At 39.6% G+C, this 72,089-nt stretch overlaps 4 protein-coding genes across 7 annotated transcripts; 2 read left to right on the top strand and 2 right to left on the bottom strand.

Moving 5' to 3' along the window:
* Positions 1-2,905: 2,905 nt before the first annotated feature.
* On the bottom strand, positions 2,906-6,151 carry LOC113345051 (protein SAWADEE HOMEODOMAIN HOMOLOG 2-like). Its single transcript, XM_026588914.1, has 9 exons — positions 5,974-6,151; positions 4,894-4,979; positions 4,742-4,787; positions 4,550-4,667; positions 4,172-4,238; positions 3,993-4,044; positions 3,698-3,841; positions 3,497-3,616; positions 2,906-3,276 (listed from the first exon to the last, which is right to left on the bottom strand). Exons 1-9 carry the CDS (start codon positions 6,028-6,030, stop codon positions 3,157-3,159), a joined length of 810 nt encoding a protein of 269 aa, XP_026444699.1. The 5' UTR covers positions 6,031-6,151; the 3' UTR covers positions 2,906-3,156.
* Positions 6,152-47,605: 41,454 nt separating this feature from the next.
* Positions 47,606-60,777, top strand: LOC113345041 (transcription termination factor MTERF8, chloroplastic-like). 4 transcript variants are annotated; one of them, XR_003357979.1, is made up of 9 exons: positions 47,606-48,761; positions 49,843-51,249; positions 51,350-51,675; positions 52,134-52,743; positions 54,297-55,009; positions 56,269-56,558; positions 57,481-58,198; positions 58,803-59,458; positions 60,194-60,777. XR_003357979.1 is itself a non-coding variant. In XM_026588906.1 (2 exons), exons 1-2 carry the CDS (start codon positions 47,667-47,669, stop codon positions 49,615-49,617), a joined length of 1,143 nt encoding a protein of 380 aa, XP_026444691.1. In that variant the 5' UTR covers positions 47,606-47,666; the 3' UTR covers positions 49,618-49,629. The 4 variants fall into 4 exon arrangements, 1 of the variants encoding a protein (XP_026444691.1); XR_003357980.1 differs by lacking the exon at positions 60,194-60,777 and having other exon boundaries at positions 49,843-50,928; positions 51,083-51,249; positions 58,803-58,976; XR_003357981.1 differs by lacking the exon at positions 60,194-60,777 and having other exon boundaries at positions 54,345-55,009; positions 58,803-58,976.
* Positions 50,949-51,530, top strand: LOC113345009. Its single transcript, XM_026588867.1, has one exon. The coding sequence runs from the start codon at positions 50,949-50,951 to the stop codon at positions 51,528-51,530; it is 582 nt and encodes a 193-aa protein (XP_026444652.1).
* Positions 60,778-61,449: 672 nt separating the features above from the next.
* LOC113345042 (protein HAIKU1-like) lies at positions 61,450-63,172 on the bottom strand. Its single transcript, XM_026588907.1, has one exon. The coding sequence runs from the start codon at positions 62,858-62,860 to the stop codon at positions 61,832-61,834; it is 1,029 nt and encodes a 342-aa protein (XP_026444692.1). The 5' UTR covers positions 62,861-63,172; the 3' UTR covers positions 61,450-61,831.
* Positions 63,173-72,089: the final 8,917 nt, after the last annotated feature.

Genomic DNA, 72,089 nt, shown 5'->3' with positions numbered 1-72,089 from the left:
GGCTCTGTGTCATTAAGTTCGGCTCAAAACTAATATGCATCTTAAACCGAGTAGTTCATATGCACTTTCAGGGTTCAGTTTTAAGAACATCTCGGCGCACATCTCAAATTAGTTTTACGCCGAACCAAACCCTATAACCGCCGCACAAACAGTTTTTTGACGATTTAAACCTATTAAAGCAATCAAAAACATCAAATACGAGATGGGTTTGTAGAACTAACCTTCCTATTCTCATTTCAGGAGTTGGTTCTTCTTCAATCTCTTCTTCGGGTTGATTTGTGGTTGATTTTCAGTTTCTTCTTCACTCTCTAAATCTTCTTGTTCTTCAATAGGTTGTTCAATTGATCGATTAGAACGAGTTACGTTCTTACGAAGACCCATTATATAGATGAGTTTAATCGTCGATTAACTTTTCACGAATCGACGATCAAATTTCGTCGATGAATCGTTAAAAAAAATGATGGAGAAGAAGTTTTTGTGATTATTGATTTTAGGTTTTTGTATTAGGGTTAGGGATAGATTAGTAATTTAAAAGATTTAAGGGTATATAAGTAATTGAACTACTACAGCGTACCCCTTATAAGGTCACCCAAGTTAGAACTATTGCTTTGTATGCCTAGAAAGATTTAGGTATGCCCAAAATCAGGGTTCCTGTATAAACTTGGAAGTTGGAAATATCCCACTTTCATTCCCATCGTCAAACAAAGCCTTGAGGGCTAGACCCCTGTCTCTCTTGTCTGTGGATCTACTCTGTAGTTGAAATTTTCGTTAGCATTCGTTTTTGAGGCAGTCTGGCTCAAAAAAGCCCTCCTCAAAAAATCCCAAAGCAAAACTGGTAACCGGGCAGGATGGGTAAGTCATTGTCGACCAAATATAAGCACCGTTTTTCTTTAAGAGCCACAACAAGAGTATGATGTTTTGGGTACTCACGGGTACTTCAAATTTAGTTAATGATGCTTGAATTGGCCAAAACATTTCTAAAAATGAAAAATTTACAAATTGATTTCAGTTTGGTTAAAAAAGTTCGGCTACGAAATCTGAAGAACAGGTAGCCGAACTCATCTGCAAGTGTAGTTCGGCTAATATTTCTGAAAACACAGGTAGCCGAATTCAGCTTTAATGGAGTTTTTTCTTTCAGAGAAAAGTTCGGTTAGGAGAAGAAAATTGTGACGTAACCGAACTAGGAGTTCTTCTAGGAAAAAAAATTGCGACGTAAGCGAACTCAATCCGCAGGTTTTTCAGAGAAAATTTCGGTTAGGAGAGAAAAATTGCAATGTAACCGAACTTATGGCGTAACCGAACTTTTTCGATGTAACCGAACTTTTTGCGACGTGACCGAACTATAAGTTCGGCTTGGACATTTTCTATTCTATGTAACCTAATTTTTCTCTGAAAACAAAAACCTCCATTAAAGTTGAGTTCGGCTAGTTCGACAAATTTTTCCACATAATTCCTAGCCTAACTTTTCTTTGTAACTTTTATTCTCATTTTCATGATTACTTCTCATTTTTTCAACGGAAAACGAATGAAAAGTAATGGGTTTGTTATAATTTTGATTTTGATTTTGTTTTGTTAATGATTTGAATTAAGCTATATATAGAGGTGGCGGTGGTGGTGATTTGAGGTGGTCGGTGGTGGTGGTGGTCGGTGGTGAGCGGCGGTGGTGATGGGAGGAGGTGGTTATATATATATATATATATAGGTGGTGGTGATGTGAGGAGGTGATTATATATATAGGTGAATGATAGGTTAGTCAATTCTAGGCCTATCAATGGATATCCGTTATCCATTAGACGAATCCGATTACCTGGCTTCCGTTAGGTTTAATTCCGTTAGCCGTTAGCCCAACCAATAATGTAGCGGTTAATTTTATCCTACCGTAACGGTAGTGGTTGGGCTATTTCCGTTAGCCTTATTTCCGTTATCCGCTAACGGGTGACTAGCACGTGTAAATTCCTATACCCCGAGAGAAAACTTACCTATCCACTCTCTTCCTCGTTCATATCTTTACTCCCGAGAGAAAACTTATCTATCCCAGTACCACCATCATCTCCTAATATATCCTGTCTAGTTATTTTTCTTTCTGAAATTCAATTTTGTATTAATTAAGATTTTGAAGCTTAATTTAGGGTTTTGGAATTGATTTGTGAAACTAGGATTTGGTGGAGAGTTTGTCTGATTTATTGGAGAGTTGGGTTTGATTGTGAATTCGAGAACACATATTTTGAATTGATGATGTTGATTTCGAGTTAGGGAGGAAGAAGAAGAAGAAGTTGATGCTGTAGATGTTCATATGGGTTACAAAAATTGATGAATATATGAGGTTTCAGAAGAAATCAGAGATGAGTTTGTTTCCAATTCGATTTTACAACAAGAAATTGAGAAAACAAGAAAGAAATTGATTGTATCGGAATCAAATCTAGATCCATTTATATGGAAGACGGTTTTGTTGTTATGCTTGATTAATGGCAAAGATGATTCAAATGGGTCTGTTGTGGTCTAACGATGTTAGCTGAATGGTTACAGGGATATGGGGGTGCTAATTGCAGCTGCAGTTCCATGAAATTGTGGTGTTGATGAACTGAAATGGTTGTGAAGAATATTCACTGAAGATGGTGGTGCGGCTGTAGAGTTTGATAACGGAAATTATCGGAAAAATATTCATTATCCGTTAAGTCCAACGTAGCTGTAATGGAATTGAATTTCAGATTTCCGTCGGAACTTAACGGATATCGGTTAACCGATTATTTTAATGGCAACAGCAGCGGCAGAACCAATATCCGTTACGTTTAGTGCCTTTGACAGCCCTAGTCAATTCCATACTTTAGAACACCCCTAATAAGTATATAGGGTAGACATTCCTATCACAAAGTAGTCCCCCACCACTTTTGAATAGTCCCTAAAATACGGTTCAAAAATAAAGGGTCCAGTGAACTCTAAATGCTGACCTAGACCAGCATAGCCAGTTTGGCTACATGTCAGACCATCAAATATACAACCATTTTGGTCAATAACACCATTTCAATGCAGTATAACTTGTCCTGAAAAGATTATTCTACCTAACAATAATTTAACCAGATAATCACATCTTTATACATTTTTCTACCCCCATTTTACAATTCTCACCATAACCATGTTACACTAGCGGTGGCCAATTCAGTTTGTCTCCCCAACTTCCCTCTTTGGGTTCACTCCCACATCCCTTGAGCTACGGAGTAATCTCAATCTGTAATTAGTTTCTGGTCGGCGGCACACCTTCCTCAATGGAACAATCTCCTAAGATACAAAAAAACAACGTGGTGAGCTGGAGTACACAAAGTACTTGATATACTCTAAAATAAGAAACATCACTTCTCTGAAAATATCATATCTTCTGAAAGAGTTTTAGTACTTCTGATGACCATAACTTGCAAGGATATGTATTCAAGGATAACAGGAAATATTTATTGAAAAAATAAAAAGAAGAAGAAGAAGTCGTTGGAAGATGGGTTTTAACCTCAGCCTGATCATGATCATAACGCACAAGAAACCTACATCGACATCCTCGTGCATCATGTCTACGTCTTTGCGCATCAAGAACATGTGCATCATAGTAGAGAGCCTGATCTTTACCTTCCTGAAAAGCTTCCAGAGTGAGGATTACCTAACTAGATTATTTATTACCACATTACAGAATTTCTTAGATATGAGATACCACCTGAAAGCAAAGTATCAGATCTCCAGCAAGCACTGCAACACATTCCGATGCATCACATGGGAGAGATCGCTGTCTCACATGCTTGAGTACATTAATCCACTCATCATCTTCTCCCCCAAATCCTGCAAATCGTACTCGAACTTCCTGAAAAAAATTAAAAAATAGAGAGATGAAAGTTCAGACATTCTCTATATATATTGTCAACACCAACTAAATATTAAACAACATAGAAGGTACTTGTTGAGTGTTATTAATTTCTATTTAGAAATTGCATCAAGTGTTTTGGGAGGATTACCGGATCACCTGTTTCAAACATCCTATGAGAGATAAACGCTGCCACATCATACCTAAGAATTAGAGAGAATAAAGTTACACAAACAAGAAAAGTACAGGCCGGACACCAATATCAGGCTTTACTTTATGAAGCGATTTGATTTCACAAATGTAATAGCTTAATGGCCTAAAAGCACTAACCATGCACCATCCCTAGATGATCTGCCTTCAAACTCCATTAAAACATTACTATCTGAAGCACTTCTTCCTGCATTTTGTGGAGCCATTATGAGTAGACTGCAGATATGCAAAAATATAGGTGCATACAAAAATTACTTCTGCGATACTTATTAAACCAATAAAGAGGCATTCGCGGTCATCATCAGAACCAACAGAGAAACAAACGACTTTATTATGCATAACAAACATATGATAGAATGTCGAGACAGTTAACTGCCATATATATATCAAGAATGCATCTTTGCTTGCCCCCAAAAAGTATATTAATAAAGAATGGTTCTCCTTGAAAGACAGAAGCGTGACGAAATAAAACTAACACCGCATATTTATCAGAACAACCTGAAGGAACAGGCATCATATGAGGCACCTGGGACTTGGGGTTCACGCTCAAGTTTTCAGGAGGCTTCATTGTTTTTGTTTTTTGTGCATGTCTCCTATTTTGGAACCAATTCAGCACCTGCAACCGAACTTAAGATTATAAGAGACTTCAAAAATTTAATGCATGAGTATGACAAGCGTAATGTTGGCAACCTGCTTCTCCTGCACAATCATCTTTCCTGATCGCTCTGCTGATGCACTACAAACCAAACACAGCATGTTAAATATCCTTTGTAGATTTTTATCGCTGAAGCAAAACTAGATAATCTGATAATTTAATAGATGGCCCCCCTCTAGATACAAACCAAAACTTCTCGGCAATAGAGCAAATAACTTCCATGCTTGGTACTACAAAATTAGCTTTTTGTAAACAAGCCTCCATCTCCGCTACCTTAAAAAATTAGACAACATCGAACACTATGATTAAGACTAGAGTAAAGACTAATAAGTATGAGCAACACATTAGCTGTCTGAGACTTAATAATCGACTAAATGATAACATTGTAATGACCTTGACATTTGACCATGGTTCCAATATGGAATAAATTGGCCAAAATAAGGAACAGATTTTGAGTTAGAGCTTGTCAAATCAAACTGTATGTGCATTACTAATTTTTCCAATTGTTAAGCTAGAGTCGTCAATTGATGAAAATCACAGTACAGATAGTGGAATGAAGTAGAGAAAAGTTTAGCCGGGAGTACCTAAATGGTAAATCATGTTAACAAGGAGAGAAACTACAGAAAGTCGGTCGAACTACATTAAGACTAGTATCCTCTAAGTTTACACACAAGCAAACAAAGACTGTAACATGAAATGCTTGAAGAGATAAAGCACACATTAAAATAACAGAACTGAACAATCCAGAACTTGGCAAACGTGAGTAGTATAATTGATTGCACCTGTCGATAATGCCCAAAAAAAAAACCAAGGAAATCTTTCCCCATCAAGTAAGTTAGTTCTAAGAACACACTTCCCAATTATTGCACCAAGATTGTGGCAAGTTGAGTCTAGTTAGATCCAATTGAAGGCTGAGAACAATTTTGAACCCTCGGAACAAGGGTTAAAGTGGGTTTGCAATTCATAACTGGAAATCCAAAAACCTAAATGCAGTTATGAGTCTTATGACGTTAGATGATCAAAGACAACATACAAAAGTAAATTGAACCCTAAGGCCTCATCTTAATAAACTTGATTCTCGTCGCCGTCGTTGAGTGATCGGATACTGATAAGCATAAATTAAATCTTGACCTAATCCACCTCGGTTTCATACATTATAAAACAGGCCAACACTAAATCAATCTAATATCTAAAAAAAACCTAAAATTAACTCCCGTGATTTGGAACAATTTGATTCGGAAATCCAAATTAGAAATCAAGTGTATACCTCATTGGCTGTAAATCGGAAGGACGGGCCAGGTCCGACGTTTGGAGGTCTTCCCATTGATTTTGGTTTCCGCTTTGTCGAGATTTCCCTCTTGAAATTATTTGATTTGATTTGATTTGATTTGATTCAAACAGAGATCGCAGTTGTCGCCCCCAGAAGAGTAAAAGACCCTTTTTACTCGCAGGGGTGCTAGGGTTTTCGGGTTATTGTCTGTCGTTGGGCCGGGTATTTATCTCCCTGGGCTTGGGCATTAATTTTCACATTGACCACAGGTTGCATGGACCGGTTTCCACTTCATCCGCATCCAATCCAATGCACTACGGATTTTAAGTTTGGCATCCGCATCCAATCCATATCCAACAGATTTGCATCCAATGGATGGACGGATTGGATGCGGATAATCCAATGGATTTGTTTTAGTTAAAATTTATAGTAAAGAAAATAAAGCCAACTGTTTGAGGGTGAAAACAGTTTCTGCTGATTTTGGTAATTTCGAGTGTGTGGGTGAGAAACGAGTCTAAACCCTAAACAATGTACTGTAAGGGAGTACTTTGATTCGAGAGATCAATCTGTACAAATCCGGCCTAAACCAAGAAATGGTCGTTCTAGACTTGCTTCGGTCACAAAGTGAAGGAGAAGCGTTGGTCTTAGGGAGGGAAGCGAAGAGAGTGTTGAGACCAGAATAGTTGATTCTGGAAGAGTATTTGTTTGACAATTTGTATCAGAAAGAGGAAAGCTAACAAGTGATTTCTGAGTGTTGTATTCTCCCTGACCAAAAACTTGTCTTTTGGTGGAAATAGGTGAGACATATTTATACAAGTCGCAACGAAACGTACCCTGGTCTCGTAAGAAGTGGAAACAGTTGAGTAAATGGAACAAAGCAGTAACGGGTAACGCCTGGAATTTATGTTTCCATAATGAAGGAAACGTTTCACCATTACTTCTTGTATTTACTAACCGCCTCACTCTTATGACACTTTCTTGTCACGGGCGTAGTGTACACCGCACGCTGTAAACCTCCAAACCAATAACCTGATGAGCATCCCCCAGTTTGTGACATGTTTTGATGTCTCGAGTGTTTTGTGTAGCATGTTGCTATTGTTTGGCAAGTTGAGCTTGGGAGGCTTGCCCACTCGGTGGTGACCTTCAACGGTCAAGATTTTGCATCTTGAGAGGAAGGTTAGCCGTTGATTGTGGTTACCTTCAGTTGGTATCCAGTGGCGTGGCCACGGTGCTGGTATGGCTTGCACATGCTCTTGGCGTGGCTTATTAGGGTTTGGTACTGTGACCATAGAATTGGCATGGCTAAGTGTGCGTCGTGGCCAAAGAGTTGGCAGCGTAGCCAAAGGTTTCCACAAGTCGTTTGGTTTAGTGGCGAGCTTGTACGACTGAGATTTGCATCTCAGAAGGAAGGATAGTCGTTGATTGTTGCAACCTTCCGTTTGGCAGCCAGCGGCATGGAGGCATGGCCGGCATGGCTTTGGCGTGGACAAATTAGGGCTTTGGCACCGTGGCCAAATTATGGTTTTGGCGTCGTGGCCAAGAGTTGGCACCATAGCCAAGAGATTGCCACAAGTCGTTTGGTGGCAAGTTTGTACGGCTGGGATTTGCATCTCAGAGGGAAGGGTAGTCGTTGATTGTTGCAACCCTCTGTTTGGCAGCCAGCGGCATGGAGGCATGGCCTGGCTTTGGCATGGTTTAGGCGCGGCCAAGCTACGATTTTGGAATAGTTTTAGGAGCGGTCAAAATTAGGGTTTTGGCATAGTTTAGGCGCGGCAAAATTTAGCGCTTGACGTTGGGCCAAAAGTTGCCATGCGTTTGGTGGAGAACTTGGACGGGTGAGATTTGCATCTCAGAAAGAAGGGAGGTCGTTGACTAATGCAACCCTTAATTTGGCAGTCAACGGCATGGAGGCATGGCCGGCGTGGCTTTGGCATGGTTTAGGCGTGGCCAAGCTTGGCTTTTGGCATAGTTTTAGGCGCGGCTAAAATTAGGGTTTTGGCATAGTTTAGGCGCGGTCAAAATTAGGGCTTGGAATTTGGCCAAAAGTTGCCACGCGTTTGGTGTCGAACTTGGACGACTGAGATTTGCATCTCAGAAGGAAGGGTGGTCGTTGATTGTTGCAACCTTTCGTTTGGCAGCCAACGGCAAGGAGGCATGGCCGACGTGGCTTTGTCATGGTTTAGGCGCGACCAAGATAGGATTTTGGTATATTTTTAGGCGCGACCAAAATTAAGGTTTTGGCATAGTTTAGGCGCGGCCAAATTTAGGGCTTGACATTGGGCCAAAAGTAGCCATGTGTTTGGTGGCGAACTTGGACGGCTGAGATTTGCATCTCAGAAAGAAGGGAAACCGTTGATTGTTGCAACCCTTCGTTTGGCAGCCAACGGCATGGAGGCATGGCCGGCATGTCTTTGGTGCGGAGGTGTGGATGGCATGGCATGCCATTGGCACTATGGTGCGTCTGTCATGGTTGGTATGCCTTTGGCGCAGAGATGTGGCTGGCATGGCATGCCATTGGCATGGTGGTGCGGCTGGCATGGTTGGCATGCCTTTGGCGCGGAGATGTGGCTGGCATGGCATGCCATTGGCACGGTAGTGCGGTTGGCAAGCCTTTGGCGCAGAGATGTGGCTGGCATGGCATGGCATTGGAACGTTGGTGCGGCTGGCATGGTTGGCATGCCTTTGGCACGGAGATGTGGCTGGCATGCCATGCCATTGGCACGGTGGTGCCGCTGGCATGGTTGGCATGCCTTTGGCGCGGATATGTGGATGGCATGCCATGCCATTGGCACGGTGGTGCGGCTGGCATGGTTGGCATGCCTTTGGCACAGATATGTGGGTGGCATGGGATGCCATTGGCACGGTGGGGCTCAGATAGGAAATCCTTTCCTTATTCATATCCCAAAGTATCACGTCCATATGAAAGGTGTTATCTCTCCTCCCATATTATACTTCCGATTTCGCTTCCAAGTTCCGGGGATGGCAGTAGAGCAGAAGCGATAACGCAGGCCAGCATGTTCCAAACACGTACTTCTACGTTTTTTTTTATCAAACCCTAATTGACTCGCATAGACAAATATCTTTTCCAGGCGGTATCACGCCTTAATTCACGACTAGTAGAAAGTTTTCCTTTTTCGGAGAAGCTGTGGTGGCATATGCTGAGACGGTTGTCGAAGTGAGTGTTAGACAGGAGGCGGAAACTGTTGCTGCTGAGGCGGTTTCCGGGTGGGATGTTGGAGTTGCTGTTGCGGAAGTGGCTTCTGAAAGGAACGTTTGTTGTCCGAAAGATTGTTGGGGAAAGTGCTTGAAAGGGCTCTGACAGAGGCGTCGGCGATTCGGGCGTCTTCTTTCGATGACCAGTTTCCCTTTTTGTCGTTTCTCTTTGGCGTGTAGCCTCTTTGATGTTTCACGGACTCATTTTTATCTTCTTGGTATTCATGGCGAAGTTAGGGTTTCGCCAAATAACATCCTGCTTATTTAGCTTCTTTGAATAAAACCTCTTTTTCGAAAGGATCCAAAACCTTCATCAATATAAGTTGTTTAATACTCCATACCTTTCCTGTCGTCTGATGATTCCTTGTATATTCTTCCCTTCAAAGTTTCGAGTAAAGTATTTTTTGCAAGGTTTCGGCTTTTCTGATCGTGATTTGATGGGTAATGGTTTCACGATGTTTCGGGATTTATTTGGTTTTTGTTTTTTTTGAGATCCAGAAAACTCGTTTGAAAGGAAAAGTATGCTTCAAATAGAAATCGGAAACCTAATTAGGAATGCAAGCGGTGCATTCATCTTGGAGGGAATACAAATATTGAGTGGAAAGGGAAATCGCTGAAGAAAATACTAAAGGAAGAACGCTGGAGGAGGAAGTAGCATCGTGCTTTAGGTATTGAAGGGCTTGAGCCATCACGAGTGAACTGTTATGCCTTCCAACTTGTCAGTATTGATGAGTTTGCAGTAACCGCCCAAAAGAACATCTGCCACCAGATATGGCTCGTCTTCCTTTTCTTCGGGTGAATCAGTCCGAACAGCTATCTTCACCGTTATATTTCCGATTTGTAATGAGGCTGCCTTTACTACCATGTCTCCAATTTGAAACTTTGGGTGTCGTGTAATTGCTTGACTCTTGGTCTCGTCATCTTTTGTTGCAGCTTCCAAATTCTTGGTAAAGCGCTTGAAAAGCCCAGCATCCCACTCACATCTCTTAACAATGTTCGTACTGATAATCGGTCCAAGTCCCCATGATGGTCGAAGAGAAGAAGTGACTGGTTGTAGAGAAGGTTGTTTGACCAGACTTACTTGTGTTTGGAATCTATGAGCGAGCGCCATCGGACTTTCTCCGGGTGATCGAGTTCCATTGGTAAGTTGTTGATACGGCAGCAGGTTGGACGGCTTGTTGGAAACTCTTTAGGGTGTCGACACTGGCAGAGGGGATGCTCCCAATTTTTCTTCGTTGTCAAATACCCACGAGCGCCCCAAGATCATGTCATAACCTATTTCTTTGACAATGTGGAATTTGCTATGCGTTATAACGTCTCCCACCTTGATCTCGAGGTTAATGTATCCATATGTGTTCATTGCTTCTCCTTCCGAATTCTTGACCATGGTTGGGGGGTGGGTAGCCTCTTGCTTTAAAATTCCTGCAGCTCTCAGAGTCTTGATGGTAACGATATTAAAGTCAGAGGCCGTGTCGATCAGTGCGTTGTCGAGCTCAGCGCCTCTTAGATAGGTCGTGATCAGCATTCCCCAGTTGTGTTTTTCGGCATCATTCCCTGAAAGAGCTTGGGCTCCTGGTGTGTCTTCCGTAACAGGAAAAAGTCGTTTGCCCGACACAACATGATTAAGGGCTGTAAAGATATATTGGCGTTGTTCCTTGGAAAGGTAGGGAATTTCGCATACATGTTGCATCATGGATTGTACAGTCTCGTGTACGGAGTCCCCAGAGATCCCGCAATTCCTGACTGGAAGTGGATCTCTATGTACTCCTTCGTTTCCCAGCTGAAGTTCCCCTTCTTCGACTTTCTCCTGAAAGATATGCTTTAGTATGTTGCAGTCACTAGTAGGATAGTGAAAAAACCTTTGGTAGCGACAGTATTTGGGGTTTGCCATCTCGGATTCGGTCGGTGGGCGCCTAGGAGGTGGTAGTCTGATGACGTCATCCTGGATCCATGCCTCTAAGAGTTCAATCACCTCCTCGATCGGGAACAGGAAATACAGGACATCTTCTTCAGCTTCGTGATCACGCATGGGATCTTTGGCGGTGGCCCTCCGTGGCGGATCCGCCCGTCGTGCTGGTGTCGCGCGCTTAGGCTGTTGGTCTGCCGCTGGGGCCTTCCTTTTCCCTGCTTCGTATATTACGCTCATAGAAGAGGGACCGACGTTGTATTGCTTGTTGACGAGACGCTTATTTCCCCGAGTTTCGCATGCATCTTCGCCTCTGGTTGGCCTGGTTCTTTCTAACAATGTTGTGCTGTCGTGGCCGATCGTTTGGATGCCTCATGGAGTTCAGAGAATGTCTGGAACCGATGGTTCTCTAGTAAGGCACGATATATGTGAGCCATACCGTTGATGAAGGAATTCACCAATTGATGTTCGGTCACGTTTGGGTCGTGACAGTCTAGCGCTTGAACCCTGAATCTCTTGACAAAATCATTTGGATGTTCGTTATCTCATTGGAACATCCTTCATAGATCCGAGAAGGAAACTTGCTCAGACACGAAGAAGTACTTCTTGTAGAAAGCCGTAACCATGCCACCCCAGTTGGGGATGATGTTTGTTTTGATGTTGTTGTACCAGGTGAATGCTCTTCCGGTAAGCGACTTCGAAAACTCCCTCAGACGAAGAACGTGATTGTATTCATGTTCGCCTAGGGACTCCAGGAATCGAGAGATATATTCACGTGCATCCCCAATGTCGTCGTATAAAGTGAATTGAGGAGAAGAGTATCCTCTTGGAAGAGTAATTCTTTGTATTTCAGGCAAGTAAGGGGGTTAATGTTGATGCATGTATATATCATCACTTTTGATTCGATTCCGAAGAAGTTGCTCCAAATCTTCTCGCGTGACAAAATTGGACGGTTGATTTCTCTCCAATGGGGTTCTGGCGCGAGTTTTTTCGTCTACAAAGGTGTGCCCTGCTGAGTTTCCGTCTCCAGGGGTATTGAAGGTGTTCCTCATCGACTCTGGATGTCGCGACTCCCGTGGTAGCCGCTCCGTTAGGGTCTTGAGAAAGACAAGTACCTCTTTCTGAGTCGAAACCATGTCCGTCTGGGCTCTAGCAAGAACCTCCTGTATTTCCATCAAATCAGTGATGGTGACATGGGGTCGGATTCCTCTGGCTTCTCCGGTTTCTCGTCCTGATGGTGGAGTAACTAGAGGCGCCATACTCGACGAAACATTAAGGGCGGTAGCAGCATCTCTGGCCTTGGTGACTGGTGGTGTACCACCTGAAGGAGCGCAATCCGTGCTGCTGGGAATAGTAGGTTGCGTAGAAACATTATGGGCCGCCAAAATTAGGGTTTTGGCATAGTTTAGGCGCGTCCAAAATTAGGGCTTGGCATTGGGCCAAAAGTTGCCACGCGTTTGGTGGTGAACTTGGACGGCTGATATTTGCATCTCAGAAGGAAGGGTGGTCGTTGATTGTTGCAACCCTTCGTTTGGCAGCCAGCGGCATGGAGGCATGGCCGGCGTGGCTTTGGCATGGTTTAGGCGCGGAAAAGCTAGGATTTTGGCATAGTTTTACGCGCGGCCAAAATTAGGGTTTTGGCATAGTTTAGTCGCGGCCAAAATTAGGGCTTGGCATTGGGCCAAAAGTTGCCACGCGTTTGGTGGCGACCTTGGACGGATGAGATTTTCATCTCATAAGGAAGGGTGGTCGTTGATTGTTGCAACCCTTCGTTTGGCAGCCAACAACATGAAGGCATGGCCGACATGGCTTTAGTGCGGAGGTGTGGCTGGCATGGCATGCCATTGGCACAGTGGTGCGTCGAGCATGGTTGGCATGCCTTTGGCGCGGAGATGTGGCTGGCATGGCATGCCGTTGGCATGGTGGTGCGGTTGGCATGGTTGGCATGCCTTTGGCGCGGAGATGTGGGTGGCATGGCATGCCATTGGCACGGTGGTGTGGCTGGGATGGTTGGCATGCCTTTGGCGCGGAGATGTGGATGGCATGGAACGCCATTGGCACTGTGGTGAGGCTAGCATTGTTGGCATTCCTTTGGCGTGGAGATGTGGCTGGCATGGCATGCCATTGGCACGGTGGTGCGGCTGGCATGGTTTGCATGCCTTTGGCGGGAGATTTGGCTAGCATGACATGCCATTGGCACGGTGGTGCGGCTGGCATGGTTGGCGTGCCTTTGGCGCGTAGACGTGTCTATTAGGGTTTAGCGTGTCGAAACCCTAGTTTAAAATATGTGGCACGCGTGATTGGCACGTTTGGCTAGCATGCGCGGCTGGCATGTACAGAGATGATGCCAGTCAGTACCGAGGGCTCTGTCGTGGAGCATGGCATATAAAAAAGGTACCCCGGTAATTTTACGCAGACATGTTGAATGGTTCAATAAATGTTCTAGTGGCGACATTATTACTCAACTGTGACGTCACTGTCTGACTAAGGTTTTACGATTTTAAACCTAAGCTAAAAACCACCATCAACACCAATGAAAATGACTCCTTATAAAATCTACATATCATATATATTATACAAATATAAAAATGTCATGTACAACATCCCAATCAAATACCTTATAGATTCCTAAATGATCCATAGGTATTTTCTAGAACTCTATAAATACCTTTAATTTAACGGATATGGATGTCCAACGGATTTTCAAGATTGCATCCGGGCCCAATCCGTAATCCATTGGATTTCAAAAATGGCATCCGCATGCAACCCATTAACAAACGTTCTGGGCATCCATCCGCAAAAGAACGGTTGGTCCCGGTTAAATCCACGGATTAAGGATAAAATGCTCACCCCTAGTTGAAACTCCCGGGAGAGTCGGTGTGCAATGGACGGACGGATGTAGATTAGGGTCATCCGCATCCAATCCGTTAAAGTTGTGGATTTAGAAAATCCAACCGTATCCGGCCCAATCACCCGCGGATTTGGTATCCGCTGATCTACGGGTAACATGGGAAGGATCTGGATTAACCGCGGATTTAGTCAGAAAAAAATATTATTCAATTACATAAAAACTTAATTGTTTTTTCAGGGAAGTCCCTAACAGCTAAAACCTCAGAAGAAGTTAGAAGAACAACATCCAAAAGAAGTCCCAACAAAATGAAGTTCCTGCTAATCGTACTAATTTCAAAGTTCATGTGTACTATTATAAATGTATTGATATTTAAGAGACACTGCTACATAATAATTCACCCAAGAAGAGAGTATTGAAAGATAAGATAAGCAGGGTTGGGCCTGCTAGGGAAGAAGGCAAAATGGGGATTGCAGGCAACAAAAACCATTATAACAATAGGGGGTTTTCATTGAAAAGGAAGAATTTGGACTGAACTATCAGTTACATTAATTTAAAGGGTTTAAAACAAATTATCTATACAATTTAATTTTGAGAATAAACGTTTTAGTTTCTGTTTATCTCATTCTTTCCTCTTCACCTCTATGGCTCTACTGTCTCCTTTCTTCCAATATATCACTGTGCACTATAATTTTTCTTTTTTTTCAATTCTCTTTCTTACAGACCCATAAAAACAACCAACCGAAATCTGGATTGATTTCCTAATTGAATTTTTTATAAATATAAAAGGTATTGATGCTATTTAGGGGCGAAAAAAATGAATTCACTTTGGGAAAAAAATTTCCCAGGAACGGCTCTGAAGATAAGAATGAGGAAAGTAGAGATTCTAGGCTCAATAATGGTCCAAGGAAGGCATAAATATCCAACTAATTTAAGTCTATGTAGCAGCTGATCCGGTAGCTTTTCATTTCATATTACAGCACATAGAGCTAATAGACACCTTCAAGATGCCAAAGACTCAAATATCAAGCTTAATGTGTGTGGACAAAAATTGAACTGGAGATGAGAATAACCAAACATAAAGTATCGTACAACATTTAGGAGGCGGGTGAATCTGCGGATTTCAAAGTCCAACAGTAACCAAACCGCTAAAAATGCGGATTTGAGGATCCCACCCGTATCCGACCCATAGATCTTGCAGATTGGGTTTCATCCTTAATTTTACGGACGGATACGGGTGAAATTCGCGGGTCCGGGCTTTTTGCTCACCCTATGGAAGACCTGTGTATGAATGTCATAACTCATAAGGTACTCAAAATAGGGGAAATTATCGTTTGGACCTTTTTTTAGGTGATCCTAAGACTATTTGGCCCAGCGAGAAAAAGTGTTTCCTGTTTGGTCTATAATTATTTGAAAATATAAATTGGACATACCCTTTTATACTATTTTAGCATTAATTTTCATGACTTTTTTATTTTCATAATTTTTTGAGTTCATACTCTGATGAACTCTGAATTTCCTACTTATTTTCTCGTAGAAGTTCATCTTGTTTGATGAACAATCAGGTGTTTGGTAATGTATTTTGTAGATTCGAGTTCATTCTTAAAAATGAACGCACAACAAACAAAGTCATTTTTATGAACAAAAAATCAGATTTCATTCTTTCCAATGAACATCCAATCAAATTTCATTATTATTAATAAAAATCAAAGCTCATTCGTCAAAATAAAAACCTACCAAAAACAAACTAATTCAAACCTAGAACAGAGTTCATTATTTAATATGAACACATACAAAAAAACTGAGTTCATTCTTTCGAATGAACACCTAATAATTCAAGATAAAAAACATAATTCATTCTTTAACATGAGCACACAACAAAAATAGAGTTCATTCTTTCGAATTAGTACCTAACAACTCAAGATCTAAACATAATTCATTCTTTAACATGAACACACAACAAAAATTAGAGTTTATTTTTTTCGAATGAACACCTAATAAAAATACCTAAAAATAAAGTTCATTCTTTAAATCTTCATCATATTCAACAACACCAAAAGTAGCAGAGAAGAAGAACACAAAAAATCTTCATCGTTCATCATCGTCTTGTCGAACACCTAGAAAAACGGGAAAAAAAAAATATTTTCATCATCATCGTCGTCATTTTCATCATCATGTCATCGTCTTCTTTATCGTTTTCATTAAAGAGAGAGAGAGAGTGGGAAAGTAGATCTAGAAAAAGAGGAGAGAGAAGAAGAAAATTTTAAAAATGATTATCTTCACTCTTAGGCTTAGTCTTATGCCCTTCCTATGTAGATTGGAAGTCCACGTCAGCTAGCTAATACCCATCCAAGTCTAATTAGAAAAATCAATTTATATGCCTCAAAATAGGTTACATGAACAATATCTTAACTCATCCAATCAATATAACAGGACTGTTCCTGATGGATTTTATTAAGAGTTCAATATCCAACTTAAACACTGTTTTGTACAATCCTTTTTGAGATATCCCGACTCACATCTTCTTGCATCTTGATATATCTTATTTTGTTGTCCATGCCCAATTCGCAATTAGTGCATATGCCGAATTCGTGTTGCTTGATAGGAAGTATGAGCATCCAAGGAAAGGAATGCAAATCGCTTCATCAAGCTTTGGCATAATCATCTCTTGTATGGAAATACTAAGCCATATGATATGAGAGGTCAATATGCCGTAATAATCTTGCTATATTAGATGATATGAGCGACAAAATGTTGGACGGGAAATGCTGCAATTTATTACGACCGCCTACATACCCTTCCATACTCTAAAGGGATCAAAAACTAATGGGAATTCATACTCGTACAAACAACAACTTAGGCCAACTCTTTTTCAAGGCCTTGTACAAGAAATAATAGTGATGTCCTAGTTTGTGTAGGTTGTTCCATCAAAATGCACAAAGGACGTGCATTACGGAGTCTGTGGCATGGCATAATAATTCCATTCTTAAGATGCTCCAATTGCAAGGATCTACTGAACTATAATGAGGCCTAAGTATCTTACACTCTTTTGGCTAAGTTATATATGAAGCTTACTTGGTGCACAGTCCATATATGCACCTTCGACCAACTACCCCTCCATAAATATGTCTTAAGAACATTTTTATAATTAGATTAGGGGAGGAAAATGACATTCAGCGAGTATCATTTTTGAGGTGCTTGCTTCACTATTCATGGACGTTGATATGTATTTATGAATAACCGTCTATGATGGTTGTACATTCATTTTTGTCCCACAAGCCATTTCTAGTGTCCGGCAGGGCCGGTCCTGATGGGGAAGCAGGGAAAACCCCACTTTGGGGAAACAGACCTAGAGGGCCAACAAAATATGAGTTTTTCTTTTCTTTTTAGTTGGGACGAATAGATTGGAGAAACAGTTCTCTCACCAATTGAAATTTAACTTTTAGTTGTTGCTAGGATTTATTTTTTACGATTTGATCTCTCTACCTCCCACGATACGAAAATCGACTTAAGTTGGTGTTTCTATGTTGCTAGGATTTGTGTTTTGAGATAGTTATTATATTGAGATCTCTCACAATAATTTTAGGGTTTTAGTTTATTGTTGTGTTTCTATCTTCGGGGATTTTGGTCAGAATTATCCGATAAACTTCCAACTACAAGATTTAACTTTTAAACCTGAGCTTCTTGCGGTAGAAACGCACAAAATACCATATACAACATGTACTTTAAGACTATAAAACCCATATGAGATTACAAACTACTCATATGCATTTTTGCTTTCTTTCTTCGCCTTTCTATCTATCTACTTATCCAGACACTATATATGTACGTGCTTCCCTTTTTGAATACGATATTCATAGTGTATGTTGTCTTTTCAGTATGAATATGAAATTCAAGAAACTTATAAACAACCTTATGTAACTAATATTTTGATCATAATTATTTTAAGATAAGGGGGAAACATTTATTGGTCCTGCTTTGGGGCAAAAAAAATAAATCAGGAACGGCCCTGTGTCCGGACATGATGGTTGGACATTTCCTAAGCCAACCTTATTTGGCCTGATGTAACACCATAAAACGATATTGTCCCTAGGAAAATGACATTGTAATGTGCTATGTTAGCACTAGATTTTCTCAAGGACATGTACCCAACTAACCTAATGCATTATTTGATGCAAGATTACTGTATTTTGGCCTATATACCTTCGCAATGTGCCACACTTGGCACTATAATGACCCTAAGCAAATGTACCTCTTACGCAACGGAAGATTTAAATGAAGATTATAAATGTGCATCTTATACTACACACTCAGGAGTCTCCAAAGTTTAAAAATTGGTTCCAAAGATTTGGCACGAGTATAACACAACATGTCACTTCTATTTGTAGTAATGTGTGGATCAGGATCTAGTTTTTCATCGTCCCTGACAGTCATCCAGGCCTCACTCGTATGTGGGATGCTAGCCAGCCCGACAATGCATATCGATGGCCAGTTATCAGTGTGTGGGAATGATCAGTCACATTGTCTTCCTACTGTTCTGAATGGTCTTGCGGGTATCCACTCTTAACTGGGGTGCCACTTAAGCCAGGCAAACGCACATCACTTAAACAAGATCAATTCGATTCGCAAAGTAACTAGCATAGCAATTACAAAATCTTTCCGCATAATAGTTAACATGCTCTCTAACTTGAAGATTTTCATTCAAGGAAGATACTCGTTAATGAGTCCACTCGTCACAGTCCTTAGAGTTCTCTGGAAATTTCTATGATAACAACTATGACGGACCGCAAATTACGCCTAGCGTGCGTGCATGTCATAAATTCTCGAAGCGCCATTATGATGATACCAACCGAGCCTTAAAACTAGGAAAATGCACGTTCATTTTCCCTTGGAAGCATGCTTGTAGATCATGATGCATCTGTAACTTAGCTTCCACATTATTTCAATTTAACCTTATTCTGCGATGGGTCTAAATCCATTGAGGCTAGTGTGATGCATTATTTCATGCATTACTGGTTCTCGAGTCCTTTGAAGGCATGGAAGCCTTGAATTTATGCATATACCACAACGACCTAGTTCTAGATTCTTTACTAGATTAGGCATCGCTGAGAGCATTCACTTGTCTTGATCATGCCAAGGGTGTATGAATCATGCTCATGTCGTACTTTTCTTAAGCTTATGCAAGCTCCGCTGACTTGCATCTTGATATAAATTACTTTCTTGACCATGCCCAATTTCAACTTCGTGTTGCTTGATAAGAAGTATGAGCATCCAAGGAAAGCAATGTAAATAGCCTAATCAAGTTTGGATACAATTATCTCATGCGTGGCAATACCGAGATAGATGACATGAGAGGACAATATGCTGCAATCATCTATCAATTAGATGATATGAGCAACAAAGTGTTGGACTGGCAATGCTGCAACTTATTGAGAATGCCTACGTATCCTTCTCTACTTTAAAGTATCTAGCACTGATCATAGTTCATCCTATTCGGTAAAGCAACGTAAGCCAACTCGTTTACAAGAACGTGGCCAAGCAATGATGGCAATGGCCTAGTTCGTGTTGGTCGTTCTGTCAAAATGCACAAAGATTGCGCATTACTGAGTCCACAACATGGTATAATAATGCTCTATTGGAAACGATACACAGCTATAAATGATGCTTAAGCACCATTTATACTCTTTCGGCTAAGTTATATATATATATAAAATCTCACTTGGCGCACAGTCCGCATATGTGAAAAAGCGGGGGTCTAACAACCTCACCCAATATTTCGCTTAGCAATATGTATGGAAAAACTCCAATATACTTTCAAGAGAATCAACTAAACGGTTAGACTCAATCTTAAGAAAAGTATATCAAAGAGTTTATATCTCAATTTATCAATTCAATCCACAGTCAAACAAATAGAAATTTGCGAGCTTGATTGAATATAGAGAAATAACTTGAACGGTACCAAAGACCAATGTTCAAGTGTCAATCAATTTATATCAACAACCAAAGGTTGGATTATCTAATTGATTGAACTTATGCACAAATTGTGATATTTTAATCAATTATATAAAAAAATATATTGTGGAAAAGAAATAACACAGACACCAGAAATTTTGTTAACGAGGAAACCGCAAATGCAGAAAAACCCCGGGACCTAGTCCAGATTTGAACACCACACTATCCGTTACATACATTAGCCTACTACAAGCTAACTTTGGACTGGAATATAGTTTAGCCATAATCAATCTCACACTGATCAAGGTATAGTCGCGTTCGTTACGCCTCTTGAACCACGTTCTACGCACTTGATTCCCTTAACTGATCTCACCCAAAACTAAGAGTTGCTACGACCCAAAGTCGAAGACTTGATAAACAAATATGTATCACACAGAAAAGTTTATTGAATAGATAAATCTGTCTCCCACAAATAAACCTACGATTTTTGCTCCGTCTTTTGATAAATCTAGGTGAACAGGAACCAATTGATAATCCGGTCTTATATTCCCGAAGAACAGGCTAGAAGATCAATCATCTCACGATAATTTTAATCGATTAACGAAACAATATATTGTGGAATCACAAACAATGAGACGAAGATGTTTGTGACTACTTTTCAATCTTGCCTACCAGAGATAAATATCGAGCAAATCTTAAAGAAGATAGTACTCAATCACGATAGAAAACAACAAGATTAGAACATGCAACTACAGAGAAAATAGTTGGTATTGCTTCACAATCCCAATGAACTCTTTAAGTCATTAACCTACAGGATTTCGTGAAAAACCTAAGGTTAAAGGATAATCGACTCTAGTCGCAACTAATTTCACACAGAAGGTGTGAGGATTAGCTTTCCCAGTTGCTAAAGTTCTACTTTCCATAGATTTCAAATAAGGTATTCCAATCCAAGTTACCTTGGTAACTAAGCATTCAATATTCACCGTTAGATGAAAACCTGATTAGATTCAAGCTAACATATTTCAACCGTTAGATCGAACTTAACTTGTTATACACAAATGAAATGCACCAAAATTTAGATAAGGGTAACCGTACATAAACATGTACACTTATTTGGTTCAACAGTGGTTAACCGAGGTTATCCATATGAGCATTTTTATAACAACCTGATTCATCTTTATCATAACTAGTTCAAATGACTCAAATGAAACTAGTTAGAGAGTTGTTCAATTGTTTATATTCTCATAGAAGTATACAAGACACAATAAAAGAAAAATCGACTTTTATTTACCTAAATCGTTTCATGAATATTCCACGGTTTGCAAATATTGCATTCCTTAATTTATTAAATGTATTGTTCATGAAAAAATCGATTTTAGAACATAACCTACTCAAGTACGCGTATTTAAGTAGCCGTACCGAGTTTGGGTTTCGCCAATAAGCGAACGGGTACGCCTACTTAGTACACTCCCAAACTCCAACAGATATTCACGGGATTTGAACTTCCGCCAATACGTGTACTGGTACGCATATTTGGTCTCCCGACTTCCATAAACAACCACTACGCATACCACGGTTCATGGTTTTGGATTTTACATAAATGTGAATACACGCACTATATTTATATCCAATCTTGGTCATACGTTCTAAACCCTCATTTCAATCATTGAAACTTTCTTAGAGAATGACAATAGTTGTTTTTCACAAATTATTAGAATCAAATTTATTTTTAAGTTATTGAAATAATCAATATGAAACATTCCGAGTTACATCAAATGAGTGTCTCACGCAAATCATATAAGATGTTACAAGGTGATTTTCATATGATCATCTTTTGACTTAGGTCAAGAATAAAATATGAACTTGGTTGAAGTGAAAGCTTACCAACACATATTCCGAGAAATAAATAAGCGAGATAAACTCGGCTCGAAATATCAAATGTGTATAATTGAAGTCTATATAGTAATACGACTTTTATCTCAAAATAGGAGATATAATAGATAGACTTTTGAGTTATAAATGAGTTCAAGTCTCCACATACCTTTTGGTTGATGAAGTTCCACAAGTTCCCTTGAGTATTTCTTCGTCTTCAGTCGATGAATGTCGTAGAGTTTAAATCTCAACTACACTTATCATCCTAGTCCGAGACATCACTATAAGTAGACTATAAATCAATACTTATAGTTTTGGAAACTAAACTAACTTGACAAACAAGCTTGAGATAGCAACGCTTGCGAGGTTGACCGAGAAATTCTCTAACAATATGCACCTTCAACCAACTACCCCTCCCCATATATGTATTAAGGAAATTTTTACTACTTATATTAGGGGTGGAAAATGACATTCATCGAGTACCATTTTTGAGGTGCTTGCTTTACTACTCATGCCCGTTTTTCCATGTGTTTCTGAATAACCGTCCATGATGGTTGTACATTCATTTCTGGCCCATAAGCCAGTTCATTTGTCCGTCCATGATGGATGGACATCTCAGAAGCCAGCCTACTCTGGCCTAATGAAACACAGTAAAGCGATATCGATTTCATCTATCCAACTGACCTAATGTATCATTTGATGCAAGTTTGGGTATTTTCCGGCCATCGCAATGCGCCATAATTGGCGCTATAATGGCACTAGTCTAATGTACCTCTTACGCAACATAAGATTTGGATGAAGCTTCATCTAGGCCATGACGCATCTTCGAGCATGTACCATGCTAAAAACACGGAGTGTTACATTAAACCTAAATGGTTGAATTATCGGTTATTATTTCTCCAAACGTTGTTCCATATATGCATCCAAAAATGCCTAATAGCATACGTCAATGCTTTCTCTTATTTGGTCACCATTACCTTAGGAAGAACATTCTCCCAGAAGATTAACTTACATTTTTCTAATCCCCAAATATAACTTTATTTCATCTCGTATTTAAAAAAAACAAAGCACACGGTGAATGGTTCCTTGGTTAATGTATGAACAATTATGTTCAATACCGGCATCTCATATTCGTTGATCTTGTATGTGCAATCTATTATAAGAACTTGTATAAAACATAGAGTCGATTTAACACAATGGGCAAGAAAAATGTGTGAGACTTTCCGAACTCATCCAATTTATTTTGGGCCATGTAGTTGTGCGTCACCGCAAACCATATCAATTGTTGCACCACCACCCTCCCTTACAAATCCTTCCTTCTCAAAGTACTTCTTACGTTTGTGTATAAATTTTATAGTATATTGTATCCACCTTCAATTTGCTAAGGATTTTAATTGGTGGTATACGTGCTCGCGACATTCCATGCATTCATGTTCTTTGATCCTTGAGACTTTTGCATATCCATGAAGATCGAGTGCACGTGGGTGGTTATGACGACAATTTTTTTGTTTATCCAATAAAGTTTATTTTTATTGTAGTTAAAAACGATCTTGAAGGGACTTTCTCTTTAAAAAAAATAAAAAATCTTGCTCCCCTTTTATTCTTGTCTACGTCATTCACACTTCTCTTACAAACCAATTAAAACTGGCCACCTCGGCTTTGTTGCCTGCACATTAGCACGTAATTTATTTTAAACCATGTTCCTCAAACCAAGACCTTGCTTCAGGTTTAGTTTTCATTTCTACATTAATACAAGGTCAAAATATACTCAATAAAGATGTTGAGTATAGTGTTATAGTTAACATATAAACCAAGTCATTGTGGAAGTGATCTTTAATTACATTCTTAAATGATGTTAATAGTCGAAAATTGATCGCGCATACATGCTCAACTTTTACGATATACAAGGATATGGTAAGGCTAGATAACCAAAAGAAAAACGCCATCCATTAATTAAGGATAAGTTCGGATGATATGAATCTAAACGAAAATCCGAACCTTTAGCTTTTTAAGGTTACTCACTTTGGGAAATGCAGTTTGAAAGACAAACTTATAACTTTTTTTTTTAATCAAGTTACACTACCAAGTTTGGCTGTAACATATTTAGTTGGACATTACTTTGTAAGTTCATGTGAATAAATTATAGGTTCGGTATATAATAATAATAGCACGCCTAATCCAAACTAGATATTTTTTTATTTAAACCCTTAGGTTCAACTATACAAATATCAGATGGACTGTTGTTCTTCCCGGGTAAAGTTCGACACATAAATTTATAGCCAAACTCACTAAACATCTGAATATATGATTTTGTAAAAATTCAATTTTTTTGATAAATTCAAAAAAGGTGATTAAACATCGTCGATAAGTACGCTTATGTATTCTTAGCATAAGGTTCTCATCAATGTATTGATCTCATATATGGATTTGGTTCATAGAAATCATCATCTTGCTTGAGGTTGAGTTTGAGTTGGGTTTGAGAAAAATCTTTCTCATAATCCAAAAATTAAGCCAAACCCGTATCATTGTTGTAATTCTTGTGTAATATCTTGGCTTCACAGTATGAAGATTCTCCTTCATCATTTGAATCACACATTTTGAATCACAAAAGTCAAAAAAATATCAAAAAACCACAAGTTCTTTTTGTTCTCTTCTTCTTATTCCTCTCAAAAACCCCAACTCACTCATACAATTCTGATTTTTATACTAATTTACCACTAATAACTTAATCATTAACATTACCAGTTAATCATTATTATTAACATCTAAACTTTATTATGAAAAAAAACGTTAAGGTGATGGATTCTATAACCTAATGACCTTATTTTTTCACCATTAGGTATGCCTCAATATAGGATTCCTAAGGAAACGTGCAGTAACCATGCTTACCTTGATATACAAATCAGAAATAGGAATACCAAGAACCCAAAGTTTCAACTCCAAACAACGCGTCATCGTTAGAAAAATAAGGAGAGATATTCATGTATAGGCGAGCAACAGAAGTCTAAAGTTTATAGAAGAGAAGGAAAGGAAAAACCTGTCATTCTCTTTTAATGGGCTACACACAACAAAATTAAATTCAAGGAAATTGATATATAATATGGTGTTTTTTAACTAAAGGATTGTGAATGTGATACTGGAAATTAGAGGGTACTTGCATATTTTCCTTGTTCATAAATATTATACAAAAGCTTACAAAAAGTTAAGTTGCCAAATACATACAACAAATTGATCAGTGCAATGGTTCCAGATATATTTCTTAATCCACCATCTTAATAACTTTCTTTTCTCTTTTTGATTTGGCACAAATTAATTACATTGATGTGTATGTTAATTGGTATGAATTAAGGGCGTAAATGAATGTACACGGATGCGAATATGGTATTATCTGTATCCGAAAATATTATATACTATCTGATTCCAAATCCGAACGAATATTGTTTTTTCCACTTCAAATTTTTATCCGGATATCGAATAATTATCCGAATCCGAAATCACATGAAAAAATAATGAAAATGTTTTATAATTTTGTAAGATATGTTAATTGTCACATAAATAAAAATGAATCAGCATGAATATATTTATGAATGTTTTTTTAATAAAAAGTAGTTAACAAATTTGAAGAATCTCAAACAAAAACCGATCACATCTATTGTGATCATCATGATCATGTTGATTGGTTATGTACAAACTGAAATCATAAGCGATTCACATGGTAATAACATTACAGCAAATGCAGATGGAAACTCGATAAGCCGAGATTCTCGGGGAAAATCCATTATTACTGATGAACGCGGAGACTCTATGATGACAGATGCTCATGGTAATGTTATGATGGATACTGGTGGATCAAAACCTCATGGGTTTGCTGGTAAAATATCAGATAAGGATGAGGCAAAGTAGGATATTATAGACAGTGCTGTTTTCAAGATTCTTGTTGGAGTTGGTGGTTTAGTGGTGATAATCACTGCAACCATAGCTGGTGCGTGGAAGTGCTACCACTAGTTTAAGGCAAGAACAATCGAAATAAATCAACTTCAACTGGCACAGAGGAACCCGGTTATTGCCGAGCCTTCAAACCGGAAACAAGTATCATTGCATTTATGTTGCTGCTTCATCGGCGTAAGTTGTGTTGATAAAAAATGGTTTATAAGTCAGCATAGTCTATTACTTATTAGTACTAGTTTGGCACCCATGATATGCGCGGGTCTACCTCTCGCTTACGAAAATGTTGAATATGTATTTTTTTAAAAAAATTATTAAGAAAAATATTATAGAAAAACTAATCAAAACTTAATTAGTTCGTACCATCAAAAAAACTGATTCGTAAAAGAATTAAAATGTTTATGGCTTGTGGTGCAACAACTTCAAATCCTATAGTTCTTATTCGAGCTCCATAAAATAAATTGATTAAAGTAATTTTCCAAATTTCGATAATCAATTTTAGGAGCTCATGTTTTTGTTGTTTTACTAGGAGATGAACCATGCCGTAACGGTCCGAGCATCGGGTCTTTCTTGCAACTGTTAAATTAATGTAACTTCTACTAATTAACATATATTGGATTTCTGTCCCATTAATGTATTTTTAATGTACTGATTTCAACATATATTCAACTACCAAACACATTTTTAATCTTTGTACAAAACTTATGTTATATTACTTTCCCTAATGTACTAATGTGTCATCCAAATCCAGGTGCTAACCTTAAACATAATCCAAATAAAGATCTGATACTCTTGTTTTATATTGTATGTATAACATTAATTCAAGTCATAGTATAAGCCTAATTTACATATATTACAATGACGTTTCATGTGTGAGCTTAAGTAGTATTTAAGTTTAATAACTCACAATATAATCACGCTCTCGTACACACTTCCAAAGTGAGCTTAAGTAGTATTTAAGTTTTTCTTTATGACCACTGTAGTCTCATTAACCCACATTTTGAATGCAGGAACATCTACTGCGGTTTGACAGTAATACAATCCTTGGATATTTTTCAATTACAACACAATACGTAGGATCAATTTTAACCCTTCCTAGGAATAATAATTAGTACTGGATAACTTTTTGAAACCAGGGACCCCAAAGACTAACCAAGCAGAAAGACAACACTTTTTTTCCTGGTTGCTGGGACAATAATAGAAGTATTGGTAGAAACGTTACAAATTTAGATTCTGCTAAAATAAGGAAGAAGAAAGATGATGCGTTGCCCCATTTTGTTCAAAATTAGAGTATGAAGGAAACCTACCTATAGTTCGCCATTTAAGGGTTCAACTGTATGAAATGAAAAAGAGACACTCATGCATGGGGTTCAAATGTTACTAATGCATGGTGCAAAAGGATGACAAAGTATTAATAGAATATAAAAGTTGTTAAGTGGAGCAAATTACATAGACCACATTAATTTAAATTGAGCAATCAAAAATGCAAATCAAATAATCAGATATTGCTAAAAAAAAAAAGAGAAAACTGAAAATGCGAGGGTCTAACAACCACACCCAACAATTTGTTTGGAAATCTGAGAGGACTTACTCCAATATACTTTCTAGAGAATCAACTAGACAGTCAGACTCAATCTACAGTAAAGTATATCAAAGAGTACAATATCTCTATTTCACAATGTGATCAGCAAATCAAACAGATAGAAATCCGCAAGCCTGATTATTAAGTGAAACAACTTGAACGGTACCAAAGACCAATATTCAAGTGTCAATCAACGTAAATCAACAACCAAAGGTTGCATATTCTAATTGATTGAGCCTAACGCACAACCTGTGATATTTCAATTATATAAAAAAATATAATGTGGAAAAGAAATAACACAGACACCAGAATTTTGTTAACAAGGAAACCGAAAATGCAGAAAAACCCCAGGACCTAGTCCATATTGAACACCACACTGTATTAAGCCTCTACAGACACTAGCCTACTACCAATTAACTTCGTACTGGACTGTAGTTGAACCCTAATCAATATCACACTGATTCAAGGTATAGTTGCGCTCCTTGCGTCTCTGATCCCAGTAGGATACTACCCACTTGATTCCCTTAGCTGATCTCACCCACAACCAAGAGTTGCTATGACCCAAAGTCGAAGACTTGATAAATAAATATGTCCCATACAGAAAAATCTATAGGATTGAATAAATTTGTCTCCCACAGAAATGCCCAAGAGTTTTTGTTCCGTCTTTTGATAAATGAACAGGAACCAATTGATAAACCTCTCTTATATTCTCGAAGAACAGCCTAGTATTATCAATCACCTCACAATAATCTTAATCGACTAGCAAAACAGGATATTGTGGAATCACAAACGATGAGACAAAGATGTTTGTGATTACTTTTTTTATCTTGCCTATCGTAGATACAAATCTCAATCCAAATACAATTGTACTCGTACGATAGATACAACAATATTAGATCACTTAACTAAAAGAAAAGTAGTTCGTTCTGGCTTCACAATCCCAATGAAGTCTTTAAGTCATTATACTATAGGGTCTCGAGAAGAAATCTAAGGTTAAAGGAGAATCGACTCTAGCTATGCAACTAGTATCACACAGGAGGTTTGGGGATTAGGTTTCCCAGTTGATAGAGTTCTCCTTTATATAGTTTTAAAATAAGGGTTTGCAATCCAAGTTACCTTGGTAACAAAGCATTCAATATCCACCGTTAGATGAAAAACCTGATTCAACCAAGCTAATATCTTTCAACCGTTAGATCGAACTTAGCTTGTTACACACAAATAAAATGTACCCTCATTTAGGTTTATGTAACCGTACCCAAACGTGTACACCATGTTGGTTCACAAATAGTTAACCGAGGTTAGGTATATGATTACTCTCATATCAACCTTATTCATCTTAAACATAACTAGTTCAAATGTCTTCAAATGAAACTAGTTAAAGAATTTTTCAATTGCATATAAGACACAACTGAAACAAAATCGGTTTGATTCACTTGAATCAATCATGAACATTATAGCCACGATTTGAAAGATTGCATTCCTTATAATTTAAATGTTTAAGTTCATGAACTGAACGATTTGATAAAGTAACAAGCTTAAGTATGCGTACTTAAGCAACCGGATTTGAGTTTGTTTAGTTTCCAAACTCAGCAGAAATTTTCGGTTCGAAAATTCCTCTAGTATGCGTACGGGTACGCATACTTAAGGTGACTAGTTAAGATATTGTTAATTCCCAAACTTAGCAGAAATTTTCAGTTGGAAAACATCTGCCAATATGCGTACAGGTACGCATACTTAACCTGTCTCCTTAAGTATGCGTACACTTAAACTTCCGCCAGTATACATACATATGAATACACTTGGCTTACGGTTTATGGATTTATACACTAATGTGTGAACACACTATATATGCTTATATCCAAAGATGGTTACATAATATCAACTCTTCATTCCAATCATTGAATCATTCTTAGAGGGTGACAATAGCCGTTTTCAGACACTATTAGCATCAAAGCAATTTTCAAGTTATTGAAATGTCAACATGACTTTCGTCACGAGTAAAGATGAAAATGGCTAAAGCGAAAGCTTTCCAACACATATTTCGAGAAATATGTAAGCAAGATATACTCAGCTCGAAATCTCAAATGTGTATAATAGAAAACTATATCGTAAACACGACTTATGTCTCAATATAGGAGATAGAGTAGAAATAGACTTTCCTAGTGATAGATGAGTTTAAGTCTCCACATACCTAGTGTTGTTGAAGTTCCACAAGCTCCCCTTAGTAGTTATTCGTCTTCAAATGATGAACGCCGTGAAATCTAAGCTCAACTACACAATTTATGTTCTAGTCTGAGACATCTATAAATATGCTAGAAATCAAGACTTATAGTTTTGATCACTAATATTGACAAACATGCTTGAGATAGCAACTCATGCGAGGTCGACCGAGCAATGCTCTAACAATCTCACCCTTTGTCAATTTTAGTGACAAAACTATCAATACATATGGATTACAAAAATAGATAAAAAAAATGTTGATTCTCATCCAAATGCTTGATCTCCTTGGCATCTTCAACACGACTCGAAATCTTCGTCACTTCCAAGTAATCCAATGATTCCAAAGGTTGTAAGTTTAGCATCATCGTTGTTGAGGATCCGTAGCGATACAATGAGGAAACAAATGCTTTCAATCATTGTTATACAATGTCATAGTACTTATTACATAGCATCAAAGTTCAATTGTATCACAACTTTGACAACAATACTATGGTGATATGTATCACTCCCTCTTAGTCAATACTTCATCTAAACATGAAAACCATTCCCCCTTACATAATGATCTGAAAACCATATGTATTTGTAGTGTGAACTGTTAGAAGTATTTACCTCTTTCTATTTTGTGTAAAAAGAGTGTTGTGAACTCTTATTTAGTTAATTTTATTTTTTTTACTTTCACTGCCTTAGGTTAGCATGTGACTTTCTTGTACTTGTGGTGTTGCTATTTAAGGCACAACTCTCTCTCTGTTTTCAGTACGTTTTAATACAAGAACTTTCTTTACTTGTGAAAATATTTCATGGTATCATGAGGGTTGATCCTTTAGGGTTTGATCTTTATCATTGCTTCCACAACTACACCATTATTACTTCTCAACTACAACACCATTATTACTTCATCTACAACCATATATTCTTCATCACTTGTTACTATCAGTACTTATCTCAACCATCTATACACCACTTATTCATTATCATCTCTGCAGATTTACAATACTTCTTCAACTACTTACATGTGATTAGTACTACACATCTTTACCTTTCTCATCAGATTACCTTTATCATCTTCTATCAACTTTTGATCTTTTCCTGTGGATCTGAAGTTACCTCAACCATGTCTGATGTACAACCTCACTACGAAACAACCACATAATTTCCTTTATCAAATATCACACACTTCAGTTCTATAAAACTTGATGAAACAAACTATTTGATTTGGAGAAATAAAATGGAATCTGTATTTATAAGCACAAATTTATTTGGTTATCTTGATGGTACTATTAAATCTCCACCAGCAGTTGTCAAAGAGGTTGAACTAGTCATTCCAAATCCATCATTTCTGAAGTGGAGGAAGTGGGACAGATTTGTAAACAGTTGCTTAAACAACACCTTTTCTGATGCTCTGTCTTGATCTGCTCTAGGTTATGATACTGCTGCAGATGTATGGGTATATCTTGTTAAGGAGTAATCATTTCTAAACCCGTAGATCTATGCTTTGTAGTCAATTAATAACAACAAAGAGGGGTTCTCATTCTGTTACAGAATTTCTTCAAGAGGTTAAAAGTATCACTGATTCTCTAGCTGCCATCAATGATTCTGTTAATGATTCTGATATTTTTATGCATGTTCTAAATGGTTTAGGTCATGATTTTGATAAATTTGTCATAGCTATTCAGAATCGTGACAACCCTTTAAGCTTTGTAGATCTCAAATCTAAGCTTTTAACCCATGAACGATGGCCAAAGGACCAACATCTTGAGACTTCTGTTGCTCTAGATTCAGTAAACAACTCTGCATTTTTTTACTAAAAACACCTTTACTTCTGGTTCTGGTTCATCTAGCACTGGTTCTTCTAGGCCTGGAACCTCAAAACCAACTGACCCTACTTATGGATCTGAAAGACCTACTTCTCAACCAACTGACCCTACTTATCCGTAACACTATAATGTAAAATATTGATTATAGTGTTATGTATCTGCATACACCCACTAGAACTTTTACTCTCTCTAATGTCCTATATGTCCCTCAACTTACTCAAAACTTTATTTATGTTGGGGTGTTTACTAGAGAGCAGCACTGTAAAATTGGGTTCATTATATAGGGTTATGAAGTGACATATTTTGATTCTCAACACATTCTAGCTGAAGGAATGATTCATCAGAACTTATATCCTATTGACTCCTTTGCACCAGCAAAGGCCTTCACATCTATAATTGATTCTCCTTCATTGTGGCATAAAATATTAGGTCACCCAGATCATCCCATTGTCAAAATGTGATGGTATTAGTATTTCTTGTTCTTGTCCTCATACTTCACAACAAAATGGACTTGAAGAAAGGAAGCATCAGCATATTACTTCAGTTGGCGACACTATAGCTTTTCAAGCTTTTCTACCAAAACAGTGTTGGCTTGACTCATTTCTCACAGCAACTTACCTCATCAACAGGACACCATCTAAGTTGCTGAATTTTTCATCTCCCTATGAAGTATGATTCAACAGGGCACCTGATTATTCCTTTCTCAAAGTGTTTGGGTGTACATGTTATCCTTATTTGGGACCCTACCAGAAGGATAAGTTGAGTCCAAATTCAACTAAATGCACTTTTCTTGGTTACATCCCTCTTCATAAGGGTTATAAATGCTATGAAAATTCTTCTTAGAAGATTTAGATTTCAAGGCATGTAGTGTTTGATGAGAATTCATTCCCCTTTTGGACTTGTTCGTCATCATCCATTCCTAAAACAACTCAATTGATTTATATCCCTGAAGATACTACTGATACTCAAATGGATACAAATAATTCACCTACTTCAGATTGTGTCACTGCCACTGCAAATGAAGAGGATGCTGCTCAGGATTCTACTGCTCTTAACACAGCACCACCACCTCCACCTGTTCATACTATGGTCACTAGATCCAGAGATGGTATTGTTAAGCCTAAATACTTGCCATACTTTGTCACCAACCATACTGTGCCTTATCCTATTCATACTGCTTTCACTACAACAGTGTCTCTTCCAAAGGAGCCAAAGACTTACAAATCTTCCAGTAAGCAGAATGGGTTGTTTCTAGAGCTGCACATGGGTCGGGCGGGTCGGGTTTTAGATAATACCAACTGCCAACCTAACTATATATGGTTTTATATTCATAACCAACTCCGCACCCGCAAACATCGGACGGGTTGTTTGACCCGCCCGCTACGGATCGGTCGGGTTCGAGTTTAAACCCGCTTCAAGTTGTAGTTCAATATTTTCTGCAAAATTTTCAATTGTAGTTCAATGATCATACAAACACACATGTTATAAAGTTTAAACATATTACTTAAGTTATCTAGCTATGTTGATTTCCACAAGTATATGCACATCTTTTATCGAAAATTTGTCCAGATGCAAATAACCACTCTAGGATCATGATTGGATTAAATTATTATAGCATTAAAACATTGCCTTTCAAAATTTGTATCCTAAGAAGTAAGAACAAGAACTTGGCGTCATGAAGAAAATAAGAGAACATAATAAGAGGTACATTTAAAAAGTGACTATATTATCGTTTCTCATTTGACTAATTTATTACTCAATAATTAACCGCCCAATTTGATTTAAACGGACGACTATGATTAGTTTTATCAATGGTGTATATTTAGCGTGTTTTTTTAGGGCAGGATCAGACGGGTTTTAGCTAATACCAACTACCAACCCAACTATAGCGGGTTTTTATATTCATAACCAACTACCAATCCACTACGGGCTGGTTCAGATTAAAAACCCACGGAGTTAGAGGGTACGGGCGAGTTCGGGTAAGTTGGGCGGGTCTTGTGCAACTCTAGTTGTTTTTATGCAGCAAGAATATGATGCCTTAATGTCAAATAACACATGGTCTCGGGTTGAACCAACTTCTGATATGGACATACTAGGTTCACAATGGGTTTACAAACTGAAGCTAAATCCAAATGGCACTGTGGACAGGTTCAAGTCAAGATTGGTGGCACAAGGTTGTGGTCAACAAGATGGGATTGATTAAAATGCCACCTTTAGTCCGATTTTTAAGACTACCGCAATTAGAGTAATTCTCACTATTGCTCTGACTAGGAAGTGGATTATTAAATAGCTTGATGTATCCAATGATTTTTTGCATGGAGATCTAGCTGAGAAAGTGCATATGACACAACCCAAAGGATTTGAGTATCCTTCAAAGTCTGAGAATGTTTGTCTTCTCCACAAGTCCATTTATGGCCTCAAACAAGCTCATAGAGCTTGGTTTGAGAAATTCAGTGGTTTTCTTATTGATTATGGTTTTGTAATGGCTGCAGCTGATCCTTCTATGTTCATTTACCACTGCGGTCATGATACTGTTGTCCTTCTTCTTTATGTGGATGACATAATACGCACAGGTATCTCAGATTTCTTCATTGCTTCTCTTATTAGTCAGATGAGCTCTCAATTTGCAATGAAGGATCTTGGAGATCTTTATTACTTCTGGGGTATTGAAGAAGTTTTTCTCCACAAAAGGATAGTTTAACTCTTACTCAAAATAAGTATACTGTTGATTTGTTAGTCAAAGATGATATTACAGACTGCAAACCATCTTCTACACCTACCTCTTCTGAGAAAAGAGTTTCAATCAATGATGCATGGTGATCCTCTTGAAGATCCTGTGCAATTCAGGAGTCTAGTGGGAGGCCTTCAATACCCCACTATCACAAGACCAGATATTACTTTTGCAGTTAACTACATCTCTCAATTCATTCATTCTCCTACAACCACATATATGCTTCTTGCTAAGAGGGTGCTACGATATCTCAAGGGTACTCTTGGTTCTGGAATTGTTCTTCAAGCTGGTGATATGAGCACTATTACTTATTACTCATATTCGGATTGGGATGGCTGCCCAGATACAAGGCGTTCAACCTCTGGATATTGTGTGTTTCTAATAAATTCTCTAGTTTCTTGGTCCTTTAAGAAACAACCATCAGTTTCCAAAAGTTCTACATAGGCTGAGTACAAAGCGTTGAGTGTCTTAGCTGCTGAAGTCATGTGGTTATCTGGACTGCTTGAAGAACTTCACATTGTGCCTACTAAACCTTTTTCCATTCTATGTGACAACTTGGGTGCTCAATTTTTGGCTTCGAATCAAGCGTTTCATGCAAGAACCAAACACATTGAGGTTGATTATCATTTCGTTAGAGACTTGATGGATGGTGGTATAGTGGCAGCTCAATTTGTTCCTTCTTCTCACCAGTTAGCTGATGTATTTACCAATGGGCTCTCTACTACTACCTTTTACAATCTCGTCTGTCAACTGATGCATTGTTTCACCCCACATCAGATTGAGGGGCAGTGTTAGAAGTATTTACCTCTTTCTATTTTGTGTAACAAGAGTGCTGTGAACTCTTCTTTAGTTACTTTTACTGTTTTTACTTTCACTTCCTTAGTTTAGCATGTGATTGTCTTGTACTTGTGGTGCTTCTATTTAAGGCACAACTCTCTCTCTCTGTTTTCAGTACATTTTTATACAACAACTTTCTTTACTTGTGAAACTCTATCATGACATCCTTCTTGATGCAATCTTGCGCGTCCAGGAGATCTCCTCTTATCTCGCCAATCGCACTTGGCATGGGAAATCGTATTGCTTGATGATATGTAGATGCAATCCCTTTTATACCGTGTATCCATGGTCTCCCAATGATAGCATTATGGTGATTCTATGTCTATCATGTAGACTGTGACTTTCATTTCCAGCTCGCCAGCGAAATATTTTACAACTAGTTCTCCTTTCGGTTTAGATGCAACTCCATTAAACCCATATATGTTGAAAGTTGATGGCACGAGATCCGAGTCTTTGTACCCCATGGTTCTAAAGGTGTCATAAAAGAGCCTTTTTTCAATAAAATTACAAAATTTCCAAGTACTATGTCAATTTTTACAAAATTCTAAACATACAACATGCTTAGACAACACAGAAATAACCCTTTCACATAATTTCTAATTATGTGAAAGGGTTCCAATAATGGAACCCTGCTAACTCCAAGGACAACGAGGCCAACCTCATATGACAAGATTGTTATTGTGTTGTTTAAGTGGCATATTATTGCTATTTTTATTTCCATTACACTGTTGTTTGAGGGTGAAATCGGTTTCTGCTGATTTCGGTAATTTCGTGTATGTGGGTGAGAAACAAGTCTAAACCCTAAACAATATACTGCAAGGGAGTACTTTGATTCGAGAGATAAATCTGTACAAATCCGCCCTAAACCAAGAAATGGTCGTTCCATACTTGCTTCGATCACAAAGTGAAGGAGAAGGGTTGGTCTTAGGGAGGGAAGCGAAGAGAGTGTTGAAACCAGAATAGTTTCTTATGGAAGAGTGGTTGTTGGACGACTTGTATTAGAAAGTGAAACGCTAGCACATTGGGAAGCTAACAAGTGATTTCTAAGTGTTGTATTCTCTTGACCAAAAACTTGTTCTTGGTGGAAATAGGTGAGACCTATTTATACAAGTCGCAACGAAACGTACCCTGGTCTCGTAAGAAGTGGAAACGGTTGAGTAAATGGAAGAAAGCGGTAACGGGTAACGCCTGGAATTGATGTTTTCATAATGAAGGAAACGTTTCACCATTACTCCTTGTATTTACTAACCGCTTCACTCTTATGACACTTTCTTGTAACGGGCGTAGTGTACGCCGCACGCTGTAAACCGCCAGACCAATACCATGATGAGCATCCCCCAGTTTGTGACATGTTTTGATGTCTCGATTGTTTTCGTGGAAAACGTGTAGCATGTTGTTATTGTTTGGCAAGTTAAGATTGAGAGGCTTGTCGGTTCGGTGGTGACTTTCGACGGCCGAGATTTCGCATCTTGAGAGTAAGGTTAGCCGTTGATTGTGGTTACCTTCCGTTGGTAGCCAGTGGCATGGCCACGGTGCTGGCATGGCTTGTGCATGCTCTTGGAGTGGCTAATTAGGGTTTGGTGCCATGACCAAATAATTGGAATAGCTAATTATGTGTCGTGGCCAAAGAGTTGAAGCGTAGCCAAAGATTGCCACAAATCGTTTGGTGGAAAGTTTGTATGGCTGAGATCCGCATCTCAGGAGGAAGGATAGCCGTTGATTGTTGCAACCTTCCGTTTGGTAGCCAGCGGCATGGAGGCATGGCCGACATGGATTTGGGGTGAAAAAATTAGGGATTTGGCACCGTGGCCAAGAGTTGGCACCATAACAATTGCCACAAGTCGTTTGGTGGAAAGTTTCTACGGCTGAGATATGCATCTCAGGAGGAAGGATAATCGTTGATTGTTGCAACCTTCCGTTTGGCAGCCAGCGACATGGAGGCATGGATGGCATGGCTTTGGCATGGCCAAATTAGGGATTTTGCACTGTGGACAAATTAAGGTTTTGGCACCGTGGCCAAGAATTGGCACCACAGCCAAGAGATTTCCACAAGTCGTTTGGTGGAAAGTTTGTAAGGCTGAGATCTGCATCTCAGGAGGAAGGATAGTCGTTGATTGTTGCAACCCTTCGTTTGGAAGCCAGCGTCATCGATGCATGGCCGGCATGGCTTTGGCATGGTTTAGGCGCGACCAATCTAGGATTTTGGCATAGTTTTAGGCGCGACCAAAATTAGGGTTTTGGTATAGTTTTAGGCGCGGCCAAAATTAGGGTTTCGGCATAGTTTAGGCGCGGCCAAAATTAGGGCTTGGCATTGGGCCAAAAGTTGCCACGCGTTTGGTGGCGAACTTGGACGGCTGAGATTTGCATCTTAAAAGGAAGGGTGGCTGTTGATTGTTACAACCATTTGTTTGGCATCCAACGGAATGGAGGCATGGCTGGCATGGTTTTGGCGCGGAGGTGTGGCTGGCATGGCATGCCATTGGAACGGTGGTGCGGCTGGCATGGTTGGCATGCCTTTGGCGCGGAGATGTGGCTGGCATGGCATGTCATTGGCACGGTGGTGCGGCTGGCATGGTTTGCATGCCTTTGGCGCGGAGGTGTGGCTGGCATGGCATGCCATTGGCACGGTGGTGCGGCTAGCATGGTTGGCATGCCTTTGGCGCGGATATGTGGATTGCATGGAATGCCATTGGCACGGTGGTGCGTCTGGCATGCATTTGGCGCGGAGATGTGGCTGGCATGGCATGCCATTAACAGGGTGGTGGTGCTCGCATGGTTGACATGCCTTTGGCGCTGATATATGGCTATTAGGGTTTACCGTGTCGAAACCCTAGTTTAAAATATGTGGCACACGTGATTGGAACGTTTGAATAGCATGCGCGGCTGGCATGTGCAGAGATGATGCCAGTCAGTACCGAGGGCTCTGTCGTGGGGCATGGCATATAAAAAAGGTACCCCAGTAATTTTACGCAGACATGTTGAATGGTTCAATAAATGTGCTAGTGGAGACATTGTGACTTAAGTGTGACGTCACTGTCTGACTAAGGTTTTACGATTTTAACCCTAAGCTAAAAACCACCATCAACATTTAGTCCCATGCTTAGCTCGCAACAGGGGCATTGTTACGAGGTAAGCATAAGATGGTGACAGACAAGGACAAAATCAAAATGGCAGGTCATGAAAAGATGGTCAGGAAGATCCGTCTAACCTTTTCGAGAGGTAAGTTAATTCATGATTCTTGTGTTGGTGGCTTTGTGTAGATTCTGCTCGTGGTGCTGCTAGCTAGGCCGCAGAGTGGTAGTGGTGGTTGTGGTCTGGAATGAAAACAGTTGGCGTCAGCTTGGCTAGGCTGGGGAACACGGAGTTGTTAGCGTTGCTGGTTTGGCTTGGCAAGTCGTTGGCATGGTGTGGCTTAAAACGGAGCCGCTGGCGTTGGTCGGCTTGGAATGGAGCCGATAGCGTTGGATCGACTTGGGATGAGCGCTGGCTTGGCACGGTGCTGGCTTGGCATGACGCAGGCTGTTGGATTTACGTGGCGCAGACTGTTGGCGTCGCTTGCAAGCCCGGTTGCCTCTTTCCATGCGTGGCTCAAATATGAAATCCTTTCCTTATTCATATCCCAAAGTATCACGTCCATATGAAAGGTGTTAGCTCTTCTCCTCATGTTATACTGCCGGTTTCACTTCTAAGTTCCGGGGCTGGCAGTAGAGCAGAAGCGATGACGCAGGCCAGTGTGTTCCAAACACGTACTTCTACGTTTTTTTTATCAAACCCTAATTGACTCGCATTGACAAATATCTTTTCCAGCCGATATCACGCCTTAATTCACGACTAGTAGAAAGTTTTCCTTTTTTGGATTTCATCGCTCTGCTGAATATAAAAGGTGATCTTGAATCCTTCGTTCGTACAGATCGTCTTGAAATCACGTCTATCCTCTTTACAGGTATCGTCTCGTGCTTTCTCCTGGTTTGTCACTCTGTTTTCTTGTTCATGTAGATTGCGGGTGCAAATAGGGCGAAAACTTATCCCATCTTTTGATTTTTTAATACATAATGGGATCTTCCAGTGACAACCGTACCTCTGAATCTTCGGAGATAAGCTTTAGGATCGACGAAAACTGGTTTTCTTCTCATGAGGAGGCATTGGACAGAATTAATTCTCTCTTTCGTGAAGCTGTCGAAATTATTCAGGACATGCCTTCCACCTATTTATGTGGAATGCAGATGCATGCTCAGGATTTCATGACTCTGGTGGACATGGAGGAAAAGCGGGGAGATGGTGAAGCATCCTAGCGCGTTGAGATACCTCAGGGCGACGAAACTTCTTCACAGCCCAGTGCTAGGGCTGAACGACTCGCCTCTCGGTTGAAACAACGGAAGACTGAGTCTGTGAAACTTCTAGGGGAGAGCCATTTTAATTTCCCTTCCCGAGATGGTGTCATAATCCTTGATTCTGGTGCGGATGAACCGGGATATCCTCGAAATCCCGCAGAAAAAACTTCCGAGGAAGACGCCGCTATGGTTGGCGAAACTGAAGAAACTTTTGGAGTGGACGCCGAAACTGCTGTCAAGGACGTTGGAGAAGCTGTGATGGCATATGCTGAGATGGTTGTCGAAGTGGGTGTTAGACAGGAGGCGGAAACTGTTGTTGTTGAGGCGGTTTCTCGGTGGGATGTTGGAGTTGTTGTTACGGAGGCGGCTTCTGAATGGAACGTTTGTTGTCTGAAAGATTGTTGGGGAAAGTGCTTGAAAGGGCTCTGACAGAGGCGTTGGAGATCCGAGCGTCTACTTTCGATGACTAGTTTCCCTTTTTGCCGTTTCTCTTTTGCGTGTATCCGCTTTGACGTTTCACAAACTCATTTTTATCTTCTTTGTATTCATGGCAAAGTTAGGGTTTCACCAAATAACATTCCGCTTATTTAGCTTCTTTGAATAAAACCTCTTTTTTGAAAGAATCCAAAACCTTCATCAAAATAAGTTGTTTGATATTCCCTACCTTTCCTGTCGTCTGATGATTCCTTGTATATTTTCCCTTCAAAGTTTCTGTTAAAGTATTTTTTTGCAAGGTTTCGGCTTTTCTGGTCGTGGTTTGATGGGTAATGGTTTCACGATGTTTCAGATTTATTTGTTTTTTTTTTAGATCCAGAAAACTCGTTTGAAAGGAAAAGTATGCTTCAAATAGAAATCAGAAACTTAATTAAGAATGCAAGCGGTGCATTCATCTTGGAGGGAATACAAATATTGAGTGGAAAGGGAAATCGCTGAAGAAAATACTAAAGGAAGAACGCTGAAGGAGGAAGTAGCACCGTGCTTTAGGTATTGAAGGGATTGAGCCATCGCGAGTGAACTGTTATGCCTTCCAACTTGTCAGTGTTGATGAGTTTGCAGTAACCGCTAAAAGAACATCTTCCACCAGATATGGCTCGTCTTCCTTTTCTTCGGGTGAATCAGTCCGAACAGCTATCTTTATCGTTATATTTCCGAATTAAAATGAGATTTCCTTGACTACCATGTCTCCAATTTGAAACTTTGGGCGTCGTGTAACCGATTGACTCTTGGTCTCGTCATCTTCGATTGCAACTTCCAAATTCTTGGTGAAGCGCTTGAAAGGCCCAACATTCCACTTACATTTATTAACAATTTCCGTACTGATAATCGGACCAAGTCCCCCATGACGGGCTAAGAGAAGAAGTGACTGGTTGTAGAGAAGGTTGTTTGACCAGACTTACTTGTGTTTGGAATCTATGAGCGAGCGCCAGCGGACTTTGTCCGGGTGATCGAGTTCTATTGGTAAGTTGTTGATACGGTAGCAGGTTGGAAGGCTTGTTGGAAACTCTTTCGGGTGTCGACACTGGCAGAGGGGATGCTACCAATTTTGCTTCGTTGTCAAATACCCACGAGCACCCCAGGATCATGTCATAACCTAGTTCTTTGACAATGTAGAATTTGCTATGCGTTATAACGTCTCCCACCTTGATCTCGAGGTTAATGTAGCCGTATGCGTTCATTGCTTCTCCTTCTGAATTATTGACCATGGTTGGGGAGTGGGTAGCCTATTGCTTCAAAATTCCTGCATCTCTCAGAGTCTTGATGGTAACGACAATGAAGTCAGAGGACGTGTAGATCAGTGCGTTGTCGAGCTCAACGCCTCTTAGATAGGCCGTGATCAACAGTCCCCAGTTGTGTTTTTCGACATCTTTCCCTAAAAGGGCTTGGGCTCCTGGCGTGGCTTCCGTAAAAGAAAAAAGTCGTTTGCCCAACACAACACGATTGAGGGTTGTAAACATATCTTGACGCTGTGCCTTGGAAAGGTAGAGAATTTCTCATACATGATGCATCATGGATTGTACAGTATCGTGTATGGAGTCCCCAGAGATCCCGCAATTCCTGACTGGAAGTGGATCTCTATGTACTCCTTCGTTTCCCACCTGAAGTTCCCCTGCTTCGAATTTCTCCTTGAAGATATGCTTCAGTCTGTTGCAGTCACTGTTCGGATGGTGAAAAAACCTGTGGTAGCGGCAGTATTTGGGGTTTTCCATCTCGGCTTTGGTCGGTGGGCGCCTGGGAGGTGGTAGTTTGATGACGTCATCCTGGACCCATGCCTCTAAGAGTTCAATCACCTACTCGATTGGGAACGGGAAATCCAGGACATCTTCTTCAGCTTCGTGATGACGCATGGGAACTTTGGCGGCGGTCCTCTGTGGCGGAGCAGCCCGTCGTGCCGGTGTCGCGCGTTTAGGCTGTTGGTCTGCCGCTGGGCCCTTCCTTTTTCCTCATTCGTCTACTACGCTCACAAAGGAGGGACCGACGTTGTATTGCTTGTTGACGAGATGCCTACTTCCTCGAGTTTCGCATGCATCTTCGCCTCTGGTTGGCCTGGTTTTTTCTAACAATGATGGTGCTGTCGTGGCCGATCGTTTGGATACCTCATGGAGTTCAGAGAATGTTTAGAACCGCAGGTTCTCTAGTAAGGAACGATAGATGAGATCCATACCGTTGATGCAGGGATTCACCAATTGTTATTCGGTCATGTTTGGGTCGTGACAGTCTAGCGCTTGAACCTTGAATCTCTTGACAAAATCATTTGGATGTTCGTAATCTCGTTGGAACATCCTTCCTAGATCCGAGAAGGTAACTTTATCAGACACGAAGAAGTACTTCTTGTAGAAAGCCGTAACCATGGCACCCCAGTGGGGGATGTTGTTTGGTGTGATGTTGTTGTACCACATTTATGCTCTTCCGGTAAGCGACTTCGAAAACTCCCTCGGAAGAAGAACGTGATTGTACTCATGTTCGCCTAGGGACTCCAGGAATCGAGAGATATGTTCACGTGCATTCCCGGTGCCGTCGTATAAAGTGAATTGAGGAGAAGAGTATCCTCTTGGAAGAGGAATTCTTTGTATTTCAGGCGGGTAAGGGGGTTGATGCTGATGCATGTCTATATCATCACTTTTGATTCGATTCCGAAGAAGTTGCTCCAAATCTTCTCGCGTGACAAAATTGGACGGTTGATTTCTCTACAATGGGGTTCTGGCACGAGTTTCTTCGTCTGCAAAGGTGTGCCCTGCTGAGGTGCCGGCGCCAGGGGTATTGGAGGTGTTCCTCATCGACTCTGGATATCGCGACTCCTGTGGTAACCGCTCCGTTGGGGTCTTGAGAAAGACAAGTACCTCTTTCTTAGTCGAAACCATGTCTGTCTGGGATCTAGCAAGAACCTCCTTTCTTTCCATCAAATGAGCGATGGTGACATGAGGACGAATTTCTTTGGTTCCTCCGGTTTCTAGTCCTGATGGCGGAGTAACCGGAGGCGCCATACTCGACGAAACATTAAGGGCGGTAGCAGCAGCTCTGGCCCTGGTGACTGGTGGTGTAACACTTGAAGGAGCGCTTTCCGTGCTGTTGGGATTAGTAGTCTGCGTAGAAACATTAGGGGCGGCAGCAGCTCTGGCTCTGATGATTGGTGGTGTAACACCTGGAGGAGCGCTTTTCGTGCTGCTGGGATTAGTAGGTGACATATTGATGTCACAGGAAATAGTGTCAGTACCAGGGACGGGTTCCGTGCTGGTGTTCTCAGGGTTTGTTGCTGACCCGGATCTGAGTTCTACCATGTTGAAACTGGAATTGAAAGGTGAAACAGAAAATTGGAAATCGATATTGCAACCGAGAGATTGATCTCCCACTATGGTCGCCAATTGTTTGAGGGTGAAAATGGTTTCTGCTGATTTCGGTAATTTCGTGTGTGTGGGAAAGAAACGAGTCTAAACCCTAAATAATGTACTGCAAGGGAGTACTTTGATTCGAGAGATCAATCTGTACAATTCCGTCCTAAACCAAGAAATGGCCGTTCCAGACTTGCTTCGGTCTCAAAGTGAAGGAGAAGGGTTGGTCTTAGGGAGGGAAGCGAAGAGAGTGTTGAGACAGAATAGTTGATTCTGGAAGAGTGGTTATTCGACGACTTGTATCAGAAAGTGAAGCGCTAGCATATTGGGAAGCTAACAAGTGATTTCTGAGTGTTGTATTCTCCTGACCAAAAACTTGTTCTTGGTGGAAATAGGTGAGACCTATTTATACAAGTCGCAACGAAACGTACCCTGGTCTTGTAAGAAGTGGAAACGGTTGAGTAAATGGAAGAAAGCGGTAACAGATAACGCCTGGAATTGATGTTTCCATAATGAAGGAAACGTTTCACCATTACTCCTTGTGTTTACTAACCGTTTCACTCTTATGACACTTTCTTGTAACGGGCTAGTGTACGGCGCACGTTGTAAACCTCTAGACCAATAACCTGATGAGCATCCCCCAGTTTGTGACATGTTTTGATGTCTCGAGTGTTTTCGTGGAAAACGTGTAGCATGTTGCTATTGTTTGGGAAGTTAAGATTGAGAGGCTTGCCGGTTCGGTGGTGACTTTCGATGGCCGAGATTTCGCATCTTGAGAGGAAGGTTAGCTGTTGATTGTGGTTACCTTCCGTTGGTAGCCAATGGCGTAGCCACGGTGCTGGCATGGCTTGCGCATGCTCTTGGCGTGGCTAATTAGGGTTTGGTGTCGTGACAAAAGAATTGGCATAACTAAGTATGTGTCGTGGCCAAAGAGTTGGCATCCAAAGGTTGCCACAGGTCTTTTGGTGACAAGTTTGTACGGCTGAGATCCACATCTGAGGAGGAAGGATAGCCGTTGATTGTTGCAACCTTCCGTTTGGCATCCAGCGGCATGGAGGCATGGCCGACATGGCTTTGGCGTGGCCAAATTAGGGATTTGACACCGTTGCCAAGAGATTGCCACAAGTCGTTTGGTGGAAAGTTTGTACGGCTGAGATCTGCATCTCAGGAGGAAGGATAGTCGTTGATTGTTGCAACCTTCCGTTTGGCAGCCAGCGGCATGGAGGCATGGACGGTATGGCTTTGGCGTGGCCAAATTAGGGCTTTGGCACCGTGGCCAAATTAGGGTTTTGGCACCGTGGCCAAGAGTTGGCACCGTAGCCAAGAGATTGCCACAAGTCGTTTGGTGGAAAGTTTGTACGGTTGAGATCTGCATTTCAGGAGGAAGGATAGTCGTTGATTGTTGCAACCTTCCGTTTGGCAGCCAGCGGCATGAAGTCATGGATGGCATGGCTTTGGCGTGGCCAAATTAGGGCTTTGGCACCGTGGCCAAGAGTTGGCACCGTAGCCAAGAGATTGCCACAAGTCGTTTGGTGACAAGTTTGTACGGCTAAGATATGCATCTCAAGAGGAAGGATAGTCGTTGATTGTTGCAACCCTTCGTTTGGAAGCCAGAGGCATTGAGGCATGACCGACAAGGCTTTGGCATGGTTTAGGCGCGGCCAAACTAGGATTTTGGCATAGTTTTAGGCGCGGCCAAAATTAGGGTTTTGGCATAGTTTAGGCGCGACCAAAATTAGGGCTTGGCATTGGGCTAAAAGTTTCCACGCGTTTGTAGCGAACTTCGACGGCTGAGATTTGCATCTCAGAAGGAAGGGTGGCCGTTGATTGTTGCAACCCTTCGTTTGGAATCCAGTGGCATGGAGGCATGTCCGGCGTGGTTTTGGCATGGTTTAGGCGCGGCCAAGCTAGGATTTTGGCATAGTTTTAGGCGCGGCCAAAATTAGGGTTTTCGCATAGTTTTAGGCGCGGCCAAAATTAGGGTTGGCATTGGGCCAAAGTTTCCACGCGTTTGGTGGCGAACTTGGACGGCTGAGATTTGCATCTCAGAAGGAAGGGTGGCCGTTGATTATTGCAACCCTTCGTTTGGCAGCCAGCGGCATGGAGGCATAGCCGGCGTGGCTTTGGCATGGTTTAGGCGCGACCAAGCTAGGATTTTGGCATAGTTTTAGGCGCGGCAAAAATTAGGGTTTTGGCATAGTTTAGGCGCGACCAAAATTAGGGCTTGGCATTGGGCTAAAAGTTTCCACGCGTTTGTAGCGAACTTCGACGGCTGAGATTTGCATCTCAGAAGGAAGGGTGGCCGTTGATTGTTGCAACCCTTCGTTTGGAATCCAGTGGCATGGAGGCATGTCCGGCGTGGTTTTGGCATGGTTTAGGCGCGGCCAAGCTAGGATTTTGGCATAGTTTTAGGCGCGGCCAAAATTAGGGTTTTCGCATAGTTTTAGGCGCGGCCAAAATTAGGGTTGGCATTGGGCCAAAGTTTCCACGCGTTTGGTGGCGAACTTGGACGGCTGAGATTTGCATCTCAGAAGGAAGGGTGGCCGTTGATTGTTGCAACCCTTCGTTTGGCAGCCAGCGGCATGGAGGCATAGCCGGCGTGGCTTTGACATGGTTTAGGCGCGACCAAGCTAGGATTTTGGCATAGTTTTAGGCGCGGCAAAAATTAGGGTTTTGGCATAGTTTAGGCACGGACAAAATTAGGGCTTGGCATTGGTCCAAAAGTTTCCACGCGTTTGGTGGCGAACTTGGACGGCTGAGATTTTCATCTCACAAGGAAGGGTGGTCGTTGATTGTCGCAACCCTTTGTTTGGCAGCCAGCGACATGGAGGCATGGACGACATGGCTTTGGTGCAGAGGTGTCGCTGGCATGGCATGTCATTGGCACGGTGGTGCGGCTGGCATGGTTTGCATGCCTTTGGCGCGAAGATGTGGCTGGCATGGCATGCCGTTGGCACGGTGGTGCGGTTGGCATGCCTTTGGCGTGGAGATGTGGTTGGAATGGCATGCCATTGGCACGGTGGTGTGGTTGGCATGTCTTTGGCGCAGAAATGTGGTTGTCATGGCATGCCATTGACACGGTGGTGCGGCTGGCATGGTTGGCATGCCTTTGGCGTGGAGATGTGGTTGGCATGGCATGCCATTGGCACGGTGGTGCGGCTGGCATGGTTGGCATGCTTTTGGCGTGGAGATGTGGCTAGCATGGCATGCCATTTGCACGGTGGTATGGTTGGCATGACTTTGGCGCGGAGATGTGGCTGACATGGCATGCCATTGGCACGGTGGTGCAGCTGGCATGGCATGCAATTGACACGACGGTGCGGCTGGCATGGTTGGCATGCCTTTGGCGCGGAGATGTGGTTGGCATGGCATGCCATTGGCACGGTGGTGCGGCTGGCATGGCATGCAATTGACACGATGGTTCGGCTGGCATGGTTGGCATGCCTTTGGAGCGGAGATGTGGTGGGCATGGCATGCCATTGGCACGGTGGTGCGGCTGGCATGGTTGGCATGCCTTTGGCGTGGAGATGTGGCTGGCATGGCATGCCATTGGCACGGTGGTGTGGTTGGCATGCCTTTGGCGTAGAGACGTGGCTGACATGGCATGCCATTGGCACGGTGGTGCGGCTGGCATGTCATGCCATTGACACGGTGGTGCGACTGGCATGGTTGGCATGCCTTTGGCACGGAGATGTGGCTATTAGGGTTTAGCGTGTCGAAACCCTAGTTTAAAATATGTGACACGCGTGATTGGCACGTTTGGATAGCATGCGCGACTGGCATGTGCAGAGATGATGTCAGTCAGTACCGAAGGCTCTGCCGTGGAGCATGGCATATAAAAAAGGTACATCAGTAATTTTACGCAGACATGTTGAATAGTTCAATAAATGTGCTAGTGGCGACATTATTACTCAAATGTGACGTCACTGTCTGACTAAGGTTTTACGATTTTAACCCCTAGCTAAAAACCACCATCAACAACTGTTCCACTGGTATCTAATAGCCTTACAGGCGTATTTTGGTGGTTTTGTGTTATCATCGAACTCATTATCAAGGACGATCTATTTCAACAAAGTATTGATCAGTTCTTTTGGAGACAAGATCAACAAATATTGAAGTCGATCGGAGCAATTCCAGCATATTATTTCTATCCCATGGAAACATCTAAGTTCTATGGTGAACACCAACCACAATGGTTTGATACCATTGTTAATCAAACAAAATGGCTAAAAACCATTAAAATCACATCAAATTCCTTATTATATTATGGATATTTAGTGATTTTTTCATTATTCGGTTCTTTAAATTGCGAATTATGTAATCATTGCACTTTTTTTTCGTTATTGTAAGTAATTCCATATTAATGAAAATTTGAGGCTTTAAAAAAGAAAAAAAGAAAAAAAAAAGGAAAAAGAAAAACCTACGGGGTGAAGGAAAATGATCTACAACTGGACTATTCGTTTGCTCCATCTATAGACGGACCGGGTGGCCGCCTGTATTTATGTTGGTGGGTAGGGTGATGTGTTTTTCTACATATCCCTGGCAAGCCATTTCGCCCGAAACGTCTAAATCCATAACCCTAGTTTCTTCTGATTTCTTAAAAGAAAAAAAAATGTTTCGTTCTCTCTGCAATACACTGATCCGAAACAGGGTTCGTACTGGAGGAGATTCAAAGCCGCTTTCTCTGTACGTGCTTCATATAAAGGTCAGATCCATTTCTTCATCTTCTTCTTCGATTGAAGTTTCTTACTTGATAAATTCCTGTGGATTATCAGAAACCCAAGCAAAATCCGCATCAAAGAAACTCCAATTCGAACCCATATCGAATCCAAACTCAGTTCTTACTTTCCTTGAATCTCACGGATTCAGTAAAACCCACATCACAAAATTAATCACCAAGAATCCAGTAATCCTTTTATCAGATCCTCACAAAACCCTTAAACCCAGATTTGATTATTTATTATCTAGAGATATTACTGCTATTGAACTTGCAAATGTCTTATCTACTAACCCACGGATTCTAAATAGAAGTATTGAAAGACATTTCATTCCATTTTTCAAATTCGCCAAGAAGATTGTTGGTACTGACAGAGATGTATTCCGCATTCTGCAAAGAACGTGTATTCCTGCGGACGTGGACGATAAATTGAGGATCAACATACAGCTTTTGAGAGATGAAGGCGGTGATGAATCGAAAATTGTCAAGTATTTAATCAACCAACCGAGGACATTTATGATGGAGACTAAAAAATTTAAGGGCATTCTGGAAAAGGTTAAGGGTATGGGTTTTAATCCTAGAAAATATGCATTTCTTAGTGCTATTCATGTAACCGCATCAATGAGTAAATCGACATGGGAAAAGAAGTTGAATGCGTATAGGAAATGGGATTGGTCAGAAGAACAGATTGAATTTGCATTTATGTTGAATCCTTGTTGTATGAGGCATTCGGAGAAGAAGATATCAGGGACTATGGATTACCTTGTGAATCAAATGGGTATTAGTTCATCGCTTATTGTTAGATGCCCTATGATTTTGAATTATAGCCTGGAGAAGAGGATTATGCGCAGATGTTCTATTTATCGAAGTTTAGTCTCTAAGGGTCTCATTGATAAGGATCAAATTCACATATCTTCGCTTGTAGCCATGTCAGAGGAGTCGTTCTTGAACAAGTTTGTGCTCGAGTATTTGGAACCGGAGCTATCAAAGGTATACCATTCTGAGCTATTTACTATTTCATAATTATTTAGTGAGGATCAGCATGATGTAGATTATCAGAATTTCTTGGCAGTTTTAGTTTGCTTTATGTTTGCTGCTGTAACTTCTCTTTGGAACGATTAGCTATAGCCTGTATCTGTAAGCTAATTCCTAACACGAGGATAACAAATTGGCATTGCACTTCCCCTGCTTAGGAGCTTTCTGACGAGACCTGATCACTTATGTTTTACACAATAGCATCTGTTGGTTGTGCACAGTCATACTCTGTGCATTCTAGATTACATCTAAAATATTCCCATATGAGTGAATGTCCCTTCATATTTTGAAGCTGGTGCAACTCCATTGAGTTCTAAAACCTTTTACAGAACGTTCTCATCCAAATATCTCGTTGAAAATTTGACATGTATAAGTGTACGGGGAACTGGTAATGCCAAAACCCACTGTTGTTTATCCATGGTTTACTCTCTAACAATAAATATTTGTTCGTACGAAAGGATTTGGCTGCTAATAATGGATGTATAAGATACTGGATAATATCACCAGTGCTGAATCTGATGCCCTGTCCCGATTGCTATGTTTCTTTCTTTTCCTAATTTGGTTTTGTTTTATTTCTTTAAAGAATCTTCTCAATTCCTTTGACATAGAATAAAGAACATGTTAACAGTTCATGGCAATGCCATTCTGTCTCTTTGAAATAGTAAAAGATGTGAATGATCTCTGTATGCTATCGACGATGATATGGTGCTAGATTCCAAATTGCACACTGTGTTAATCGGTTACTTTCTCTTTGCTGCGTTAGGATGTTTACAGGACCACAATGTTGTTAAGAGTCACTGAAGGCGGATGATATTATTGTGCAGAAATAGATCATCTTTGACATTTTAGATTTAGCTTGCTATCTACTTAACCACTAAGATGGCAGATTCATGGAGATCCTATTAGGCTAGTGGTCAGGTTCCAACTGTTTTTTTTTTTTTTTTATCTTCATAGATAAACCTAAGACTATCATAGCGGGTTGTATCATGTTCAGTGCTGAGTCAACTAATGCAGGTGTTGGTTTGATGTTATGCAGTGAAACAGGTGAAATTGAATGAAAAGGAGGATTCTAGCACAAGACGTCAAGCTCATAGGTGTTGCTGAAGCAGCAAAGTTGAAGACTAATTGCATGGCAGCGGAGCTCTGTTATTCCTTCTGTATTACGTATCTCTTTGCTGGAAAACTTGAATTCACAGTGGTACTCTGTTCAGTTCTGGCAAATATTACCTTATGCAGTCACCAGGGCCAAATGGAAAGAATGACGACGGTTATTGTTTCTTAGTGCAAAGATTCTTTCCATGTTCATGACTTTCTCTGTGATGTTTGGTCTCAAATTATGACTCAGATTGAATGCCAATGCTTCATGTGCTAGGCAGTGCAGAAACTGTAAATGATTTGCTGAGAGGAACTCCTTCCATCAGAATTTTGAAAGAAACAAAGTGTGTGTCTCAGACAGAGAGAGAATCAAGACTCAAGAACTTGTTAAATTTAGAATTTAGTCCGTCAGAGAAAAATGGAGTGGAAAAAATGTGAAGATGATTTCTTCGGTTGTGATAGTAAATGTTGCGAATGTTCGCAGAGAAGAGTTCCGCATCCGGCAAAACCTGTTACATTCGAGAAAACCGGTTATGTAGCGTGTTTCACTGACTGTGTTAATCGTCAGGATTTTTTTTTTCAAATTCCAAACTGTCTTCCTCCTTAACAGAGTTGATGGGATATCACTAAGCTATGATCTGGATGTGTACAAATTTTATCCTTTTTTCCCCTCGTAGGGGTCGAACCCCTGACCTGCTTAAGAGGTGGATGGAAGACGCACAATCTCTATAGCAAATGTTTACATTCCCAAAATCGATAAATTCCAAAACCCTATAACTTCTCTAATCCTTCCATTGATTTGTTCAACAATGTCTCCTTCCGTATGCAATGGAGAAAATCCAAAACCCCATTCTCTATGCTCAGATCTTACATCCCAAAACCCTTCTTCTTCTTCTTCATTTGTGGTGTCTTACTTGATGAATTCATGTGAAAAACAAGCTCTCATTGCTTCTAAGAATCTTAATTTCGAAACCGCATCAAATCCAAGATTACGGGTTTACTAAATCAGACATCTCCAAAATCATCAGTAAGAATCCACTACTTCTAATGTGTAATCCTCATAAAACCCCAAATTCGATTATTTCGATTCAAACTAGAGATTTAGAAAACCATATCATTCCTTTTTTCGATTTCGTCAAGAAGATCGTGGGTGCTGACAAATATCTGTTTCCGGTTTTCAGACGCTCAAAGAATTCTGTAGAATTGATCGAGAGAGCGATGCTCAACATACAGGTTTTGAGAGATGAAGGTGTCCCTCAATCAAATATTGTCAAGTTTCTAATCAACAGACCGACGACACTAATGACTAGCACTGTTAGATTTAAGGAGATTCTGCAAGAGATTAGAGGTATGGGTTTTGATCCTTCCAAATATGCATTTATGCGTGCTATTCATGCAATCACAGCTATGACTAAATCAACCTGGGAAACAAAATTGAATGCTTACAGGAAATGGGGTTTATCAGAAGAACAAATTCAACATGCATTTATGTTGAGTCCTTTTTCTATGATGCACTCTGTAAAGAAGATAAGCTCCATCATGGATTATCTTGTGAATCGAATGGGTATTAGTTCATCGCATATTGCCAAAGTGCCAACTGTTTTGCTTGGAGAAGAGGATCATACCTAGATGTTCTGTTTATCGAAGTTTAGTCTCTAAGGGTCTCACAATTGATGGTCAATTTCACATATATCCATTTCTAGCCATGACCGATGAATGGTTCTTTGATAAGTATGTGATCAAGTATGAGGAAGAAGCTCCGGAACTTATGAAGGTATACCATTGTTACCTTTTTACTATATTGTAAACATTTAGTGATAAATGATCAACGGGATGTTGATTGTCAGAATCTCTTGACAGTTTTTAGTGTACATTGTGTTTCCGGCTAGCTGTAGTATTCCATTACTCACATAAACGAGGTATGTGGACCGCTCAGCTCTGATGTGGACTCTTTCATTTCTCAGACTTGTGTTTGCAGATTAGCCTAACCATTATACACATCTTCTTCCTAATGACCAAGAGTTTCTCGTATTTATCAGAATTGAATGTACTTCAGAAATTGAATGTTCTCCACTTATTTATAGGTCACCGATGCATGCTAATTACTTACTTAAAGTACTATACACAAGTTTCTATTACTTACATAAATGAGGGTGTATTCTCCTTTTCTCACTTATTGGCTCTTATCTTCTTTCAAATTGGTCTGAAGTATAAAATCTCTTTTGTATTTAGATCTATAAGCAAGCATTTAATGGGCGAGTCATGGATGAAGGCCTGCAAGGTAGTCCTGTGTAGTATGAAGAGGAGGATAAGTCTGAGGAGGAAGAAGAGATTGCTGCCGTCCCCTTGGATGAGAAAGTAGTAGATGATAGTCAAGCAAGTGTGCTCCAGAAGAAAGTTGGTTTAGGTGCGGTAGAAGAATCGGAGAAAGCTAAAAGGCCTAAGAAGGTTATGAAAAAGATAAAGAAAAAGAAGGTTATCATTTTAGCTTTCTCCGATTCTTCTACCGCACCTAAACCAACTTTCTTCTGGAGCACACTTGCTTGACTATCATCTAAAAAAATTAGAAGAATTAGAGGACGACCAATTTAGTGCAAAGAAGAAAGAAAAGGATAAGGCTAAGAAAGAAGAAGAAGAGATGGTTGTTGTCTGTATGGCTGGGAAAGAGTTAGAAGATAGTGAATCAAGTGTGCCCAAGAGGGTTGGTATAGATAAGGTGGAAGTGTTGAAGAAAGCCAAAGGGCCCAAGGAGGCTTTAGAAAAAAAGTTAAAGAAAAAAGTAGCAGAAGTGCAAGATAGTGGAACGATCAAGTCTGTCGCAGAAGCTTCTGGGCTGTTGCAGGTAGCATTTTCACTACTTATTATTCCTTTATTCAGTCAGTGACATGAAATGTGCTGTAGATTTCTGAATTTACAACTTAGTTCACATAGTCTTTACTTGGCCCTTTTGTTTATTTCTGATTCTCCTTGGCATATTAGCTGTTTGAATGCTTGGTTTCTTCAGTCCAAAATGAAAAGTTTGCGTGTTTCGGTCATTTGTAGTGTAGGTAGTAGTTTTCTGGTATCTAGCAATTCAGTTTCTCTAGAACATGTGTATCGGATGACAAATTTTGGTTATAAAACAAAAAGAAGTGCAATTTAGGAAAAGTGTGTGGTTAGCTGTTCGGTTTTAAGAAATGTAGTACTGTGTGTAGGTTGCAAGAATCAAGATAGGTGCCTGTTTGAATACTCATGTCTTTTTTATGCTTGGAAGCTTATATTCTTATTTCAACTGGGTGAGTCGTTGAGGTAATTGGCAGCTTAACTTTAAACTGCATTAGATCATTCTGTGCGGTACAAATTTCATCCATGAATTTCTAGTTGCTGGATATTGTAGCTGCTATGTTTGCATCCATGAATAAATTTTGTAATCGATAACCTGCTAATTATCCATCTTATGTGACATTTCGAGTTTTATACTTGTTTTATCAGGAATTGAATGTTTTCCACTTGATTTGTGACATGAAATGTGCTGTAGATTATCAGAAATTACAACTTAGTTCGCACAGTCTTTGCTTGGCGCTTTTGTTTATTCCTGCTTCCTTAGCATGCTAGCTGTATTTATGCTTGTTTTATTCTCTCCAAAAATGAAAAGTATGACCGTATTTTCACTTGCCTTATACATGTTGACTAGAAGAAGAATGCATATATGTAGTAGTTATCTGGTTGGGGTTTTAATAATCGAGTCTATCTACAACATGTGTATGGGATGACCAAACAAGATGAGACCTAATAATCACGATAGGTGCTAGTTTGAACTTTGAATACTTATGTTTGTTTTTGCTGGGAAAATTTTATGCTCGTTTCTACTTGGTAAATTGTTGAGGAAATTGGCAGCGTGATTTACAACTCATTCTCTATGTTTGCTTTCATAGACACCTTTAATTGATAACCCACTGCTTATTCAAACTTAGTCTTCTATTACTCGCATAAACGAGGGCTGTGGGCCACTCAGCTCTGATGTGGACTTTTTCATAGCACAGACTTCTGTTTGGGGATTCGTCTAACCAAACATGTACATCCATCTTACGAATGATAAAGAGATCTAATAACTCTTACTGTCAAAGTTGAATTTCTTCAGAAGTTGAATGTTCTCCCCTTAATTATTTGGTTTTATGCCAAAAAGAGTTTCAAAGAATAATGCTGATAGATTATCCTTATCTTAATTACTTAATCAAAGTTTCAAATAATACTGTTCATAGATTATCGTTGTATTTTAATTACTTAATCAAACATATCTTCTTTCAAGTTGTCTGGAATGTTTAGTCTCTTATATATTCTATTTGGTTCTTACCTAAACCTTCTTTCAAGTTGGTCTGAAATAAGTTATCTCTTATATATCCGATTTGTAACCAGGAATCTGATTGCGTGTCATGGAGGACTCACAAAGTGCTGTTTGTCCAGAAAGGGATGCAGAGAGTGTAGCTTCCCTACCTAAGGTGGCAAAGGTGGTTGACAAAAGTCCAGCCGGCAAACCTAAGAAGAAAGCTTCATCGAGTGATCTCGTGGAACAAGAGGAAGAGTTGAAGAAGATAGAAGAGACGAAGAAAGCCAAAAAACCTAAGAAGCTTTTAAAAAAGCCAAAGAAAGAAGTGGAGGATGTGCAAGTTAGTGTTGCGGAAAAAGAAGAGGAGGATGATTCCAAGGAGGAAGAAGAAATTGTTAGTGTCCCTATCATCGGGAAAATATTCGAGGATAGTTACTCAAGTGTGCTCAAGAGGAAACTTGTTTTAAATACTGTGGAAGAATTAAAGAAAGTCAAAAGAGTTGAGAAACGTTTGAAAAAGTCAAAGAAAAAAGTAGAGGAAGAGCAATGTAGTGGTGCGAAGAAGGATGAACATGAAAAGTCTAAGGAACAAGATGAGGTTGTTGATGTTTCTATGGTTGAGAAAGTGTTAGAAGATAGTCAAGCAAGTGTGCTCGAGTGTAAAGTTTCTTTAGATGAGGTGGACAAGTCCAAGAAAGCTAAAAAAATTAAGAAGGCATCGAAAAAGCAAGAGCGATAGGCTAATGAAGTGCAACGTAGTGCTGCCATCAAGTATGATGTAGAAGTCCCTGAGCTGTTGCAGGTATACCATGCATCTTTTACTGCTTAGTATTCCTTTATTTCTTGTTGACCTTCCTTCTTTTACTTGGCATGTTTGCTGTGTGTATGCTTCTTTTATGCTCTCCAAAATGAAAATTATGTGTGTATCCGTGACTTGCCTCTTACATGATGACAGCAGGAAAACTACTTAGTGTGGCTTGGTTTTAAGAAGTTTAGTATAATGTGTAGGCAGCAATATGGTTCCATTTGCATTTGCAGAGGCCAGAATCAATATGAGACCTTGTAGTAAAGTTAGGTGCTTGTTTTTTCATTTTTAGTGTTAGGAAAGCTCTTATGTTTGGAAATTGGCAGGATGACTTAAAATTAAATCATTCTTTGTGGTACGGTAATTTATTCACGGATAACTTTAATGGATATTGCCTACTAATTATTCAAACTTATTTAAATGAGGTCTGTGGACGTCTAAGGTCTGGCGTGGATTTTTTCATTTCACAGACTCCTCTCTGCCAATTAAGAAGTCTCACTGTATCAGAAATTAAATGCTCCCCACTTGATTATTTTAGTTTTATGCCAGAAAGGGTTGGGAGGGAACACTGTTGATAGTTTACTAATCTAACTTAATTATCTGTTGCTCACATAAATTGGGGTGTATTTTTCTTCAGACCCCAGACTACACTAAAACATTTCTTGAATAGTCGAGCTGAAATATAATTTACAATTCCGAACGTGGTGAAAACAGAAACAGCTGCGTGTAGTTTGTGGAAAACAACATCTAGCCTTACGCATGATGGTTGTAGTAAAAACTAAAAACTGATGTTATTTTCTTGATAAATATAAATCAAGAACTATAAACTGATGCTAAATACTTGAATTTCTGATCATTCCCTTGCCTTATCTGTTTCTTATTTTGCTATATTATAAGATCATGTTCTTCTACTTGGATGCTATTTTATTTTATAAATTATGAGCTTGCACTTACTTTATCTACATTTTCTGGTTCTTTTTATAGTTTTCAAATTTGAAGCCTTACCCTATTTAATTAGTTAGGGTATACTTTAGGTGAATGTAGGTCAGTAGGTGTACCATTTCAGTGGATAGTTCACATACTAACTGTTCAGAGTTATTGTAAACATGAACAGTAGACCACTATTTACTATTCTGCAGCTGTACTCACTCAATTTTAAGATACCTAGCGATACATTCCGTTAGCATTAAAATTCTTATGGTTATTGTAAGCTGGTCTGAAATATGTACTCTCTTTTGTATCAAATATAAAACCAGGCATCTAATAGGCCTGTCATGGGAGACTCACAAAATGAAGAAGCAACTTTAAGGAAAGTTGTTGTATTAAGGGCTACAGAATGTTTAGCAGGCCTACTAAAGGAGGCAAAAGTGGTTGTCAAAACTCAAGATGGCAAACCTAACAAGAAATCTTCAGTGATCTTGTGAAACAAGAGGAAGAGTTGTGGAAGGAGGAAGTATCGAAGAAAGCCAAAAAACGTAAAAAGGATTTGAAGAAGATAAAGAAAATAGTGGACGAGGTGCAAGGTAGTGCTCCTGAGCTGTTGCAGGTATGTCATAGTTCACTATTTGGTATTCCTTTATTCAGTTAGTGACATGAAATGTGTTGTGGATTATCTGAATTTAGAACTTAGATTACGTAGTCCTTGACCCTTTTGTTAATTCCTGCGTCTCCTTGGCATGTTAGCTGTATGTATGCTTGTTTTGTTCTTTCTACAAATATGTGCCGGTCGCTTGCCTCTTATATCTTGGCAAGAAGAAGAATATATAGAGTAGGACTGTAGGTAGTAGTTTTCTGGTATCTAGTAACTCGGTTTATCTAGAACATGTGTATTGGAGGAAATCAAAAGGAAGTACAGTATAGAAAAAGTGCACGTGGTTTGCTGTTCGGTTTTAAGAAATTTACTATTGTGTGTAGATTTCAATCAAGCTCTTTTTGTTTGCAATGGCAAGAATGAAAACGGGACCTAATAATTAAGTTTGGTGCTTATTTGTATACTTGTGTGTTTTTTTCTGCTGGAAACTTCATATGCTTGTTTTCTTGGTGTATTTTGGAGGAAATTGGCAGCTTAACTTAAAACCACATTGGATCAATCTGTGGTATAGGTTTGATCCATGAATTTCTGGATGCATAGCTACCATTTGCTTCCAATAGATAATCCGCTACTTATCGATCTCATGGCAGATTCTGATTTTGAAAAAGTCTTGTTTTTGTCAGAAATTGAATTTTCACCACTCGAGTATTTAGTCTTCTGGCAGAAAGGTTTCGGATAATAGTGTTCATGGATTACCTTTCTATCTTAATAATTACTTAATCAAACATTTTTCTATTACTTAATAAATAAGTGTGCATTCTCCTCATCTCACCAAGTTGTCTGGAATATTTAATATATTCTATATTCGATTTGGTTCTTACCTTATTTCAAGTTGGTCTGAAATATGTAATCTCTTCTATATTTGATTTGTAACCAGGAATCTGATAGCCGTGTCATGGAGGACTCACAAATTGAAGAAGTAGCACTTTGTCCAGAAAGGGATGCAGAGAGTGTAGCTGCCCTACTTAAGATGTCAAAAGTGGTTGACAAAAGTCAAGGCGGCAAACCTAAGAAAAAAGCTTCATCGAGTCATCTTGTGGAACAAGAGGAAGAGTTGAAGAAGATAGAAGAAATGAAGTAAGCCAAAAAACTTAAGAAGGTTTCCAGAAAGGCAAAGAAACAAGTGGAGGATGTGCATGATAGTGTTGCGAAGCAGGCAGAGGAGGATAAGTCTGAGGAAGTAGTTGTTGCCGTCCCTATCACCGAGAAAACATTGGAAGATAGTCATTCAAGTGTGCTTAAGAGGAAACTTGTTTTAGATACCGTGGAAGAAACGAAGAAAGTCAAAAGAGCTAAGAAACTTCTGAAGGAAGTCAAGGAAAAAAGTTGTGGAAGAGCAATGTAATGCTGCGAAGAAGGAAGAGCATGATAAATCTAAGGAAGAAGATGAGGTTTCTGTTGTTTCTATGGTTGAGAAAGTGGTAGAAGATAGTCAAGCAAGTGCGCTGAAGCGTAAAGTTTCTTTAGCTGAGGTGGAAGAGTCAAAGAAAGCTAAAAAAGTTAAGAAGGTATTGAAAAAGCGAGAGAAAAAAGCTAATGAAGAGCAAGGTGGTGTCTCCATCAAGTATGACGTAGAAGTCCCTGAGCTGTTACAGGTATACCATCTTTTACTGCTTAACAAGTTTAGTACAATTTGTAGGCTGCAATTAAGTTCCATTTGTCATTTGTGATTGCAATGGCCAGAATCAATATGAGACCTAGTAATAAAGTTAGATTTTTTCCATTTCACAGACTCATCTTCACCAATTAGTCTCATTGTAACAGAAATTGAAATTTTGGTTTATGCCAGAAAGTGTTTGAGGAAACACTGTTGGTTGATTACTTCTGTAATTTAATTATCTATTGCTCACATAAATTGAGGTGTATTCTTCATCAGACCCCAAACTACACTAAAATACGTCATTAATAGTCGAGATGAAATATATTTTTCGACAGCCGAAGGTGGTGGAAACAGAAACAGCTGCGTGTAGTTTGTGGAAAAAAACATATAGCCTTATGCGTGATGTTTATGGTAAAAACTAAAAATTGATGCTATTTTCTTTTGTAATATACATCATTCCCTTGCCTTGTATGATCTGTAACTTATTTTGCCATATTGCACGATCATGTCCTTGCCTTATATGCTCTCAATTTAGATCCTTATCCTCTTTCAAGTTGGTCTGAAATATGTAACCTGTTCTATATTCGATTTGTAACCAGGAATCTGATAGCCGTGTCATGAAGAACTTAGAAAGTGAAGAAGTAGCTTTTTGTCCAGAAAGGGATGCAGAGAGTGTAGCAGCCCTATCTAAGGTGGCAAAAGTGGTTGACAACAGTCAAGGCGGCAAACCTAAGAAAAAAGCTTCATTGAGTTATCTTGTGTAACAAGAGGAAGAGTTGAAGACGAGAGAAGAAACGAAGAAAGCCAAAAAACTTAGAAGGTTTTGAAAAAAGCAAAGAAAAAAGTGGAGGATGTCCAAGGTAGTGTTGCGAAGAAGGAAGAGGAGGATAAGTCTGAGGAAGTAGTTGTTGCTGTCCCTATCATCAAGAAAATATTAAAGGATAGTCATTCAAGTGTGATCAAGAGGAAACTTGTTTTAGATACCGTGGAAGAAGCAAAGAAAGTCAAAAGAGCTAAGAAACTTTTGATAAAGTCAAAGAAAAAAGTAAGAGCATGATAAGTCCAAGGAAGAAGATGAGGTTGCTGCTGTTTCCATGGTTGAGAAAGTGTTAGAAGATAGTCAAGCAAGTTCGCTGAAGAGTAGATGAAAGCTCAAAAAAATAAGAAGGTACTGAAAAAGCAAGAAAAAAAAGCTAATGAAGTGCAGGGTAGTGCTGCCATCAAGTGTGATGTTGAAGTCCATGAGCTGTTGCAGGTATACACCATCTTGCACTACTTAGTATTTCTTTATTCAGTTAGTAACAATGAATGTGTTGTTGGCCCTTTTATCTGTTCCTGCTTTTTCTTGGCGTGTTTGCTGTATGGATGCATCTTTTATAGTCTGCAGAATGAAAATCATTTGCGTACTTGCCACTTACATGTTGACAGCAAGAAAACTACTTAGTGTATGTTTTAGTTTTCTTACATTCAGTTAGGGACATGAAATGCGCTGTAGATTATCTGAATTCAGTTCCGACTTATATTACATTGTTTATTCCTGATTTTCCTTGGCATGTTTGTTGGATGTATGCTCGTTTTATTATCTCCCAAATGAAAATTATGTGTGTACCAGTCTCTTGCCTCATACATGTTGACAAGAAGAAGAATACATAGTGTAGATAGTAGTTTTCTGGGGTTTAGCAACTCCGAATATCTAGAGATCCGTATGGAATGACCAAGTTTCAGTTGTAAAACAGAAGGAAGTAGAATTTAATTAGGTAAAGTCGTCGCGACTGGTATAATTTTGTCTTGCTTATTTTGATGTTCAAAACAATCTTCTTGATTCCTATAACATAGAATAAAGAACATGAACAGTTCATGGCAATGCCATTCTGGCTCTTTGAAATGGTAAAAGATCTGAATGATCTCTATATGCTATTGATGATGATATAGCGTTAGATTCCTTATTACAAATTGTATGAATAACTTGCTTTTTTCTTTGCTGTGTTAGGATGCTTAGAATTCAGAAGACCACAATGTTGTTAAGAGCCAAGGATATACTGAAAGTGGATGATATTACTCGAGATAGCTTCTCTTTTTTTTCCTGGTTGTGCATAAATTGATCATCTTTGTAATTCTAGATTTTGCTGGCTATCTACTTGACCACTCAGTATGTGGATTTATAGAAATCCTACTAGTGATGAGATATCAAACGTTCTTGTCTTCATAGCTAAACTTAAATACTATCGTGGAATGTTGAGTGCTGAGTCACGTAACGCAGGCATTGGTTTGATGTTGTGCAACAGAACAGGTGAGATTAAACAAAAAGGAAGGTTCTAATACAAGGCATCAAAGCTCATAGGAATTCAGTGTGCTAGGAGATGTTGCTGCAGTACTCTTGCCAGCAAAATTGAAGACGAACTGCATGGCATCGGAGCTCTTGTTATTCCATGGTTTTTACACCTTTTTGCTGGAAAGCACAAATTTACAGTGGTACTATGTTTTGGCTAGAAGAAGCATGAATTAGATTTGGCAAGAATGACGTCATTACAGGGACTCATGCTGTTGTCTTTTTTAAGATAATTTGCTTGGTTTTGTTGGTTGTCTTTCACATGATTAGCAAATCAGGCTCTGGTCCGAAAGGGCGTGGGTTCAAATCCCACAGCTGTCAAAAAAAATTTGACTACTACTGTAAGCTTGGCTGTGCTGCCTCAAAATTTTGGCACTTAGCTATTGATCTCTTTCTGTTTTCCTCACCTGTTGAGGTTGTCATCAGGCTCCCACTTGAACTGCCGATAAAGACGCTTAAGAAGCAAGTGCACCATCAGGCTCACACTCATCCCTCTTGAATTCTGAAAGAGATCAATAGCCAAGTGCCACGGCAGAAGGATCATTCACTACCCCCACATATTTGACACAATCCTTTAATAACTGGATGTTCACAGTCTGCAACTGGACAATACATCAGAGCATTGCAGGCTGCAGCACTGCTGTTAGTGAAGTTAAGCCATAGTTCCCAACATATGCCTTTTACTCCTCTCTGCTGCAAGATCAGTATCTTCTTCATCACCTGTTTCGCCTGCTTCCTGCTCTGCTGATTCATCTTAAGACATTGCTGCTAATTTGCCAAACAAAATATCCCACTAGTATGCTAGACTTTCATTTTGAGGAAACAGAACGAAAGATTATTATTCCTAATGGGATTTCTGACGAATATAGTGACTTACAACAGCATTCACAAAAAAAAAAGAAGAAAAAAAAAGCTTCTGACAGTGAGTTGAGATTAAATTTCTTTACTCTTTGTTGTTATGAATAACATGGTACATATGTAAGGTCAAAAGCTCAAGGACTTCTCCAATGAGCTGGAAACTTAGAAAGAATTGAATCACAATCTAACAACCAAAATTACTACTTACCAATACGAAATACAACAAATTCATGTACCTGATTTAGTCTACAAACTAATACGTTGACATGTCTAATATCCTATCTTCCACTTCTCTTGTTTCAGCTGTACCCAATGCAAAAGTCTTCAATGTTCACCACCATCAGCTTGCTTCAAACAAAGACTTCTGATACGAACCAAAGAAACCCACGACAAGAAGATACAAACAGAGATACAAGCACACATACACTACACCAAACAAGTCTATTGATCTCTCCATCTAGGACTGTTCATAGGGAAATATCCTGAAGGGGACGGTGGGAAAAAAAACCCAGGAGAATTTGGTGTTTGTGGCCCAGGACCCAGAACCCCCGGATGAGAAAATTGTGAAAAGAAAGTTGGAGTAAGAGGAGGAAATCCAGGTGATACAGGAGGAAATGAAGAACGCGGAGACAAAAAGCTCATGTATGCACTTGGTGAAGGCAACAGGAATTGTGAGGTTGGCGAGGGCAACAAGAATTGAGAAGTTGGAGACGGCAAAAGCGCAGGACCAGACCCTCCTCTCGGAGATGGAAAAGGAGGAGGAGGAGGAGCAGTCCCTCTTGGAGATGGAAAAGGAGGAGGTACAGGTGGTGGTGTAGGAAGTAAACCTGGTAAAGGAGGTTGAAGTTGAGGAGGCTGTGGTTGTTGTTGAGGAAGTTGAGGCTGCTGTTGAGGAGGAGGAGGAGGTTGTGGAAATCTAGGACTAAGCATGGAATTCTGTAAGTACCGCATATAAGCTGAAATTGGAGACTCAGCAACAACATTTCCCCCCCAATTTGCATCCCCAGTAGGTTGTTGACCAAATTGTCCACCACCAGGTCTAACAAAATTAGCACCACCACCTTTAAAAGGAGGACCCTGTCCCTGAGGCTGATGAGGTTGTGGAGCCTGGTTATGAATCTGAGGTGGTGGTGGTCGATTAATCGGACTCAAAGGTGGTGGACGTATCTTCTGCAACCGATTACTCGCTTGTTTCGGAAGATTATTAGTCGGCCTAGGTGGTGGTGGTGGTGGTGGTTGTGTTTGATTCTGTGACGGCGAACCAGTTAATTGCTGAACTATGTTTCTGAAATCATTCTTACTGATGTTATAAACATGTGGCTGTGGTGGTTGTGGCTTATTGTTGGTGTTGTTTGCAAAGTTTGGTTGATGCAATGGAGATTTCCTGATGTTTTTACCCAATTTGTTCACCCCCAAATGTTCATTATATCTACTGTTACTATTACTATTACTATTCCTATCATCATCCATTCTCAACCAAATATCCACAAATCTATCTCAATTTCTAAGTCTAATCAACAAGTAAAGTAAAATCAAACAAGTTGAGTCAAATGAATGAATGACCTACCACTGATTCTGCTCTCAATTACTCCTTGATTTCATCATCCTTTTCTTTGATTGAAAGCAGCTTCAATTGATTCAACTGTATACTCCAGATTTTGCAAGAAGACAGCAGAAGAAATTGGGGAAGAAGAAGATGATAACCCTAGATTCTGGCTTCTTCTTTCTCCTATTTGTCTTCACACCAGTAAAAGAAGAATTTGACTACAAAAAATAATTTGGTTGATTTTGACTTTCTTGGGATGTTTTATTTCTTTTTTTTGCTGAATAATAATGATGGTGATGCTAATGTGCGCAGGTGTCTGAGATATGGTTGTTGATATTTTATTATTAAATGACGGGGGATTTACGTCTCCACTGGTGGACGTTAGAATATCTATAGGCAAAGGCCCATTATTGTTTGTGTAGTAAATTATCACTTATGTACGAGAAGTATCCTCACATTTTTATTATCACACTATCTCACACGTTGGACGTCATTTTTGCGAATAAAAATCAAACCATTATGGATTTGAATCTAATATTTTGGGAGATATGTTATTATTACATAACTTTACGTTTTTACCGAAAATGAGCGTATTCCAAAACGTATAAGACCACCATCTACTACCTTGAAAATGAGCCGTTGAAAATTAACGGATTTCTGGTCGTCGAAATTAAGACAGGTAGATTGTGGGGTTTTATATTTCGGAATGTGCTCATTTTTGGTAGGCATGTAGAACTTGGTAAGAGGAACATATCCTCAAAAAATTAGCTTCAAATCCGTTACGGTTTGGTTTTTATTCATAAAAATGACGTCCAACGTGTGAGATAGTGTGAAGGGATCCTTCCTATACTTTATTACTACTTTTATCGAATTTCTACTTTTTTGTCAAAACTGAAGTGTATACAAGTCTTCGACCACCAGATGAAGGGAAAAAACCATGTACGACTCCATCTCTCTCCTCCCCACCCTTCACCTGTTCTTTCCCATCTCCCGGTCATTTCTAGCCATTTTTTTGTCCTGTATCTTAGCAACGGTTCTATAACGACTAGTTTCCACCGGTTCTGAGGTCTCCATGCCGGAAACCCAACTCTGCTAATCTTCACTTCATCTTCTCCTCTCTCGGCTTTGTTTCTCATGAATTACCTAAAGTTCTCAAACGACTCAAGCATTTCAAGAATCACAAACATCACTACTATTACTAGAATCACAGAAATCATAGGAATCGTAGGAACCTCAAGAATCACAAATACTACTACTGTTAATACTATTGTATCTACAATCTCTATGGTTACTAGGATCTTCACCATTTACAATACCTTATGAAATATCAAAATTTATCTCAATTATGCTAGAAAACTCACCAGTATCATCGTAAAAGGGCCTAACACATACATCATCAACTTTCTCTGGATGAAAATCATAGCTTCACCACACCATCTCCTACCCAATTCTACTAATGGTATTGCACCAAAGTATTCATCAATCTCATTACCTATCTTTATCATTCAATCTACTCAGTTATCAAGGTCATGCAATTCTGTTTTACATACCAAAATTCATCAATATACTCCTCAACAAATTCAATTAAACATCAACCACATTCTACCAGAACAACTCAATTCTATAATAACCATATTTGAAAAACAAAAGCATCCATACAATAGAAAATACCAGGAACTGAAACACATTTGTCTAAAATATTACCCAACCATCAATCATAGTAATTCAATATCCAAACTGAACCTCAGAAAGTAGAAAAAGAAGAAGAAGCATTAAACAAATTCTTACTGTGGAGAACAACGAGTCTTTCTCCGATTCCCTTGACTAACGCTCTGAGTTCGGCTATGAGTTAAATAAACTCTAGACGCAACAGACTGCCTCATAGGTTCTGGAGATTGATCCTCACCATTGGGAGCAACATCACCAAAAACACCCTCTTCTGGAGTACTCATTGGATCGTCCATCGAAGCAACAGGTGCAGTAGTAGATGCACTCATCTCAAGTACAAGCTCAGGATAAAAGGGATCAGCAGTTTGATCGGTGGCTGGATTGGCCCCTGGAGCTTCAAAACCTGCAAAGATATCACGACCTATTCTACCAGTAGCGGGACACGGAGAATACATAACTGGAAAACGCATGGGCTCATCTTTATGCAAAGGCTGACCAGACAATTTACGTACCATATATATCTCTCTAGCATCAAGTGTAATGGATCGATACCCAACTCGACTCACACCAGATACCAGAAATCGATCAACCACAATAGCATCACCCTCATGAACTTCCAATGGACCATATCTGGGATGGTAAGCATACAACACCCAATGATATCTAGCACCCATCTGTGGATGTGCAGTCGACTTGGGAATACCAGTAACATAACATCCTCCAGTATCTTTCTCCTTTCTCGGAGACTCTCGTTCATCATCTTCTAGTGCAAGTTGAGCGCTGCTACCAATTCCAAATCCGGAGTTCAAATCAGCAAAAGGGTTACTATTATCCTAGTTAATGGGTTAAGGATTTGTCTGATTGAAATGATGGCGGAGACGCTCTACTGGAGAATCCATCAACAATTCACGCACAATACCTGGTGGTCCATCTTCTTGCAAACATTCCTCGATTTTCACCTCAACATTGTGCTGCAGATCATTCAAGCACCAAGAGAAATATTCCTCATACCCAGGGGATTCACACCCTTGTGGAAAGGCAATCCCATAAGGCAATCGGGTTACACAATGTTCTCGTAGATACCAGTATATCCTTGGCTCATCCTCAACTTCGACCAACTTCCGTTTTCCTTTTCGATCAATATTCTTCTCAGCTACAAACATTGCGACTGGATTGGAAGGATGCTCAAAGTTTTTGTCAAAGAATTTGGGGGAAGATTAAAGAAAAAACTGAAAATATTTTTATCTTCAACAAAGGCAATTATAAAGCAGATTAGCGATTGGTGTTGGGTCTTCACACCATTAAGTGGCGACGGTTTCCAAAGAGAAATCTTTTCCGTATCCAACACTTCTAATCCTACCCCTGTCGCTTCAAATTTCCCTCAACAAGGGAATCAATACTTACATCCTACAAGGATTAACTGCTCTAACTGAAGGCTAACTAACCCTTTGTTGATAATTTTGACAGATGGAATCTGGAGGGAAGCTTACTCTACACTTAGAGGTTTGAAGAGTTCGGTGCCCATAACTTCTCTCTCCTCCTCTCGTACCAACCACTCGAGTGAGGCTCAGCCGAATAGCCATCTGACTCGATTAAGCTCCACAACTGAATGACAACATACTATGAGGGTCATCCGTCACTAGCAAAGCTATTGGACAATACTCTTATATAAGGCTTAGTATTACTAACTCCCTATATAATTACTTAATTGTCCTTGGCTTTGATCTATTCCTATTCTGGCCTTCTCAAGTAGAAAGCAACTGCACAATATTAAACCTGCTGCATGCTAGACTTAAATTCAATTTGACCCTCATATATGACTTATTTGGCTAATAAAATAGATCATAACTTCATTATTAGATGGCATGGCCCAACTTCGCCTGTGTTATACCATATTACCTTTTACAATGGATATTGGCTTCTTGACAGGTCATTCTCCCAAGGTTTGAAAGTAGTCAATAGCCCCAAATCTGTCAGCAAGACTAAGAGATATTATCCAACAAACTTTATTTATTTTGTTGCCTTACCCATGCACTCTAGTATCAGTCATATACTCTCGAGTAAATTTGCCAATCATACTAGGATTAGCACTACTTTATCTCAATGGTATGATCCTTTTAATATATGGCACTCCTCTACCTTTCATCATGATTATAACCATGTCATCATAGTCACAGATCACAACCCAAAGCACGGTGGCTATCAAACTTTTTCACATGATCACCTAAGTAATTTGGAGTATACTGCATGCTCTCTCACCATCAATAAAAAGTACAAGCTAACCTGATATCATAAATATATCTTGCTTTGCTCTAGAATCTTTTATTTTGACAGGTCCATCTCACAAGGCTTACCAGTAGTCAACAACTCCAACATAGTTAGTCAAGAAAAACACTACAAGCATCGGACTCACTGGGTTAGCACATGGCGCTTGTACTCCTCTTCTGATTAGTTTTGGAATTTAGAGCATCATCAATACTTATCCCAATAAAAATACAAAATCCGTACTAAGTACAAATCCTAGACAATTCAGAAAATTCAGATTAAAGTTGTTAGCTCTAGTACTACACATATTATACCTAATCTATTCACACTCACCACCACCATCATCATTGAAAACCATTTCATGGCCTCTTCCTCAGGAACTAAACCTTCAGATCAAGTTGACAACTTAGTTGAACAAATGAATTCTTTACTAAACATCTCTGGAGACCTCTTTCCCAAAGTTTTCATCAATTCTGAAAACACCTTACCCAAAAAGAAAGAAGATTGGAAATGGGTCTTTATTGGGAGATATTGTAGCAAAATCTCTCATGAAACTAGAACTATCTCCAGGTTCATCAACTCTAATTGGGAGCTCAGGAGAAATGCAGAAGTGAATCTTTGGAAGAAGAGAAGAAATTACTACTAAATCAAACTTGGCAGCATAGAAGATTACAAAGTATTTAGAAAAGGAGGTACTAGATGGATTTTTGACAAACTCATTGTCTTAACTGAAGTTCCACCTGCTGGACCAGACTTCATTGATGAAGCCAACTTCGATAGAGTTAGGATTTGGGCACTATTCAAAAGAGTACCAAGGAACATCATCCCTGATATGAGTAACATCATCGAACCAGCAGGAATCTTTCAGGAAGCTAAGAAAGCATATGGGAGAGATGAAGATGAAAAGAACCTTGAAGTTCTCTTAACTATTGATGTAACTAGAGCCCTAAAGTATTGCATAGATGCCTATGAAACACCAACTGTCTCACACTGGATTGAAATGGCTTATGATTTGAATGGTATAGCATTCTACAAGATTTGCAGAATATTAGATCATCCTGGTCCTCTATGTGAAGAGAAAAAAACCCAAGCTCAGAATGCTACTCCAAAAATTCATCCATCCAATCTCAGTAACACCTACCCCTCAACCTCCACTACCCCAACCACTTCCAACAACAGTATCCCTCAGAAGAACCTCAAAACAAGACACTACACTGACAGAGATGTTGTTGAGGAATTTGCCATCAAAATGAGGCTAGCACAAAGACAGATCATCTTAAAAAATAACTCTGAGGAATTAGATGTCCATGAGAACTGTATCATCTTCAAAGCAGGCCTACATCAACCTATCAAAGGATACATACCCACTACCAGAAATATGGACAAGATGATGAGAAAGAAGGGTATCAACATCAAAACTGCTGCCAGGAAACAACATTCAACTCATGAGAATGGTTTGGAGAATACTATAATCCCTGAAAACAGTTTCCCAAAAGTCAAGCCTATAACCATTCAAAGTGTACCATCCAATACCTTTGAATCCACTCCTTCTCTGGCGGACATTCAGAAACAAATCAATGAAGACTTTAATAACCAGAAGCAGCTGCTTTGGGAAAGAATGAAGAAGGAATTCAAACTCAAAGCTGATGATACTGAATTCCATCCGCAATTGATGGACCCAAAAAAAAACTTTACATCCCTACTGCAGCCTTAGGTCAGCTTCTCCAATACTGGGACCAAAGCCAACCTTCTAAGAAAAGCCGTACCCAAATGATGCTTATGGAGGAAGACCACCTAACTAATCTGACTACTGGTAGCCTTGAGGGATCAAATCCTTTCCTAATCCATCAGGTAACTCATACTACTTCCTTCTTTTACTTCCAACTCCCTAAATTTAATCAAAGCATTACTATCCTAGTAAGAAAAACTATCCTTAAAATTAGCATTGTTTCTTACACCATTATCATTAATTCCAATTATGCTACTTACTTAGGTTACTTCATTATCATCTTTAACTATCCTCATATTTCTATTTTTGGCAATTCTATTCTGTCATGTCATGGAACTGTCCACATCTAGGACAACCAAACACTAGTAGACACCTAAATAACATGTTAAATAATCATAATCCTGATATATTCTTTTTATCTGATACCAAACAAGAAACTAGGAATTTGAAATCTATATATTCTTAGTAATATAGGTGTCACTAATTTTTGGTTTGTTGAACCTAGAGGAAAATCCAATACTGCTGGAGGTCTTGTTTTAGCATGGAAAACTAATATAAAGTTCACCATACAAGATTTCTCTAATTATCATATTAGTGCCACAATTTATCCTACTGTAGGGGAACCTTGGATCTTCACAGGATACTATGGTAGCCTTATACCACTATTGATAAAATGCATTCTTGGAAAATGATAGAAAATACTGATAGAACTAACTCCTTAACTTGGTTGATAATGGGTGACTTAAATTTTGTGCTACATGATCATGAAAAATTCAATCAACACCCTATTGTTCTTCTGAAGCTAACATATTTCTGGAGAAAATAGAAGAATCCAACCTTACTGATCATTTGGGTTACACAGAATGTCTCTTCACTTGGACTAACAGAAGAACATGCATCCACCTCACAGAACAAAGATTAGATAAAGGATTGGCAAATGAAACCTGACTTGAAATTTACCCAAATCCCACCATTTCAAACCTCCCTGCCATTGGTTCTGATCATAACCCAATTCTCCTCAATACCAATCCCAATTGGAAGCAAGGACACATTCCCTTCAAATTCTTTGGTCCTTGACTTGATCACAAGGACTGCAAAGAAATCATTGCTGAATGTTAGAAGACTCATCACAAAGGCTCTCTTGCTATTAAAATTTCCATAAATCTAAGAGATATTAAAGTCGAATTAAAGAAATGGAACAAGGAGATTTATGGTAATATCAAGACCAATCTAGAAGACAACATACAACACTTGGACTGGATCACCAAGAATCAATTCAATATCAATAGAGGAAAGGATATAAGAAATGCCAAAAAGCAAGTTGAACATTGGCAGAACATTCAGGAATGCTTCTGGAAGACTAAATGCAGAGATCAGCTTATCAAACTAGGAGACAAAAACACAAGTTTCTTCCGTTTATCTGCCAAGAAAAGATACAGAAGAAATAAAATTTATTCTATACAACAAGCTAATGGCACCTGGATTCACAACAAAGATGAAGTTACTCTTGGCTTCACTAATCACTTTGCTACTATGGCTACTGCTGAACCTATAACCATCAACCAATCCCTCATAAATCTCATACCCCCCACTATCACCAACACTGAGAATAACAACCTCTTAAAGGTCCATGATGTTGTGGAAATCAAAAATATTCTATTCAGTATGGTAAGTGACAAGGCTCCAGGTCCTAATGGCTTCCCACCAAATTTCTTCCAATCAAACTGGGATGTTGTTGGTGAAGACATCATCACAATGGTCAAAAACATCTTTACATCTGGATACCTCCTTAAAGAAATTTACTCTACCTTCATCTCCCTCATCCCCAAAACAGAAAGTCCTACTACCCCTTCCCATTTCAGACCAATATCCTTATGCAATACCACTTACAAATCATCTTTAAACTCCTGGCTCAAAGATTAAAACCCCTCTTACCAAACATTATATCCCCATTTCAGTCAGCTTTTATTCATGGCAGGAAAATCTCTGACAATATAGCCATAGCACATGAACTCATACACCATATGAATACAAGGAAAGGGAAAAAAAGGATCAAATGGTACTATGGGTATTAAGATTGATATGTCCAAAGCTTTTGATAAGTTTAATTGGGAATTTCTTATTCAAGTAATGAAACAAATGGGATTCATCTCACAATGGTGTAATCTAGTCCATCAGTGCATATCCACCACCAACCTTGCTGTCCTTGTAAATGGTTCTCCTGGAAAGTTTTTCAAACCTACAAGAGGTCTCAAACAAGGGTATCCCCTCTCTCCTTACCTATTTATATTCTTCATGGAAGCTCTCTCTAGAAATCTGACTAATGTTGAATCTCAAGGACTCATACATGGGACAAAAGTCTGCAGTGGAGCACCTGGATTCAATCATTTACTTTTTGCTGATGATTACATGATTTCTGCAAAGCTAATATGGAAGAATATAACAACTTAATCAAGATTTTTCAAGATTTTAGTCATTCCTCTTAGAAATTGATAAATTTCTCCAAATCAGGAATATTCTTCAGCAAGGATACTGCTCCAAGCATTGCCGAAAACATAAGTGATGCAATGAAGGTTCAAAGGATCAACACTTCTGATAAATATTTTGGATCTCCTCTCTTTATTAACAGAAGCAAGATTCAGGTCTTCAATCCTTGTGTGGAAAAATTAAAATTCAGACTTGCTGGTTGGAAATCAACTCTATCTACAGCTGGAAAAGTTATTATGATCCAAACTGTCACCTCAACCTCCAGCATTTACCAAATGAACTTCTTTAAGATCCCAAAGGGAACCTGCAAAGAGATAAATGCTATAAAAATGAACTTTTCTTGGAACAAAGATCAAAAAACCTAAAGGTCTATTCTACATTGCTTGGGATGCTGTCAATAAACCAAAGAAGTTAGGGGGTTTGGGCTTCAAAAATATGGAATACTTCAATCTGGATATGATCTCAAAAATTTCTTGGATATTAATAGAAGAACCAAACTCCCTATGGACTAGTACTATGAAGGCCTCTCATTTTTCAAAACAAGAAGTCATCAGAATGGATATCAAGCCAACAACCACTGATTCTTGGATTTGGAAGGGAATTCTGGAAGGTGTTTCTTGCATTCATAAGTATTATATCTGGAAAATAGGAGATGGCACTAACATACACATTTGGGAGGATAGATGGATTGAAAATCTTCCTGACATACTCCAAAAACCATCTCAATGCCCATCAAGCCTGAAAACTGTCAATCAACTTTTCAATACCCATGGAGAGTGGGACCATAATACTCTAACTCTCTGGTTCACTCAGAACATCCAAAACCTTATTCCCCAGACAAATCATTACCCAAATACTAAGGATACTATACAATGGAGCTTAACCCATACAAGGAAATTCACTGTCAAATCCCTTTATGACAGATAGATTAATGATAAATATGCTAGTGATACCCATACATCTCCATGGAAGGAAATATGGAAACTAGACTGTACCCCATCTAT

The sequence above is a fragment of the Papaver somniferum genome, unplaced genomic scaffold, assembly GCF_003573695.1.
Source record: "Papaver somniferum cultivar HN1 unplaced genomic scaffold, ASM357369v1 unplaced-scaffold_80, whole genome shotgun sequence".
Taxonomy (NCBI): Eukaryota; Viridiplantae; Streptophyta; class Magnoliopsida; order Ranunculales; family Papaveraceae; genus Papaver; species Papaver somniferum.
The sequence above is the reverse complement of the archived record's forward strand: the minus strand, read 5'-3'. Positions and strand labels throughout refer to the sequence as shown.

What these genes read in the sequence shown, in the direction of transcription:
- LOC113345051 (XM_026588914.1), bottom strand. Translation starts at nt 6,030, where the DNA reads ATGGGAAGACCTCCAAACGTCGGACCTGGCCCGTCCTTCCGATTTACA. An exon ending in TCCGATTTACAGCCAATGAG is followed by an intron (nt 4,980 to 5,973) that starts GTATACACTTGA and finishes TAATTTTTTAAG; the next exon opens with GTAGCGGAGATGGAGGCTTG. An exon ending in TATGATGCCTGTTCCTTCAG is followed by an intron (nt 4,239 to 4,549) that starts GTTGTTCTGATA and finishes CACAAAATGCAG; the next exon opens with GAAGAAGTGCTTCAGATAGT.
- LOC113345041 (XM_026588906.1), top strand. Translation starts at nt 47,667, where the DNA reads ATGTTTCGTTCTCTCTGCAATACACTGATCCGAAACAGGGTTCGTACT. An exon ending in TGGAACCGGAGCTATCAAAG is followed by an intron (nt 48,762 to 49,569) that starts GTATACCATTCT and finishes TTGCTGCGTTAG; the next exon opens with GATGTTTACAGGACCACAAT.
- LOC113345009 (XM_026588867.1), top strand. Translation starts at nt 50,949, where the DNA reads ATGTGTAATCCTCATAAAACCCCAAATTCGATTATTTCGATTCAAACT.
- LOC113345042 (XM_026588907.1), bottom strand. Translation starts at nt 62,860, where the DNA reads ATGGATGATGATAGGAATAGTAATAGTAATAGTAACAGTAGATATAAT.